We start from the raw sequence: 72,089 nt of genomic DNA, 5'->3' as shown, positions 1-72,089 counted from the left end.
ATTCAGTGAAGCAAAGATAATCTCTTAAACAAATGGTGCTGGAACTAATGCATAGTCATAAGAAAAACAAATAAATAAAATAATTGATTCATATGCCATATTATCACATATATTTAAATTTTTGTGTCCTGTACAAAAATAAAAATTACTCACAGACCAAAATATAAAACCTAAAAATGTCAAACTTATAGAAAAAAACATAGGAGAAAATCTTTATGACCTTGGGTTAGACAAATATTTCTTAAATATAATAGAAAAAGCATAATCATACAAGAAAAAATTGTGATCAAATTTTATTAAAGTTAAAAATGTCTGCTCTTTAATTAATAGCATTAAGAGATTAAAAAGTTAAGCCACAAGCTCCAAGAAAATATTTGCAAATCATATCTGACAAAGGATATAAACATACAGTTCACTAAAGAAAATATGTGAACAGCAAATAGGCATGTGAAAAGATTCTCAACATCATTCATTATTGGAGATATGCAAATTAAAACTTTAATGAAACGCCACTACACACCTATTAGAATGTCTAAAATTATTAAGACTGGCTCTATGAAGTACTAGTGAGGTTGTGGAGCAACTGAGACTCTCATACATTGCTATTCAGAATGTAAAATGTGCCACAAAACTTAAAACTTTCATTTTTTAAAAATTTACAGAGCTATAATTTTATCCAAAGAAGTCATATTTCATCAGGTACTCTTATTAGAATTACTCCTTCATAATTCATAGTTTTCCTTAGTAATTTAAAAAACATGCTTTAGTTGTATTTTTATGTAGCTCTTTTTCCATCTTTAATGATGTGCTGTTTAAGTGAGCATGGATTAAAATACGGTTGCTGACAAATGTGTGAACTGCAAATAAACTTCACAAACCAAATGCTGCTGGTATCAGATGTCTGTTGCTACAAAGGGTTGGCAAGTACAACTTTGCACTGGAGATGCTATTATTTATGGCTCTTATTGCTGACACAGGCCGGAATCAATGAGCATCTCCGGATCAACAGGTGTCACTCTTCCTCTTGGATCTGGACACTATTTGCTGTGGAAGAGCTAAGGAGTTTAGTTTTGCCATTCACTGTTTGTAGATATTGTCTTCATAAGTCAAGTCTTTTATTAGCATAGATAGAAAATAGTGTCTCCTTTGTCTCTTATAGACTATAATCACCCACTTTACAAATTGCTGATTGAAAAGATCATGACCATTAACACTTGTTGAGCAGCCCCTGGGTACAAGGGCTGTAACAAAAAGAAGAGAAAGGAGAAATGAATGATAAAGTGAAGGGCAGGTTCCAGAGAAAGTTTTAAAGTTGCCTATCAAGATTCTAAGACATATTACTTGTGCTAGAAAGGTAATTTAATTAAGTAAATTTTATTTAGTATTAACTGAAGCACTGAGATGGTTTTAAAATATAATTTTAAAAGGCCCAGACTTTGTATGCTCCCTCAAAGAATTAATGGTCCAGCTATACAGACAGAATAGAAACATGTAAAAAGTAAAAAAAAAAAAAAAAAATACCATTCAGTAAATTAGGTTCAAATGAATAATGAAGAGTGTAATAGCTATGGATGTATAGGAATAATACATGATTTCTCAGAAGAAATAAATTTTAAGAACAGGCAACCTTTAATGCCTGGAGGAGAGAAAGGGAGGCTGCACAGACAGTCAGTGTTAGCCCTACAACTTCGGTCCATGAGGCTTTGTTGAAGAGGACGTAGAAGTTGTGGCAGACTAATTAGAGGCCACCCTCAGAAGATGGTTTTGGGGCATGACTCTGGAAAACCTTGAGTAATAATAAGTACATTTTTCTCTAGTAGATTCTACAAGCCCAAACCATAAGGTGACAAAATATTTATCTTCCTTTTCATACTTGGGGGAGGGGGATGGTTGTTTTCCTACGGTTTTTAATAACTTCCTCCAAACACTGACTTTTATTCCAACCAAATCACATATATTGGGAAACTGTGATAGGCACTGGGCTAGGTAACAAAACTGTGTCCAAGAGCTCACTCTGGGAAAAGAGAGACCTAGAACACCAATACCTCTAATCTAGGACAGCATACACTTACCTTTGTAAGAGAGGTTTCAGGTGAGATGGGTTCTGATAAGGAAGAACTTGCATCTGGCTGAAGGCATCAGCAGGCTTGTGGGCTGGATGGCTCTTCCAAAGAATCTTTGCACAACCAGGAAAGATATGTCAAAACCCAAGACGTGGTGCAATGTTAGGCTCTCTGATCGAAAACTGGGGCGATATTTAAGGTGAGACTATCTCCAGGATATTTTTCATCTTTCTTATCAGGTGACTGCCACCCTACCTGAGACTCATTGGAGAATGAGGGATCTTTACCTCTGCTCACCATAAACAGTGTGTTGCAGAAATGTGAACAAACCTATGGGCCTCTGAATCATGCTCAGGGGTAAGACCCTGGGGGCTCAGCTCACTGGGACGGAGAGTTTGCATAGACATCTCTCAGGGCTGGTAATGACATTCTGGCATCAATATCTATGCCTGGGGAAAATGTCTACATCTGCTTTCATATTTAGAAGAAAGATACTTCACTGACTTTTCAAAGAAAACATTTATTATTGAAGAAAAGGAACAGGAGGACTGGCTATCAAAAGAGTCTTTGTGGCAAAAGACTTTCTCCCTTGCAAAGGATTAAAATATTGACTTGGTTTAGAAATAGCACAATAAAAAAATGTGAACTTACAAAATAATGTATCCTTTATTCAAGTTAATTTAAGTAAGGAAATTGTTTCCTATCATGAATGTTTTAAAATGGTGATCCAATACTTATCATAGATCATGGCAGCTGAAAAACATCTGCATAGTGATTTTTGAGTAATTAAACGTTGTTTCATTACAATTTGTTTTGCTGCATAATAACCTTAGCTATAGGTTGAGCAAATATGCTTTTTCTTTGTTTTACAAAAGAAAGAGGACCAAAGTAATTGCTTGGCTAGAATTATATATCTAGTAAATCCCAAACACATGTTCTTTCCATATCACAACACTATAGAACTCATAAAATGGTATTTTGAAATATGCCCTTCCAAAATTAAGGGAGGTTAAAAAGATCTAGACACAAGATCTGAGTAGATTAAAGAAGATTTAGTATATGATAAAGAAAGCATTGTGTTATCAATAGAAAAGAAATGGATGATTTAATAAATGGTCATGGGAAATTGTTAAATCATCTGAAAAAAAGTTTAAGTCCCTTCCTCACATCAAAATAAATGGCAGCAAAAGGTGACCCCAAGAAAGAGAAAGAACTGGAAGAAAATATAGGTGGCTATTTCTATACCTCTGATATGAAGATGCATTAAATATTACAGCAAAGCTAAAGCCATGAAGGAAGCAAGTAATTTGATTGTACAAAATATAAAATGTCTCTAAGCCAATGTACTAAATACAGAAGTAAGACAAACAACTCACCTGAGAAACATTTTCGAACTGTATCACAAATTTCTATAGTGATTAGATAAATATTTCTTACATGTCAATAAAAGGTGAATAAAAGAACAATAGGAAAATGTTTTGAACAGTAAATTTACAAAAGCAAGAAAAAGAACCAATAAACATTAAATAATTCAACCTCACTCTCATGGGGATTAAGTAATTAGACTCAAAACTGCACTTCAGTTCAAATTCAGGCTTGGTGACAAGCTAAAATATTTTTTAACCTAGGGGAAATTATTTAGTTTAACATTTTAAATTAGATAAAAGGACTTTAAACTTCTCTGAGCCTCATTTTCCTTGCCTGTAATATGATGGCATAAATAGGATACCTCATAATGCCTACTTTGTAGATAAATTATGGGGATCAATTATTTAATTTATTTTATGTGCTCTAAAATTTGTTTGGCATACAACAAGAATACCTTTTACATATATTAAAATAATGAGAATCCATCTTTCATTTCTCAGATTGTTAAAAATGTATAGACATAATACTTCTGATAAGGACTGTGGAACTAGTTTTTCAGATACCCTGCTAGTTGAGTGTGAGTTAATGGAGTCTTTCAAAAGAACAAAATACATCAAGCTTTACAATGTACCTATCCTTTGATCTAATAGTTCCTCTTCTAGAGATTTGTTGTGAGCAAATAAGTAACATTTATAAACATGTTATTTTTATTAGGGAAAAATTAAGTAATTTAAATGTCCAATAATATGAAAATAGTTAGATAAATTATCATTTACATATATTTTTATTGAGGTATAATTGACATAACATTATATTAGTTTTATGTGTACAACATAGTAATTCAATATTTGTACATATTGTGAAATGATCACCATAATAAGTTTATTCTTTAAAAGTATGCTTGTAGGACTTATGTGTTATAAATGTACATACATATTATATTTAATGCTATATGTATTTGTATATATGGTGTTTTACCTGGAAAATAAGGTATAAAAGTGTGATCAGATTACAGTGATAACACAGGTTTACACAGAAAAGAGAGATAACAGATGATTCAAATTTTCTTTAGTTTCCTAACTATTATCTCTAAAGTTTTAGTGTCATTACTTTTATAATAAGAACTAGAGGCCCAGTGCACGAATTCATGCATGGGTGGGGTCTGGCTGGCCCGGCCCCAATTGGGGCTGATCGGGACTGGGCCTGTCAGGAGGAAGAGGTGGCGGGAGGTTGGCTGGCTGGCCCACCCCAATCTGGGCCAATCAGGGTCAGCTGGGTGGGGCAAGGGGCCACAGGCAATTGGCCGGCGGCCAGCCCCGATTGGGGTTGGGGGCCGATTGGGGGCGGGGCCAGCCATGGGGAGGGTCTGTGGGTGGTGGGCCACTGGCCACACCCCTGAATGGGGTGGGGGTGCCGATCAGGGGCCAGCAGCCTGGGGGCAGGGCCATGGGTGGTTGGCCACTGGGGTGGGGGGCCGATCAGGGGTGGGGCTGGTCAGGGGGAAGGGCTTCAGCCCGATCAGGGTGGTAGGGGCCCATCGGGGGCATGGCCAGCCAGGGGGAGGGGCTGCAGGAGGTTGGCTGCCCAGCCTGGCTCCCTATTGGGATGAGGGGGAAGGGCTGGATTCTGAGCTGATATCCACTGGCTTTGCCTCCTCCCCCTCCACAGGCCCTCTCCTCTCCTTGCCAACTCTGCGGTGCTCCCTGGAGGCCTGTGGTCCCTGTACCTGCCCATCAGGCACCTCTACTCTCTGAGCAGGGCCATCAGAATTCTCAACCCCAGGGACTCGGGGCTGCCAGGAAGGGTCCAGGTTCTGTGCACCCTGCTCTTGATATGGATGGGAGAGTCCAATCAGGGGCAGGCCAGCAGAGGGGAGGGGCCAGGAGGTTGGCTGGCCAGCCCCAGCCTCTGATTGGGCGGTTCGCTGGCCACAGTGGGCATTATAGTGACTGGTCATTTGGTCATCATAGTCATCACAGACACTGATTTTTTTATATATATACACAGTAATTATTGTTTTCTTTAAAGGACAAAGAAGAAGTGGGAGCTGGAGAAACATTGCATAGGCATTTAGGGGAAGTTGGTTTTAAATATTCATACGATTCAAATTCTAACATGGTAAATGGGGCCTTTATCTCTAGGAGTGCATCCCATCTAAGTGATGACTGCCACCCAAATATTGCTAATGTGTTTGTAACTAACAAGATTGAATGTTTCTTAAAACCAAGGCAGAAACTATGAATGTCCTGAGCTTTCAAAAGCCAAGTTTTTGATTATCCCATTGACATCATTTAAATTTAGCAAATCAGTCATCTAAATGCATCTAAATTAGTAACTCATGTGGATAATAGAAAAATTGCATTCAGTTTTCTGACATATTTATTGAGCATCTGATTCTGCACCAGTGCTCTGCTAGGCCTTGCGAATGCTGTAGAAGAAAATAGACTCTGACCCAGTTTGCAAACTGTCACCCAGGTGTGAGAGAGACATTTAACAAACACTTACTGTAGAGTCAGACAGAGGCTGTGATGAGGGAAGGGCAGATATTCACTGAGTGAGTGTCTCCTGTGTGAAAGGTGCTACCACACACACTGAGGGTATAGTCATGAACCTACTGAGTCATGCCTTTATAGGGTTTACATCCTAGTGAAAGGAGAGAGAAAATAAAATAAACTATAAGGTAGGTTAGATGGTGGGAACTTGTAAGAAAATCATAACACAGGTAGGGGAATGTTAAACAATTGAAATTAGAGGGTAAAGGGAACCTGCCAGAGGGGGGGGGGGGGGGAAAAAAACATTTGACTGAAGACCTGATGGAGTAAAAGGAGTGGGAGTCACGTGAACATTTAGGTTAAGGTCATTTCAGAAGAGGGAAAGGAAGAGCAAGGAGAGTTCATCAGAAGCAGAGGGCTCAGCAAGGGGAAAAGTTTTGAGGTGAGAACATGGCTGTTGCTTTCCAGGAGCTATAGGTTGTCCATGTGGTTGGAGGTAGTGAGCGGGAAGAGAATATAGTAGGCTACGGTGTCAGATATGTCAGGGTAATTTGGATCCTGTATGGCCTTCCAGACAAATGCCTTTGTCTTTTACTCTGAATTCACTGCACTATTTTGAGAATAGCAGGGGCATGATCTGTATGTTATAACAGGATCACCCTGGTAGTGTTCCTGAGAATAGATTGAAGGATACAAAAGCCGGGATACCAATTATGAGTATACTGCATTAATTAAGGTGAGGATGAAGGTAGCTTCAAACAGATTGATGGCAATTGATAATGTGGAAGTTCCTGGATTCTGAATATATTTTTAAGGCAGTCAACAGGGTTTTCTCATGGATTGGAAATAGGGTATCACAGAAAGACAGAATTTAAAAGTGACTATTGCCCTAACCAGTTTGGCTCAGTAGATAGAGTGTTGGCCTGTGGACTGAAGGGTCCAAGGTTCCATTCTGGTCAAGGGCATGTACCTTGGTTGCGGGCACACTGTGCAGGAGGCAGCTGATCAATGTTTCTAACTCTCTATCCCTCTTCCTTCCTCTCTGTAAAAAATCAATAAAATATATTTTAAAAAAATAACAAGTCCTTTAAAAAACTAAAAGTGACTATTATTATTTTTGTTACACATGAGCAAGGGAAGAATGACGATGCCATTAAGTAAAATGGGAAGGACAATGGGAAGAGCAGCTTTTAAAAGGGGAGGTCAGGAGCTCAGTGCTTGACATGTAAAGTTCAAGATTCCTAACAGAAATCTAAATGAAGATGTCAATGAGGCAGAGGAATAGAATAAGTTCAGGGAAGAGAATGGGCTGGGGATATAGACATGAGAATCATCAGCATTTAGATGGTATGTAAAGTCATGGGATAAGACAATATTCATCAAGACTGGGTATAGATAGAGATGAGAAGAGGTTCAAGGACTCCACAGTTAAGAGACTGGAGTATGAGGTGAAACCACCAAAGGAAAATGAGAAGACACAGTCCGGGGGTAGAAGGAAAATGTCCTGGGGTGCCAACAGAAGAAAATGTTTAAGGCAGGATTGATCACTGTCAAGTGCTGTTGGTAGGTAGGGCAGAGACATGATTGAGGAGTAACCATCAGACTTGGAAACATATATGTCTTAGGTGACCACCACAAAAGCAATTTAGTGAAAAGGTGAGTACAGAAGCCTGAAGTGGGGGGGTTCATGAAAGGATAGAAGGTGAGGAACTAGATACAACTGTTCCAAGAGTTTTGTGGTTTGAAAAGTAAAACAAGAATAAAAAACAAGGAGAAAATCAAAGCAAATGAAGAAAGAAATGGCGTCCAGATGGCATCCAGGTTTTAATTCTTAATATGAGAGAAATAACACTGACCTGTATCCTTATTTTTTAAAAAAATCCAGAATAGAGATAAAAATGGATAATGTAAGAGAGAGGAAATTACTGGATCAGTGGCCTTGAATAGGCAAGGGAGGATCTAGTACACAACAAAAAATGTCTTACCGTGATTGCCTAGATAAACAAGGTCCTATGTGTTAACATAGTTCAATACGTTAAAGTTTCATATTTGATTGGGAGGGTGAAATTATAAGGAAGCAGAAATGAGGATAGAGGGAGTGTGGTGGGGAGGGATGAGAAGCAAAAAGACAATATTAACGATCTGACCATCATTTTGTGACAAACTGATTGTCCAGTCTGGTAGGACGCCTTCGGAGATGCCATATCTGAGAAATTGGTAAGCTGCCAAACAGTCCAGAACTTGTTCTAGCAGTTCACACCTCTCATCTGTCAAAGTTGCCTCCACTTCAGGAAGACCCGGGGTGGCAGGCAAGAGATGTGTATGCACAGCAGAGGAGGAAAAGAACAAGAGAGATGGCAAGTTCTTTGGGCATGGATGCAGATAGGTGGGTAGTGGTGGACTTTGTGAAGTTTCTCTTTTGTTTGCTTCTATTTTCTCAATAAAATTAGCTGAGTGAGAACAGGTGATGAGGAGGTTTGGGGTACTTGTGGACAGAGGAGGTTAAAATGATTATCTGGGAGAATGGGAGGCATAAAAGGACCACGGAGCCTGGGGGCACCCGCTTTGTCTAGGGAATCTGCAAGGGAAAGGGACCTTGAAGCTGAGACCTTAAGAATGAGCTGTAGTTCATGGGATGGACAGGAGACTTATTGTCTAGAAAAGGAAACAGATTATGTGTTAACACCTGGAGTCTATGAAAAGTATAGCACATTTGAATGTAAATATTACTGAGTGTAGTCCATGATGAGCAGAGGGTAGGAAAAGAGTTTGTAGAAATAGCTAGTTGGAAGATTTGCCCTTCAGGTCTTATATTTCATGGGACTATATAAATAATACCTATAACAGAAAGATTAAAATACATTACATTAACAAAAATATATTAAAAATAGAAAATTATTCTTAACTGCTTAATTAGTTTTGATTAAGTAGGGGCTTGGTCTTTTCTGACAACATTAATAATAAAAATACTTGATGAATTAAGGTCACTGAAGTTCAAGTCAAGAGTTAAGACATTTATAAATATTGTGAAATTCAGCAACACTGGGAATTACTGACGTTCCCAATGAAAGTCACAATTGGTCCCTGGAACAAAGAAGTAAGTGTAGCTATGATTCACAAATATGAAAAGTATTCATTTCACAGATAATAGATATTATCTTTGGCTCCTTTGTAATATCTTCATAGCTATTACATCAGAGAGGAATTTAATGATATACTTATGATGCTTAGAATCTTTAGTAGAATTATCCTAAGAGCCTACTCAGAATTACACAAACACACATCTGTGCACATACATAGATATTCTTAACTTGGCAGAGAAGCTAGATAAAATGTGAAATGGAAGACATAAAAATAAAACCAATTACTATCTTGGCAACAAGTGTTCTTTCACGCTACTTAGCCATCTCTCTGAAAATAAAAGTATGCATTAACAGCAATTCAGATAGTAATATGTTTCGATACTTATATCTCTATGAATCCAGTAAATAATCCAGATATACTTGGACATAATGACATCTAAAACTATAGAGAATTAAGAATAAAATTGATAGAGTAATGAGACTCCATTTTTTAAAAAGTCAGACTTGGAGTGCTTTCAAATTTTAGGTCTTCTACTAAACTTGCTAATACGGCCCCGCTTATCTTGTGTATCCTGAAAGAATGCATCTTTGAGAGAGACCCTTTGATTTTATTCATTCTTCACTGTAGCATCGGTATGTCTACCATGTCCTTGAAGTTAATGCTCAAAGTTACGGAGAATACTAAAAGAAGAAGTACCTACCCTTGGAGAGATTCCCAGAGAAAACCCATGAGAACTATAGTTCTCCCTTCATCCCTCACCCAATAAGGTAATTGGCTTAAGTCCATGGGGCTTCTCCAAGTGGAAGAGGGGTCTGCTAGAACCACATTAATCACAAATGCTTCCATCATTAGCCATTAAACTACAGTGGAAAAGTTAAGTCACCGCACGCATGACATGCTGTGGTCCACGGAGGGGGAGAAGTGGTGTGCCTCCTTTAATTACTCCCAGGGAACTGAGCACATGTCTAGCCATGGTCTTTTCTTTTACTGTTTCCCAAATAATGAGCACTCTAATTGCTTCAGCTGGAGCAGCCCTTGCTCATTTTAATACCTGGCTGCCAGCGTTCTTTCCCTTTCTTCCCTCTGTTCTCTCCACATTCTCCCCTGCCTCCCCCTTTTTTGGTCTGAATTTGATGAAGGTCTGGTTTTTACTCCCCGAAAGTTTAAGTGGTTGAGTTAAATCACAACTTTCTTTGGTCAATCACCTAGGGAGCTTTTTAGGAATTGGGGAAACATTTTATTTATGACTCAACTTTCCACCTGTGCTGACATGGCATGGAATTTACAGCTATATTGAAAGCGTTATAACCATCACCTCAGAAATTCCACATTCTCTTGAGCTGCATTATTATGGAACATTTGTCAGGCTGCCAATTGCTGTGTCAGCCCCTAATTGATTTATATTAGCATCTGTAAGAACGAAGTGGAGTGAGGGTGGGGGTGAGCCTGGGACCACTTTAGACTCCCCAGTTGCTGAGTTTCCTGTGGACATGAGAGATTTCCAAACAGAATTGAACACAAGACACCATGGTTGTCTTTTTGCTTTATTGTTATGCAGCACCTTTAAAATTACATATATTAACAAAGCCAGTATAAACTTTACTTTGTGAAAAGTTGAGTGAGCTTACCCTCTCTCTGCCATGCTGTTACTAAACCGTAAAAAACACCTGGCCCTAAAAGGTCGGATTCATTTTCCCCTGGGGAGGGGGGTGAATAAAGAAACCAAGAAACACCTTCAAAATGTTTTCCTCTGACAGCCTTCATTTACAAAATAGAGTAGTTAGCTTTAATAGCTCTCTTTTACACTTAGATTCCACTCCTCCTGGATTAGAAACATAAATCTGAATTATTCATTTAGAAACACCTGGTCTGAGGTTAGGTCTGCATTGAGGAAACCTGAAGAAATCAGCAAAAGGGGATCGTGGTGAGAATGCCCAAGACACCCATTCACTACAACATTGGTTCTTGGATGCATTCATGGTTTATCCAAGAGCTCCCAAACAATGGAGCTCCCAGAGTGTATGGGCCAACCTGATTTTAGCTGTTGGCATCTTTGATGGACACCTGTCCCTGCCATTCCCTAATGTATTGTATCTGGCCCAGTTCACACACTTAGGGAATGTGCCTGGCCTCTGTTGGTGTATGAATTTGCAACAGAATAATCATGCCCTGAGCACTTTTTATATGTCAAGCATTGTTCCAGTTGCATTGTTCCTGTTGTCTAGAAGCTTCTGTAAGAGGTGTAGGACAAGGGACAGGGCATGATAGGAGACAGGCATGGTGTGAGTGTGGAAACTGAACAATATGATGAAAGAAAGGAGTGCCTTTGGTTTATTTGGGCCTCTGGCTATGGGACAACCATAGCTGAGAGAACCTCTAGGGAAGGGGTGGCTTCTTTCCACTGCCCCCAGAGAACTGGCTAGTCAGTGGAGGTCCTAGTGGCAATGCCAGGCCTGGGGCACAGTGTGCCTGGGGCACAGAGCTCCGGGGCACAGCAGACCTGGAATACAGTGTTCCTTGATCTCCATACGCTACATCTAATCCATCAGCAAAACATGTTGACTTCAAAGTCAAAATACGCAATTATAATCCTCACTACCTTCACAGCTGAAATTGGCATTAAAGCCTGAAAAAGAATTTTCAGAAAGGCAAAAGAAAAATAAAGAGCAAAAAAGAGATTGAAAATGTACTAATTGCCTAAATATTTATTCATTCATTGAACAATCACGCACTGAGCACTTTTTATATGTCAAGCATTGTTCCAGTTGCAGGAAATAAAAGGATAAACAATAAATGAGGATGACAGACAATAAGCAAAATAAATGAGCTGAATATATGGTGTGTTACACCGTGACAAATGCTAAAAAGAAAAATAAAGCAAAAAAATGTGCTTAGTGGTATCAGGGGTGGGGACTGCAATTTTATATGGGGTGGCCACAGAAGATTCAATCATTTGAGCTATGTCCTGAAAAAAAAAGGGATAGATCCAGCAATGTTGACATCCAGGGGCAGAGCACTCCACGCAGAGTAGAAGTTGAAGCAGGAGCATGTGGCTTGGGGGAGGGGCCCAGTGGGGGATGAGTAGGAGATGATACAGGAGAGGTCACACAGGGGTCAGATTCTAGGGCCTTAGAGGCGATTGCAAGAACATGGGCCTTTTCTCAGTGGAGCAGGCCCGGTTACTGAGGGGGTTTTACCCAAGGAAAGACTTTCATGTTAACAAGTTCATTTAGTGGCTATATTGTTAAAGAGGGTGAGGTTGGAAGCAAAGAGATTAATTACATGACTATTATAATAATGCAGCCAAGATGTGATGGTCCTTTTTTTAGGCTTTATTGTTAATTCCACTTCATCTTTTGTCCCCTACTCTTTTGGCTCTCTTATCTATTCACTCACCAACTCTCTTCATCTCATACCCTCTCAAGACTTAGATGGACGCACAAGCTAGATTCACCTCCCTTGGTCAGGAGCATGGTTTACTCTCCTGTGTGTTATACTCTCCAATAGTTGATTAAAATTGCCACTTGGTCCTCAAATTGTAGAAAATAAAATGTATTATCTCTCACCAAACTTATCATGTTCTATGTCTCAGTTAATGGGTGCTACCATCCATCTAAATCACAAAACCTAGAACATTGGTATCTTCACTTTCTCCTTCACAGTCACTTCCCACTTCATTTAGATCTTTTTCTGGTGAGGAGGACATTCTGATTTCTTGCTTCCATCTTCACCCAGCAGATATAAACATGTCTGCATATATGGGTGTATGTGTGTTAGATATACTGTATGTGACATAGCCACACTCAAAAATGACATGAACAAACCTATGGACCAGACTCAAGTAACAAGAAAACAACACAGGCTTCCCTATGATTTTTTTCACGATGATTCATATAAAATTCTATGGGGAAAAGTTGTAGTAAAAGGGAAGGTTTGGTGTTGAAAGAGGAGTGGATTCTGCCAGATGAGAGAAGAGAAAGAGCATTTCAGGAAAATAATTTTGTCATTTGTCTAGGAGCTTCTTGGGGGAAGAATCGTTGTTTTAATAGTATAGTATAGCCTAAGCATCTAAGACAGCACCTAGCCCAGTAGCCACTCAATAAATGTTTGCTGAACTAAAAATGAGAAAATATGCGCAATGACAACCAACAGTATGTTGCTAACAAATTTCAACTCTGAGCTGTACATATGACAATATAAAGCCATAGGGGTGCATAGGGGCTGGGCAGGGGTACTGTATTACCCTGTTAAAAAGTTGGGAGTGGGGGGGGGGGGCTGGGGAAGGGGCATGCATGGTTCAAGGGGTGGGCTGGAATCAATGTGTGGAAAATTTTACATGTTATAACTGGGGCTTAAACTTTAGCTGTTGAGGGTTTTTAAACAGGAAGGTGACCAATTTAGATCCATTTTAGAAAAACAATTCAAGCAACAGTGAAACAAGGAGTTGGTTGAGAGAGATTCAAGGGGCAAGAAGACACTGCTGCAAGGGACAGATAATGATTTGAACTTGGCTGTGGTAATGGGATAAGAGGAAAGGCATGAACAGCCTTGAGATAATTCAGGTGCAAAATCAACAGGAATGGTGATAATTGCTAATTAAACAAAGGGAGTACTAGAACTGGACCAGATAATCAGCTTGTCCTAGGACATGCTGAGTGAAGTATATTCAACAGTTCTAGGTAGCTCAGGTAGAATTAGACACCAAATTAGTTCCAGAAACAGGGGCCCTACTAAGTTACAGCATTTAACTCATTGTATTGTATTTATTTACATACCTGTTTCCTATCCCACTGATAATAATTAGGACAAGGGTCATTTTACTCAATTCATGTCACTTATGCAACATATACAACCAAGTATATAAAAAAAAGTTTGACAACTGATAGTGTGTTGTTACCAAATGTCAACTCTGAGCTGTAGATAGGTCAAAATAAGCCATATGCAGAAATATCATATAATTACAAAAAATGACAGTAATTTCATGAAGGCATTAGGTGTTATGCTCAAATATGATTTAAGAAAAAAAGTTGGACATATTAAAATAAAAGCCCAAATCAACCATGAAACTCAACGAAGATATGTGAAAAAGAGGAAATAATCGTAGAAGAAATGCGAGAATAAAATTGTAATGGTCTTGAGTTGCTCTGCCTTCCTCTTTAAAATGTATTTTCAAAAATTCTTTAATTAAAAAAATGTAAATCTAATAAAAATCTACATGTGAATATTGGTTACAATTTCTTCTAAAAATAAGTTTTATTGATTTTAGAGAGAGAGGAAGGGAGAGGGAGGGATAGGAAAGTCAATGAGAGAGAAGCATTGATCTGCTGCCTCCTGCAAGCCCCCCACCAGGTTTGAGCCTGCAACCAGGCATGTGCCCTGACCAGGAATCGAACCAGTGACCTCTTGGTGCGTGGGACGTCACTTAACCAACTGAGCTACACTGGTCAGGTTGGTTATAATTTGTGTTCATGGATATAAATCATCATATGGGAGGATATGGAATCCAGGATAAAGAATTCAGATCCTTGACAGAAAATAGAGTAAAAATGGGAAATGAACTTACAATTTTTGCAACAGTAACAATGTATTTGATAAATTGTACACATTTCAATCTATAACATAAATTTTCTACCTCAAGTGAAATCAAACATCTGTATTAGAAAACACCCCACCACCATCAAACTTCTCAAAAAAAACAAAATAAAAACAAATGGCCCAAAATATTGGAATAATTCAGTAAATGTACGTGGACAGACCTCCTGTCTGTTAAAATACTAAAGTACCTCTGAGCCATTTTAGGTCAAACTTGAAAACTCTCAAGATAGTTTCAGTACACTCTTATACATTAAAATGCCTCATGGAAAAGATAAGTTCTGGTAACTGGATATTTCTGGAATACTGAAATTATTCATTGTGTGAAGAAACTGTGCCCTTCTTTAAAGACTCTAATAATTTTTTTGGCAGGATATTGTGTTATTCAATGTGTTAATAAAATGCTGTTTTAAAAAAGTACTTCTAAATTACTAGTATGCTAACAACAGCTCTGACAAGGGGTTAATATCCAAAGTATGCAAAGAACTCATACAACTCAACAAAAAATCCAGTAAAAAAAAAAATGGGCAGAAGACCTGAACAGACACTTCTCCCAAGAAGACATACAAATGGCCAACAGATATATGAAAGATGCTCAAATTCACTATTAGGGAAATGCAATCACACCTGTTAGAATGGCTATTATCAACGAGACAAGTAATAACAAGTGTTGGAGAGGTTGTGGAGAAAAAGGAACCTTCATTCACTGCTGGTGGGAATGTAAACTGGTACAGCCACTATGGAAAATAGTATGGAGGTTCCTCAAAATATTAAGAATAGAGTTACCATATGACCCAGCAATCCCTCTTCTGGGTATCTTCCTGGGAAATTTGAAAACATATGCACACCTGTTCATTGCAGTATTATTCATGGTGGCCAAGCCATGAAAACAAGCAGTGTCCTTCAATAGATAATTTGATAACGAAGGTATAGTACATATATACTATGGAATACTACAGCCATAAAAGATGAAATACTGCTATTTGTGACAACATGGATGGACCTTGAGACTATCATGCTAAGTGAAAATAAGTCAGTCAGAAAAAGCTAAGAACCATGATTTCACTCATATGTTGGATATAAAACTGAAACTCAGACACAGACAACAGTATGGTGGTTACCAGGGCAAAGGGGGCCAAATTCATGGTGAGGGAAGATGATTTGACTTTGGGTGGTAGGCACACAATGCAATATACACATTATGTATCATATAAATATACACTTGAAACCTATATGATCCTATTAACCAATGTTACCCCAATAAATTTAATTAAAAATAAAATTTAAAAAAGAATTTATTTAAAAAAATAAAAATAAATTATCTTATTACACAAGTCCAATTACTGCTGATTCCAAGAGTGGGAGGGACAGGGCAGGCATTTTGCAATGACATTTGGTTCTCATTCTCTTAGAAAAATACCAGCATAGCACATCTACTGCAATATTGATTGTGAATTACTTCCTATCACATTAAATCAAAAGGACTAAAACCCCTCAAGTGTGTACAAAGATCAAAGCACTTTCCAGTCAAGTTTTAAACCACAGTCCCATTGGTTTTATTCTGAGAAATACTGTTAGTTTCTTTCTGTAGGAACACTGTGAAAATGAATTGTAAAAGTTCTACAGATATTTAATCTTTAGAAAATGTTGTCTGCCATAATTAAGAAATATTTCCCCCAATATCTTTAAAAAACAGATAAAATTATACACAATAACTATCTTATCCTTAGTGTCAATAGTGAACAAAAATTATAAGTTGTGTGAAATCTGTTAGGATATGTTGTACATGAATTGGTCTTGTATCAGAAAGCATAGAATAAACATTTTAAACATTCCTCCTCATAAATAAGGCAAGTAATTTGATATATATTTACATTAGTTTTTTTCTTAAGTCTATGTTATTTTAGGATTTCTTAATACCTACTAGACTCATTCTGTTAATTGAATGTGAAGTTTCAAAATTATATTCTTTTCCTGCAAATGTCCAAAAGAAATTGAGCTCCTCCTGTTCCTCTAGCAGCTAAGATTATATGCAATCCATAATTTCAGCATATGAGCAGAGTAAAAGGGAAAATCATACTGATGCAGAATGAATCTAAGTTTTGAATTTCAGGCATTAATGACTTGAATGTCCCTCTGTGCTTCAGTCTGGAAAAGTTAAATGCTTTAAATAAGTTCATAATTATTGAAGAGGTCCCTAGTGATGTTTGCATCACATCTGGCAATAATGAAGACAAATCAACAATAAGATTTGAAAATTTGGCAATATGATAAAGGCAAGGCATCTGAGATCACTTCTTCGCACTTTAGTCACTGTGGTCCAAGGGAGCATCAACTTCCTGCCTTGGACTCGGTGTCTAAATTAAAGAAGGAAAATCTTACTGCGATCTGGGTTCCAGGCTCCTGGCTCACAAACAACAAAGCTCTGAACTCACTGAGCAGGAAAACTTTACCCAACATCTCCTCAGAGGAGAATCTGCTTTTTCTAAGAGCTGTTTTCAATTTACTTCAAAGAACTGACAGTGACATACAGTCACACTTTCAATTGGTTCGATTTTAAAGCTGAATGTGCTATGTTAACTCCTTCCATACCAATTTAATTTTTCTTGGGCAAGAGATTGTTTTAATTACAGATGTGAACAAGAATTTACTGGAAAAAAAATCCAACTTCATCATCTGCATTATTTTTTTTAAGTATATGTTTATTCATTTCAGAGTTAGGGATAAGGAAAGATAGAAACATCAATGATGATGATCAGAGAGAATCATTGATTGGCTATCTCCTGCATGCTCCCTACTGGGGATACAGCCTGTAACCTGGACATGTGGCCTTAACCAGAATTGAACCTGGGACCTTTTAGTCTGCAGGCTGACACTCCATCCATTGAGCCAAACCAGTTAGGGCATTATCTGTGTTATTAAACTTACAGTAAGTTTATTTCATTCTGTTGCTTCAAACTATGTCACTTAACTACTGTTTAAAACAAATATTTAAATTATTTTGTGTTTAACAGATCTGATACTCAGTTTTTAACTATAGAGCTATGATGATCAAATTAGAAAATTATTTTAATTATTAAAGAATGTTGCAGGATAGCTTAGAATAGCTTTTTCTATAAGAAAATCGGTAAGAACAGCAAAGAATTCTACCAGCATCCTATTATAACCTGGAACAGTGGATGAAAATACACATCTACTTTAGCTGTTTTAACTATAGAAATGTGCAAAAACCATCCTTGTTATAATTAAAGGGATGGTGATTGTGAAACTATTTGGAAAAGCACAAGGCATTAGACCACATAAGGCATTATTATAATTAAGGACTCATGGCTGCGGCGGTGACTTAAGCAATGGTGGGTGTACTATATTACACCAGAGTATAACAAATCTTTTGTTTGAAGAGTTAGAAGCAAACTAACGTACCTTGAATCTTTGCAGCTCCTTCTCACTTACTATGTGCTTTCACATACACTAATCTGATTTGAGTCTGTATTACAACCCCAGGAGGTAAGCAAAATGGTTGAATTTGCTCATATTTTTATGTCCTGCATATAATTTTCATCAATTTGAGACATGATAATATGAAATAATTAAGCCTACACAGTGTTGAAAACAATAAAAATGCTATTATATAGATGGCACTTGGGATCAAAATGATACATTTTATTAAATGTAATGTGCAAAGTAAAATGAAGTGACCTCTATTCAAAAAAAGTACAAGACAGGTATTATTTAAATTGCTTTAGTACTTATTTTCAATAAAAAAAAAAATCTGGCATTATAAAAATACATAAAATAGTCATGGATTTATTCCCTTAATTTACACAAGATTTTTTTGTTGTTGCATAAAACAAAGTTATAAAATAGTTTAAAAAGAAATTCTTATATGAAAGTTACTCCCAGTATAAAATTTTTATAAATTTTGGTAATTTTGGTCCATCTGTATAAATAAGACATTTTATCCTTTTAAAATTCATAACTCCATTTAAAAACATAGGATTCTCTCTCTTTTAAATAAAAGTCCACTTGAGGTAGTAGTATATTAGAACTCTTTGGTCCCATTCAGTCTATGTGTCCAAGTCATAAGACTGAAAATTTGGAGTCCTGTGGTTTTCTAAGGTCTGTTTATAGGTACATGTGTGATTTTCTTGCTGAAAATCTGTCCTTTCTTTCCCATCTTCCTCTGACTCAGAGTCCAAGTCTGGGGAAGAATGAGCTTTCAAGTGAAAGGCTCTTGGCTGACAATCCGACAGCTGTCCAAAGCTTGAAAAGGCATCCAGGTGAGGTCTCCTCAGAGGCTTTCCAAACGTTCCTGAAAGAAAGAAACCCCTTGAGCGTATGGCACCTTTTGCTAACATGCAGTCATCAGAAAGCACTTCAAATGGAGCACCTTGCCCCATGAACACGAATAAACATTTTTTATAAGTCCACATTATGGTACTCGGGGGTATGTGTATCTGTGTTATGGAGACTGAACTTACAGAATTCCTTGTGGAATTTCCAGTCTAGAGGTCTCTCAGGACCAGTCTGGTTTAAAGAGATCCCACTTGGGGTGCATGCCTGAAATCCCTAGGCAGGCCCTTTGAAGTGTTAGATGACAGGATACTTACATCCCTCATATATATATATGTATCCACTCAATACATGTGTCTATTCCTTATCACTTCTATGACTTATAGCAATATTCATCACTGAGCAATGAAGTTCCCCAATATAAGTTCTCCAAAACCCCGCTTTAGGACTTAAGAGCCCACAGTCTCCAAGAAGGGCAAGTTTGGACAGTAACACACAAGTAAACTGTGCCTGAATAAAGCATCTTTTAAAATAATCCTTATGTCATGTTCTTTCCTTTTTAGTAGCACAATATTATTCAATTGACTCAAATTCTTGCCTGAGTTTTATAAAAGATATTATTTTCATTTTTTTTTCCAAAAAGGAATATAAATAATTATACTGTGACAAAATATAAAATGTCTTAATAGCTGGGTAAAATATTTTAAAATTCTATTGCTTAACAAACGAGACACGCTGTGGTTTCTTTCCCCCTATCTCCACTCGGTGAACAGATGACCTCAGTTCTTCCACCGCACTGGTTCCAGGCACCAGACGAAAGACGTCTGCACACGAACCTCGGTGCCAGCAGCGTCGACCACCGCCCACCGCCAGTGGGGGCTTTCAGGCTCTGCTGGTCTCCTCTGCCAAAGGTAGTCCAGCCTGGCTGACGAGCCGTTAGCTGTTGCCAGGTAGGACGCCGTCTACCCTTCGGCCGCAGGTTTAGTTATAAACCACCAGACATCCAAACCACAAACATGCAGGGCACACAACTCCACCCCAAAGGCTGTTGTAGCCCAAAACCACTTTTTCCACACGGCCGACCAACTGCGCTCCTAAGTCACTCCTGAAACTCTTGTGTTCTAGAGGATGCCACACACAGCGCTACCCAGAAAGCTCCTAAGGCTTCGTTATGGATTAAATACATAATCAAGTAAAATCCCCCATGTCTGACTCTGCTTTTAGAAATATGTAAACCAACCAATAGGATTGTCATAACAGAATCATTAAAAATCAAAAACATTTTTCCCTCGCTCAGCATCTGAAGTTCTCTCTCATTGCTCTCCCACACGCAACGTGGACTAGGAGTCCCATGTCAAGGTCTCTCGTAACTGAATAAACTTACCCATGAACGAATTACTTGAAGTCACGGACGCCGGCTCTGAACTTGGACTAAAATCTAAAGAGGACTTGTTTGGACACACGTTTTTCGGGCCGGGTCCTTCATGTGGAGAGTAAGTAGAGCTGATTAACTTCCTCACGTGGGAGGGCCAGCCTATGTCCCTGCCACTCTGCTCGCAGGATTCTTCGGGAGGGTGAGGACAGGGGTAGCACTCCTTTTTCTTTTGGCAACCGGGCTCGCAGTGGTCCATTAAAGCAGCTCGAGGGTCCGGGCCGCAACCTTTTCCATGTTGGGACAGAAGGAGAGAAGAGGATCAGAAGGAGAGCGCGCTGGTAGAAACCTTGCAGGAAACAGAACTCAAGTAGGAAGACCACATACCTGTGTGATAGGCTTCAAAGGGATCCGGCCCATATACATTCCCCTTCACATACACAGGGCCTGGGGGTCCCAGAAAGGGACACAGGAATGGATCTGTGGCAGCTTCTACGTCGGTTTCACTGCTGTTGTCAATATGACATGTCCCTTTAAAACAGATATCTCAGTCACTGAACCCATTTTATTCAAGGACCATTCAGTACTCTCTCCACTTTGGGCATTTTCCACGTTTACAGACTTTGGATAGAGCATCATATAAAGGAAAAAACTGCAGAAATTTAGGGTTTTTTAAAAAAAATGCATCGAAGCCTATGGGTTGGGTAAACTCGTGACATCTCACTAACAGGAACTTGATTAACCATTAACCATTGGCCCCACCTGTTGGCAAGAGAAACTGGTCTGTGTATGAGTACTGCAGCAAAGCGCTGGGACCTGAACCCCAGGATGCCATCAGCACTGTCCCTTCCTCCACAGCCACAGTGATCAGGACCACAGACTGGCGCTTAACCAATGACCTCTTAGTGCCCGAGCAAACATGGGCTCAGCCAAAACCAAATCCTATCGTGAGATTCTGAGCTAAACAACCCAGAAACGGGATGCCAGTTAGCAGTGGACACAGCAGGTGAGAGGCAAGAGGTGTGGTGAGGGTTGGAGGTGCCATGAGCCACATGACAGTCAGAGGGTGGCTGTGACGACTCGGTAATGCTGGTGACCCCTATAGGGCCCTGAGAGCAGATCGACCTCCAGCCCCAGCACCCAGGCAACGGGGCACTGCTACGCTCCAGTTCTGCCCCTTTAGCCTTTCATGTAGACTTTCATGAGTGTCCTTTCAGTAAACCCTGCTACATGTGAACAAAACTGGGCCTCTGCTCTTTGCAACCAAATGAGTCTAACCAGAACATCCATTTTTATCTCTATGCCCTCTATTACTGCCTTACCAAGCCCTCTGTCATTGTCAGTTGAATTTTTGCTCACCACTGACGAAACTGTAATACTGAAAACAAATATTCTTTCCCAAGTGTGGCATCCCCCACAGAGCAGACACTCAATAAACGCTTGCTGGAAAAGGTGCCAAAATGTTTGAAAATAATGTCAATAGCTTCCACTTGTTGAGCCCTTAATATGTGCCAAGTAGTTTTCCATTACCGTTTCATTTAATTTTCACAACAACCTAACAGGAAGTACTGTAGCTGTCCAAGGAGACACAGGGAGTGTCAGAAGTGGCTCTTGAACTGAGGCTGTGATCTTACTTATTCTGCCTCCACTTTTTTTCTTAAAACTATAGTTCTTTTTAAAAATATATATATATTTTAATTGATTTCCAAGAGGAAGGGAGAGGGACAGAGAGATAGAAACATCAATGATGAGAGAGAATCATTGATTGGCTGCCTCCTGCATGCCCCTTACTGGGGATTAAGCCCGAAACCCAGGCATGTGCCCTTGGCCAGAATCAAACCTGGGACCCTTCAGTCCACAGGCGGACGCTCTATCCACTGAGCCAAACAGGCTAGGGCAAAACCATACAGTTCTTAAAGCAAAGAGTCAGAATTAGATTTCTCTAATAAAAAGATGTTTAAATCATTTGACTTTTAAGACCATGCACGAAGCCAGCCAATGCCATCTAATAAGAAGAACATTCAGGGCACCAAAGAATATTTATAATGTAAAGAAAATACTTACATTGCATGGAGGAATTAAATTTTACTTAACCGACTTGTCTCCTTTTATTGTCAGAAACAAAGATTTTTCTAGTATGTAAGAAAATGTATTTAATTTTAGCTTTACTAGTGACCTTAGGCCACATCCTAAGATCCGTTTCTGGCGAAAATTAATATTATATGTGAATCTTCCATTAGGTTATTTCACAACGACCATCTCTGAGAGCCCGGAGCAAAGACGGTCACCTCAAACACTTACCGTTGCTGTCGTGTTGTGGTAAGAAAAATCCGCCCCCTGAGGAAGTGACGAACTGGTGGTGGCTTCCGCTTTCTGAGGACACGTACCCATCCTGTCTGTCAGCTAACGTTCCCTGAGACGACAAATAACTGGGGATATCTGCCGGCAAGTTGGTCTCATCTGCAACCAAACAGCAGCACTCTCTTAGCCAAGAAGGATCACAAGGGCCCCTGGGCTTCCCCGATGAACAGTAGGCACTGCTTTGGTTTCTGTGCATTTGAATCACCGAGTCCTGCAAACCCATCTGGTTGTGCAGCACGCAGGCAGGCAAGTCAGGGCTGCCCTGGGAAGCCTGAGCGGATCTCCTACCTTATCGCCTGTGGGATGCCCCGCCCAGATTTCAAAAACAACCAATGTGTAAAAAGGAAGGTTTAAGACTTTTCACGGGGTCGTATCTAAGCTCTGGAACCAAGCTTGACTTCTGCAATAGTCCTGACGTATTACTCATAGGAGTGTGCATACAGGCCTCTCCCTAATAACTAGTGTCCTCCCTAGATTCCTGCACACACATGACAAAACCAAAACCTACAGCGGAGTATAAACCTCCTAGCTAAGGGGTGGTCCTGGCTCTCCATCAGCATCTTTTGAAGGAGTTCGGCTACTGAACTCTTAGCATGGCCACCGGATCTCACAGCCAACAGGATGTTCTGATGAGGTTTTCACAAAAAGTATTAATCTTTAAACATGGGCTGTATTTTGGGCCAGGGTGCTATTTTTAGTTAACCATATTTCTGCAGCTTGAAACAAATGAGTCACCCTTCGGACATGGCCTCAGACTCCAAGACACACATTCTGGAAGAGAATTACCCCGGGATCGCGCGCGCGCACCACACACACACACACACACACACACAGACTGCTGTACCCCGTGCCAAGCTCCTGTTTACACACCTGTGTTGGTGATGCTGCAATCTTCGTTCCTCCGCCTTGTGTGGTATATGATGACCACCCACACGAGCGACGTGCCCACCACACAGCAAACCACGGCTATGATCACGATGCCCACAGTGGCCCACCCGTCATCGTCTAAGGATGAGGCAGTCATCTGCGGGGAGTCGCAGGTCGGGGTAGGGATCACGCTGAGGCGCACGTGGCCTCTCTCAGTGCCCAGCGTGTTGGACATTTCACAGGTGTATTTCCCAGCATCGCTGACATCCGAGTCCACAATGATCAGCAGCTGATGGCCTGCCGCGAAAAAGTGCCTCTCAGTGACCACCAGAGGGCTGTCGTCCTTGGTCCAGTTCAGCCTGGGAGGAGGGCTCCCTCCCGCGATGCACTGCAGGACGGCCGTTTCTCCCTTGGTTACAGTTCGGTCCAGCAGGGGCCGCAGAAACGATGGCGTTTCTGAAATGACAAGTTATGTCTTCAATCTGGTCAATGAAATCGGGTTTTGCGTAAGACCCAGCACTTGACTTTATTCAAAGTGGAAGGTAAGATTTTATTCTCCCACACACGAATACCCATGTTTCTTTTAAAGCCTAAACATATACAACACGTGGGATTTCATTTCATTGTCCTGGTGTCATTGACTCATAACACCAAGTAAGGGTAACACGTACTATTTTTTAACCTCAATCTCCCTCCCTCTTGACAAGGTAGGGGGACGGTGGAAGAGGGGCAAAGCAAAATACATCAGACATTTTTCAGAAACAGAAAATGCATAAAAATAATTTCGAGCACAAGAGTGTGTTGATGCATAAAAATAAACCAGAACATTTAATTTTTTAAAGAGAAACTTTCTAATGCCAGGTGTCCAGGCCTATATTAAAATTCTGGGAATGATTTACTTTTATTACGTGGTGTTAAGAGGTTACTTTAACTCCTTTACAGACACACACATGACTAACATGTTCACATGTTTAAAAAAGTGTTTGTTTAGGTAAAGGATAAAAACAAACTCTGATTTCCAGAGTGGTGGGGTAAGCTGAGAAAAGACAGTAGGTCCTTCCCAATTTGTTCATGTATATATTATGTCACACATTCTTTGTAGCGCTGAGACACTGGTGGAGACGGCACGATGGGGAGAGCAGGGGCGGGTGAAACCTGCAATACGGAGAAAGCATCTCCCGCTCCTGGGAACAGAGAGAGCGGATTCGTCTCACTGGCCACGGCCGGGAAGGTGTGAAGCACTCCTGACTTCAAAGAGTCTGAGAAGCCATTTGTTGTTCCCAGGAAAGGGCAGTGTCCTCGGGCCATCTCTCACCCTCACGGCTCTGACACTGAGGGTCTGACACTGAGGGTCTCTGGGTGAGCTAGTACCTTTACGACTCATTTATAGCACAGAACCTGAAAACACCCACTTACCTAGGACAGTCAGAGTCGCATTGGCAGAAATGCTTCCTGCGCTGTTTTGGGCTGTGCAGCTGTACACCCCGATGTCCTCTATCTTCACATCCACGATAAAGAACACGTCATCCTCAGGCATCACGTGCATGCGCCTCTCCCTGGCGGCAGGGAAGTCTGTGCCCCCGTCCTTCTGCCAGGCTATCTGCGGGGCCGGGTGTCCCAGGGCAGCGCACTCCAAGCGCGCCATGGCCCCCGCGCGGATGGTAAGGTCCATGGGCGTCTTGGTGAAAGAAGGGAGCACTGAAATCAGAGGAACGATGTGGGCTTCAGCACCATGGCGTTTTAGAGGCTCGTTCTCACGCCTTTTGTTTTTGATGCTCACCAATGTCCCTGACACAGGTAAGGCAGGGCAATTTCTAATTACAAGACAAGGAATCTGAAGTTGAGATGGAAAGATTAAGTGACTCCCTCCAGGTTACAGACTGAAGGTCTTTAGGCTCTTTTCCAGTTTCCTCAATAATTATCTGCGAGATCTTGGGCCAATCAATTTATCTCTTTGTACCCTGACCACTGCATTTTTTCTTTCCTTTTAAGTCCCTCCTGACTCTAATACTCCATGACTTTAAATGTGTTTTGTCCTACAATTTGAACTCAAAATCGTTCCATGTCAGGCCTCAGCGATCATCTGTGGAATGCATTAATAAATCATATACAAAATCTTTCACCGGGGAAGATACAAACGACTCAATGATAAAGTGGCAAGGATCCCACTGTAAACTGAATACCTGCTACACAAAGCCAACGATGATACATTTCTTTTATTAACAGCAGCTAGCACTCACTGCTTTTACTGAGTACTTACTGTAGTCTAGGCAGTCTGCTAAGTGCTTTACACAAATTATTTTATTTAAGGATTATCATACCTATATAAGATAGGTACTATTATCCCTAACTGACAGATGTAGGAATGGAGGCACAGAGAGGTTAAGTGACTTGCTCAGAGTCACACAGCTGTAAGCAGAACGGGCAGAATTCAAACCCAGATCTTTGCATCCAAGGCGGTATGCTTTAACACTATGCTTAGGGTCTCCCGTATCAAATTGGTGAACTGTGAACTCCAAAGAGCACAAGTGGTCTAGTTCACCTCTGGGTTACCCATCATGCTACATACGGGTTGACATAAACTATGCTTCCTTAGATACAAGTAACCAAGAATCTTAATTCTGTGGAATGAGAGGTAGGAGAAGAAAGGGTTAGGCGGAGCACTGAGAACAGAGGACAGGATAAGGAATAAGAGAAGGAACAAACCAGGTGCTTGGTTTCTAAAAGGTATCTGTAAATGCAAAGGGCAAAGTCGGGTCACATACTGTTGACTGTGAGCTTGGCTTTGACGGAGTAGGATGAACCAAAGTGATTGGAGATGACACACTGGTATTTCCCTTCGCTGGTAAACGCCACGTTGCGCAGCCGAAGAATGGTGGTGTACTCCATCACCTCCCCGCCCTGGGCCCGGAGGTGTGCGTAGTTTTCCATTTCAGCATCATGCAGTAGTTCGTTGTCCTTCTTCCAAGCAAAAGTCATCGGGGAATCACTGCTGCTGGCAGCCGAGCAGATAAAGCTCAGATTGGAACCTTTTATTGCCGATTGTGTTTCTGGCTGAACCGTGATCTGGGGTTTAGGGAAATCATCTGTTCAAAATGGAGAGGAGGAAATGAAACCATGTTAAGGCTTGAGAGTCCACAGGCTACTCTGATGTGGTGTGTGCTTCCCAGATGGACTAGCCGCCCCAGTGCTGAAACGAGAGCCTGGGAGTGTTTATAAAGGAATCCGTCCTTCAAGGAGAGACAGAGATCTATTTACCCATCATTAACTGAGAGGAGACTGCTGTTTGGGAATACAGTGTACCCCAGACCCCTGGAGCTTTTTAAATATGAATACAAGAAAAAAATCAGCTAAGAAACGTCCAGGCTTTACGGGCCACTTCTAAAGGCTACTATCAGGAAAACTGCAATTCTTCCCATGTTCTCCACATATAAGGAGCAGCAAAATGAAAAAAAAACAAAAAAAATCAATCATCAATCATGATAATCAGTATCACTAAAGCTAGCAATGAACAGAACCCGTATTAAACGCAGGACTCTGTGTGTGGAGCAGTGAAAGAGAAAGCACCTCCCCCGCTCACTGGGAGCCCGGCTTCCAGAGACAATCCATCAAGCCGCTGTGCGACATGTCAGGGCTACATTATCATTACAGCGAAGCAACTCTTTCATTCCAAACAGCTATTTTTAGTTCTCTGTTACTTTTTGGAAAAGTCACCTTTTTGAACTTCAGTTTCTCAGAGATGGTCTAAACCCAGAAGAAGGAAACATCTTAGATCTACCAAAATGCATTGTGTGGGTTCTCTGAAAGACGTGCGTGTGGGAGAGAGAGGCGGGGTGTGGGAGATGCTCTGGTAACGCCAATGCCGCTGATTTCCAATGCCATGCCTGCACGTGGTGCTCAAGACAGTTTCTTCTTCTGGATGATTCTTCTAAAATCCTCGTCTGGTAAATCAATGTTCATTCCCCACTATGGAGGTTAATAAAATATTACAGCTACTGCATATACAGGTGGGCAAAAGTAGGCTTACAGTTGTGAGTATGCAATTTACTCTTGCATTATTTATTAATTATTATATTATTGCCTACATGAACTGTGAACCTACTTTTGCCCACCACGGTATGCCTCAGAGTAATAAACAGTTCATATCTGGGAACTTGAGAACTGTGAGAATTAGCTCAGGTCCTTACAGAATAAGGCCAAAAGCTTATTTAGATCCAAAAGCTACATCAGTCGTTTTATTTCCAGAAACTGTTGGCACTGTTTAATGCTGCAGCCTAAAAATGTAGATATTTTTTGTTATACTTATCTAAACAATCATAGGCAAAGCAGTTTTAAATAAAAAATGTTAAAGGTCAATGTAAAATTAGGTTCTGTAATATCTTAATGCACGTGCCAAAATTTCGGCAAACTGTGACTTCATGTTCTACACACACATTTTTACGAAGGTCTCTAGGCAGCAAACTGCACCAGGGGGATGAAAGCGTGGGTTTTTCATCCAGATCTACTAACTAGTAGGTGACACTTGGGTAAGCACATTTCTAATGCTGAAATGCTTAGATGCTAAAACGACAGACCTTAGATTTATTTGTAATAAATTTCCTACTGCTTGTAATGCTTGACCCACCAGTGGTAAAATTTTTAGCAGCCTATCCTTCCCTGGCTAATGATTTGCTCTTCCTACTCCACATAAACAGCATCTGCCCCGGGTTCAGTGAAGTCTCTTCACGGAGCTCACGCGAGCCTGTCAACAGCCCCTGGAGCTGGGACCGCAGATCCCAGAGTTCCCATTTCATCCGTATAGACCGAGGTTCGGGAACTTAAGTTACACAGACGGGCTGGCGCTACACCCTCCCATCCTCCGGAGCTCCAATGTCCTTCTCTTTCCACCAAACCACCCCAATGCCAAAACGAAGATGACGAAAACGCCTTCTCATCTGTAAAATTAAAATAATAAAGCCAACTATAGATCCATTTTCACCTATCTCAGCAGAAATAAGTGCTTTATTAAAAGAGCATAAATTTATTCAAAACCATTATTTGGACAAACGGGAGACATAAAAAGAAGAATGACTAAAAGGCCGGGGCAATAGTTACACTCACCACACACAAAGCCATCTGGGCTAACAGCAAAAATGCTTCTTCCCTTCAGCAGCTGAGGATGGGCACAACTGGCATTTACAAAGCTCTGAAAGTTGTTCTCCGCCACCCACTGAGGGAGCCATTTTAGCTGGCAATCACACAAAAGGCTTGATGTATTTAAATGCCTGAGGAGAGTAATTACATTCAATTTGTTTTGTATGAAATGCAGATTTGTACAAGTAAACTAAACTCAAGTAAATATTAACCACACAATGAATGTGGAAAGCAAATACACATATCCTATGTAATAGTATCCTTTAGTCCATCTTAAAATGCAAGAAATGTGACCAGCACAGTTTTGTGGGGTTTTTTCCCCTGACCTAGTGAGACAGAAGTGCTGCTAGATCAAAAACACCTTACTGCTGAACACGTGTCACTATGACTGGGCACGGTACTCCATGAGGGCTCACAAATTTAAAATGCAAATTCACCACACAAAGAACAAGAAACTTCTCTTTGTAGCAAAAGGAATGAATTTTCCTTTCATTGCTTTTCGCTTTTCCTTTGCTTCCTGGTATAAAAGTTAAGGGATATTAAGAAAGTGCTAGACACATTTTACAGGGACATAATCTCGGATGCGATGCCCCATGGTGGCTTCCCCTCTATGCTTAACTGAAAACTCTTGGAAAGGAAAACTTACAATTGTTGAAGTTTCTTCATTTGTGAAAATGCATTGCCTTGTAATGACATGATTGCGTTGTCACTCAGGTCTCTGAAAAACAATCAAACCAACAGATTAGAGCCAAGTACGGTGACCACGTGCCCTCAGGCAAAGGCTGGGCCCACACTGCCCACTCCATTCACCAAACACTCTCTGTGTTGAAATGCACACATGGCTCGACTCCAAAGACCCATGAGGAAGCGCAGGCTGAAGAACAAGGATATTTGTATCAGAGGCCAGTTCCCTCATGGTGACAGAGATTCTCTTTATATTACCACTTACAGGTTATTTGACTCATAAGGGCCCGAACTGTCCTGCTGTATAATTTTACTGAAGTTCTCATTATTCAAGTTAACCATTTTCAATACACAAATAAAATTGCTCATAATTATGCTTTAAAAAAACCATCATGTATAGAATACTCTCTGTGATGCGCACTGTGGTAAGTGGTTTACATATATTACATGTATTCCCTCACAGCGACACAAAAGATGGCATTGCCACCTTGCTCAGCAGGAGGAAGAAGGGCAATACGATTTGAACCCAATTATTTTCAATTTCAAACCTATGCTTAATTGCTAGCCTAATTCTGCCACCCACAACTCGCTACTGTAAAGACTAAAGACGGCTAAGTGTTTAGACAAGATGTACTTGCTAAAACAAACAAACACTTGAGGCAGAACATTTATACAATGAGCAAATATTCTGGGCGGATTTTATTTTTAACTAGTACTTACAAGCAGTTTGAATTAAAGTGCTCTCCACAATGATTACTACTCTGTTTTTCTTTACAAGGGTCAGAGTATACAAACAGGATTTTGAATGAGACGAGTGGCCACAGAAGACAGAATGAAGGTACCAAACATGGGCAGAGAGGAAAGAGGCTCGGAGAGTTAGCAAACTGAAGCAGAGGTTAATACTCCTCTAATTCCACTTTCCCAGAAATGGAATGGGTCGGATGACAAACCCTTTTGGCTGGTTTCCCTTTGAAAATAACTTGTTTCAGTAAGTCCAGCAATGCTGGTCTGGCCTTCCAAATTCTGCTTTGCACAATCATTCCACCACAACCTGAACTGCTGCCCTGTCAGCATGGCTAGCCACCCAAACCCCTCACAACCTCACAGGTAAGCCAGGCCGCGGCTGCAAGATGGTCCAGAGAAAACAGCGCAATCTTCCCTCTCAACACAGGGCAAACGAGGGCACAAACCAAATGTATACTTTAAAGGACAACTTCTTTTGTCTAAGTTAACAGATATTAAAACTCCTGGCTATGAGCCTTCCTTAGCAGCGAGAGTGGACATACCCAGATTACTTTGTACTTTTACTGTCCAAGTATAAAACATATACTCATGGTTATAAGCAGCTGGTTGGTTCGGTGCTCATGCACGTTTTGACTCCTATCACGGTTGGCTAGCCCATTCTCCTAAAGCTGAAAACAGGTTAGCCCCTAAGTGCCATGTCAAAATGGTGTGCTGGGAGTTACGGAGAATGGCCAGTGGCAAGAGCTCGTGTGATGCAGGGACACCGTGACGGCAGCGGCAGCCCTGGTTTGAGTCCTGAGTCTGTCCGTTGCTAACTGATGGGTTAGTGGCGAGAGAACAAGAAAAAGGACAATAAAGGGGGGAAAAGAAGTTGTACGTTTTATAATTAAACAACAGCAGTTGTACGCTTTATACTTAAACAACAAACCAACAAAAACTCTCAAAGTAGTGTTAACACCTTCCAAATGTCACTCTCAAGAACTGTGGGGACTGTTTTTTCTCTCTAATATCCAAGTCACCTTCTTAACTGTACAATGGAATTAATAAACCCTCAGAATCTCCACTTCTTTGTTTAGAAATAAAGATAATAATAACTACTGAATAGTCTTCTCATAGGATTAATGAGGCAATATACCTGGCATCATGCCTAACATGTTGTGAGTGCATAATAAATGATCGTTTTAAAATTATGTTTTATTTTTATTTTATTTTTTCCATCACCATTTAGCCCCTCTTCCAACTCCTCCTCCTCCCCCCGCCCAATCACCATACTGTTGTCCATGTCCATGAGTTCTCTTTTTTCCTCAATCCCTCCACCGTGTCTCGTCCCCGCCCCCGCGACCCTCTCCACCCCCCACCGCCGTCCCCCACAAGAGCTGTATGCCTGCTCTCCATCTATGAGTCTGTGTCTATTCTGCTTGGTAGTTCAGTTTGTTCATTAAATTCCACATATGAGTGAAATCACATGGTACTTGTCTTTCTCTAACTGGCTTATTTCACTTGATCTGGAGAACATTATGCTAAGTGAAATGGTTGTTTAAAATATATATACCACTTGAGAAAAATAACTAAATAAAACCCAACATAATCTGAAGTAATGCCCCTAAATGGCAAGGAAAATATACACCTGTATACTTCTAGACAGATACGGATGGATGGATGGATGGATGGATGGATAGATAGATAAGTAGGTAGGTAGAAGGGTAGACAGAGATAAACAGATGTGTAAATGTACTTTATGGTATGAAGAGGATGTCAACAAGATTACATTTTAGTTTGTCTTATCTTCGCTGACACATAAGTAAATGCCCATCTTAGTCTACCAAGGAGAACTAAATTCCAGCTACTCACAGATGTTCCAATGCATCCAAACCAGTGAAGGCTTTTTTGGTAATAGATCGAATCCGGTTTCCCTGGAGGGTTCTGGAAAAACAAACACACACAACACACACACACACACACACACACAATTTACATTGGAATAGTTAATAAAAACCATTTTGGGAGTAGAATTCTCATGACAAGAACTGCTTTTGAAATCACTTGTGAGTACTTTTTTTCCTTGAATTGAACAATATATTCTGTAAAAACGTATCTGTGCCATCTACTTCAGTAATATAGTTCAGCATGTTTTTCACAGCATTCACCAGAGAACCCAATAAAAATAGGTATTCAATAAATGACTCTGATGGTTAAATTAAAGCAGTGATTCTCAAAGTCTCTTTAGGAATGGCGAGGCATTCCTACGGGTGGAAACTTTATTCCAAGGACACTTTCTCAGCACTTTAAAAAACAAAGCAGGTAATAGTGGAGACTTTCTCTTTAGCCGCCCCACAGACATTCAGGGCTATATGAAACTCAATTTGAAAACCACCGGCTAACAGTACAGAATTTGGCCACCTGCAAGGCCATTTTATGGCTACAGATAAGCATGTTTTGATCCTGGACTGCTTGGAACCTACTTCCATGTTCTCAGTAGATATTGGGGTCACTTCATTTAAACATTTCTGCGAGTAGAGTGCAACAGTGAAAATTTCAAACTGTTGAAATTTTTACACAATGATAATCTTTAGAGTCTAAGCACTCTCCACAATTTAAAATTCTTATCTAGATATTAAAATAAGTTACACACACCAAAGTGTGGAATAGAAACCCTTATACCCAAGGAAGAAAAGCAAACTCATATACATCTTGTGTAACAGCACTCATTTAGGGAAATGACACAGGGTAGCAACCAGACTAAGCACCTATTTATACACTCTTTAAGCTTGTGGAACTGACTGAACGAAGACACACTGTTTGCTTTAGGTCAAAGAGGGAGTCAAATTATGAAGCAAATCATACTCACAGCCGCTGCAGCTTGTCAAGCCCCGAGAAAGCACCATTCATGTCCTCAATAGTCCAGGAAATTTCATTGTTCTTCAGATCCCTAATATAACAGAGGGATGTTATGAAAACTGGTACTAGGTACTTAACAAAATACACAAGCATTCTCTTTAGGGACACACTCAGAAATCTAAGGTCACCACCCAGGTGGCATGTAATTTGTAATAAATTCCTCATTAATTCCCCACATCATCTCCACCCCTTCCCAAACAATAGAAAATTCGCTCTCTCTCCCAACATAACTCCTACGCCCTGCCCTCTTCTTACAACAACATTTTAAGGTTTTTTTGCCCAAAATCAGGACAGCTGACTCGCGCTCTATTAATTCCTCTATCAAGATGACTAAATCCTGAAACACTTGAATAGTCTGAAAAATACATTAAACTTTAAAACCACTGTTCCAACCACATAAGCAGGCGTTCGCCTAAGCATACAGTATGTCTTTCAATTATGTAATGCTTCAAATAGTGAACAGAGCAAAAGCCTCTGACAGTGCAAAAAATCAAAAGCCCATTGCGCAACATTAAAATTAACGTTTGCGAGATTTTTCAAAGGTCAGTTAATCAACTCCCTCTTCTTTCTCTTGGACAGAGATCAAGCCTGGATATAACTGGTATGAGATCTTTGTGCTCTGGGTAATTTTTAATCTGCATTTTCTAAAGAAAAATTAGTGGATTTGAAATTGTTTCCCTCTTGAGCAGTCACCAACTTCCTGGAGATCCTGAGAAGGCTAACTATAATCACCAAAACAAGCTGATCACCGTCCTTTTTAATCCCTTTAAGAAACACACGTGGGTGAAATGGACCGATTTTAATCAAACTGATCTGGGAAAGATTAAGACACTACTTCTAAGGCCGCACACATTTCCTTCACAACAAAGGAAATCTGCTGAGAGAAAAGTGGGCACATTTAGGAACCAATTAGGTTCCTGTACAGAGAGCAAAATGTGTAACTTACAAAGTCTTTAAACTGGAAAGCCCCCGGAAGGCACAATCAGCAATGTAGCTGACTTTGTTGTTCCCAATGTGCAGTGTATTTAGCAAGCTTAGGCCCAGGAAGCTCGAATCGTCTAACCTCGACAAGTGATTGAAAGTTAGGTCCCTGTAAAGCAAAAAAGGAACATAAAAAAAACCTATCATAGCTTTTACTTTCTAGTTCAACACAATGATTTGTTTAAAAAAACAAAACAGGTAATATTGATGTAACCACATTAATCCTTATTCCAAAACGCTGCCTCCTTAATAATACCCAGGTAAACATTATTCCTAATCCCAGTAATTTAAGAAAAACACCTCTATTTGAAAATAGCCATCATTGCTTCAGCTCATGTGCCACAGGCCTGAAGTATCGGAGTGGTCTCCCAACATATCACAACAAAAATGTGACCAGGTTGCATGTGAAAAATGCTGTCACCTTGGATACTGTTATGAAAATTTCACAGATCGGTGGTAAGAAGCTCATGCTCTGGCATGATCCCTGCTCTCAAACTTGGGGAGAATAAAAGGCAACTCACAGCTCACTGAGTTTTTGGCAGAACTCCCAGGCATCAGGGCTGATCCTGTTGATGGCATTTTGGCTGAGATGAAGTTCCTGTAGCATCAGCAAGCCATAAAGCCAGCCTTTGGTGATCTCTGTTAGGTTGTTATGGTCCAGCTGCCTACAATGACAACACGAATCAAAAGCAGGATCAAGAGTTCATTATCTAGTCTCTTCAAAGGGGACCTATGATGACAATCTATTACATATTCCTATTGTTGCTAGTTAGCTTCTGTTAAAGACCTCAGCAGAAAAACAACCATGCGCTTATAAATTCTCAGTCACTTTACGTGAGACAAAACTAAATTATAAATGATTGTAAGTGATGAGATTTTAACATGATAGGATTTCAAATAAAAGCTACTGAATGTTCAGTGATCACACTATCTGTATAGGAATTATGATAAACCACACTTACAAGATTTCCATGTTGCTCAGCCCCCAAAAAGCTCCATCCATAAGTTTTGTTACTCCATTTCTTTGCATTTTCAGAGACTTCAAAGCTCCCAGCCCTTGGAACGTGAGCCCATCTACATTTTTTATCCTGTTTCGGTTCAGTTCACTGCATTGGATATTACAGTTAAATTGTTAGCTTATAGGACAAATTCTGGAGGTAGTAATAGCATGTCAGATTACTACAATGTAGTTACACCAGCCAGTGTTAAATTACATACTGTCTTAAATTTCTAAACATTTTTTATCCAGAAAAATGTTGATTTATTAACAGTAAGTGAATTTCCTTCTGAAATGTGTGATGTATTTTTGAAAAGAAAATACTGAAACTAGACTACACTTTTATTTCAAAACTGCTGTCCACTCAGTATAAAAGTAAACGAATTAATATTTGTTTTTAAATGATCTAGAATAATGAATGTCACATTCAGACACGAGGTCTTTTCAGGAACAGGGATAAATTTATCCTGTCCAATGTGCTTAGAACAGTTGGTTACTCTCGTGATCCTTCACGTTTAATGCTTTCTCTTTAAGGCAGTCATTCTCAACCTTGGTTGCACACTGGAATCACCTGGAGAGTTTTAAAAATTACTGAGGCCTGGGTCTTACCCCCAGAGGTTCTGATATAATTGGTATAGGGTGTGGCCTGGTCATTGGGATTTTTTAAAGCTCCCCAAGTGTCTGTAATGTGCAGCCAAGGTTGAAAACCACTATTTTGTAGGAGCCTGTTCGCAGATCATTCCACCATTATTAACGAGACAGTTCTTTACAGCCACGTAAGCTATCAGAGCCTCCTGGAGTTGTCGGCATTATTCTCATAAACCACAGCTGTTGAGAGTCCCCATGATTTCTCCAGTGCCACAATGACGCCTTTGTACAGAGGCTGCTCGATGATTACACTGTTCACTCTTTTGGTAACAATCCGACATGCCTGGTCAGGCAGGAGCTTGTACTAGGTGACTTAGGGCTTGCTCTGATCCGGGGATTCCACAACTCCGGCTCTCAAAGGGAAGACGGCAACATCCTTGCTTCTAAACTCTTTCTGCCACATTGTGGCTTGTAGGGGACAGACACCAGGGGTGGAGAGGAGGTGAGGAAACATCACCTAAGAGGTGTTGTACTTACAGGTGTTGCAGCTGGGGCAGTTTGAACATCTTGGGTGGTATAGCTGAGATCCGGTTCCTGTTCAGCTTCAACGCCAGGAGTGTGCTGGCCAAATTATCGAAACACCCAGGTTCCATCGACGTGATCCGGTTGCTGTTGATGTACCTGTTGAAAGTACCGAAGATGAGCGTCTCTTTCTGGTTTCTTTGGGAAGACAGCGCATGCATCGTCTGTATTATAAAGAATCTCCACAGAACCTAACCACCAGTTGTAACAATGGACTCTTTGAATAATCGCTCTTTAGGTCCTTGTGGACCAGTACTGACTATGATTCACACTCTTTGGTGGGGAAAGAATAACTGGAAAATCTGAAAGTTATAAAAATTTGTTAGAGATGTTTCTCACTCTTTGGAAATTAATTTCATTTTTATGAACTTATTAATAAAACAATAACTGAACAACAATAGTTTAAATCTGATTTTTTTTAAAGAAGCAATCTATATCCCGTAAGTTTTCTAACAGTCAAGGGATGTCTAATTTTTTATAAGAGTAAAATGAAGATTATGGCTATTCAGATTAAAAAAAATTATATGTCAATAAGAAAGTTATATTTTTGATCCATTAGCAGTAAAATAAGCGGTTTGTTATATCTTAAAGTTGATTTTTCTTGTTATAACATGGTATTTTCACCAAAACTAAATACTTTTGCTAAAGAAATCTTGACTTACAGATATTTGAGTTGTAGAGGTGGAAATACAGTTTTAAGCTCTGAAATATTATTGCTGCTGAGGTCCAAAGTTTCCAGGGACTGAAAGTGTTTCAGCTGTTCAGGTAATATTTCAGCAATCCTGTTTCCAGCTCTGGAATGAAAGAAGAGCAAAGATAATAGGAGGAATGGTACGGCAATCGGAAAGGCGAATAATGTTCTCTATTCCTAACTTGCTCTCCAGAAAAAATGGACAACTGCTCTAAACAGTACTTTTTAAAAGTTAAACAGCATCTCTCTAGTCACTTTAATTCTGAATTAAACAGTACATTGTAACATTAGAATATAATATGAAGAACATCCCTATGAAAATACAGGTGTGTTACCTAAATGCTATGCACTTCGGAGCAAAGATGGCTGCACTCTAACAGGAGGCTGAGTGCCTGCCCTTCCTCCCAGCCACGGACTGGATTTACAGCTAAAATACCACACAGTCAGCTTGGAAAAACAAGAAAAGCATAGCTGATTGGACGTATTTTGACCGAGGAACACTGAAGACAAACAACGTAGAGACTGCGTCTATACAACAGCTCACACGATGTGGTAGCGGCTGAGCCTCAGAGCCTGAAAGGAGAGACCTCCCATGAACGGGGCAACCCAATCACGACAGAAGAGTCCAAATGACCCACAAAAGGGACACGCCTAGAGCATACAGCTCCAGGTCCCACAGGACATTCACTACGAAAGCCCACCCCACAAGACCGGGAGTCGGAGCAAACGTATCTAATACATAAATGCTATGCACTTAAACTGCTTTTTCTTTGTTATTTTGTTAATATTCATTCTTCCTTTTCCTTTCTACCGAACGGCATGTGAGTGCCCAGCACCGAGTTGGCAGTCCAGGCACTAATCTGCTAGTTCCCTCTTCCTTCTTCTTGATTCCTAATCTACCTCTAATTCTTCGCTTGGAAAGTACTCACACTTCAGGTGTCAGTGAACTTAAAATACTCATCAGACTGGGGCTTTTTAAAAGATCATTCTAGAAAGATCTCTTTTTCTTTAAGAAATAACAAGTTTCAATACGTTGCCACAGTCTTCAAAACCAGTGGATGTGTTTCAGGGCTCTGAATTTTATACAGTATTACATATGAGCACCCCAGTTTATGTAATCACTGGTAATAATTAGACTTAAAAATTTTGACATTAAGTCTTGAATACCAAACCAGAATGCCCAATATGGTAGCCACATGCGGCTCTTTAAATTTAAGTAAAATCAAATGTTAAAATTCAATTCCTTAGTCATCCGTAGCCACATTTCAAGTCCTCAGTAGCCACGGGTGCCTGGGGCTGTCAAACAGTACAGTACGCACACAGAACACTGCTATCACTGTGAAAAGTTCTACTAGTGAGCACTGTACTAGACTACAAGTTAGAAAAAAGAAGGAGGCCAAGGCAAAGCTCTTAAGAGGTCATCAATAAAGTCAGCATTAAATGGCCATCTTGCTAGAAAAGAGGAATTAACCTGAGGTGAGGGTCATCTTAATTGCTATATTAGATCTTTGTCTTTTCAGACAGTCATTTGGCAGAGGAAATAGCATGTTAAGGTAGAAAGGCTGGGAAGGTAACAGTCTACCTACAAACAAAAGGTCTTCTCTTTACAACCAACTCAAAAACAGTAACACACTCTGAAGGCAGAACTCTGTATGTAATACAAGCCACATGCTGGCATTTCTATACATAGTAAAACTTAGAAAATGCATCTTATATATGTATACTAGAGGCCCATTGCACAAAGATTCATGCAAGAATAGGCCTTCCTTCCCCTGGCTTCGCTCCCAGCCGCCCGGGAGCCTGCAGGTCCTCGCTCCTGGCCGCCCGGGAGCCTGCAATCTTCGCTCCCAGGCTGGAGCGCCGCTCCTGTAGCTCCCTCCGCCCCCCACCTTCCCCCTCATAGCAGGCGTCCCGCCCCACCCGGCCGCTCTGCACCTGTGTATGCAAATTAACCTGCCATCTTTGTTGGGTTAATTTGCAAACTCACTCCTGATTGGCTGATGGGCGTCATGGAGGTATGGTCAATTTGCATATTTCTCTTTTATTAGTGTAGATTTCTTACCAACAGATATATTTCTATGGTGCTGAGTTTATTAAGCTTTTTTTGCTTTATTATAATTCACAATCCTCTCACCATCTCAGAAAGCTCCTGAGTTAGGTTCAACTTGATGTATTTTCACAAAATCCTGTGTTGTGTTCTTACATAGCCCTCACCCTGGCGGTCTTGTCTGTCATACTGTGCACTACCCCCTCCATGCAGGGATATGTCTCTACACCTCCATCTTGGAATGCACATGGAATCTAATCATGTTGAAGACACATTATTAGGTTCCAAGCTCTATGCTAAGCATTTTTTCATATATATATTTGCCATTTAACCACAACAACACTTCTCTGGTATAGATATTACAGTTAAAATTAGAAAATTAAAGCTTTTAATCTAATAGTCCAAGCACTCCCAAAGCACCTCACAGAATAAGGCCTTATTGGTCCCAAAGCAATCCCTGAAGGTTTGTTTCATAGCATACAGTTTCAGAGATATTTTGACAATTAAGGCCTCATGGGGAGATGCACCTAAAGAAATGCCTACTACTTCCCACCCTCGTAAAAATGCTGTCCTCCTCTGGTTTCAAGCTAATGTGGGAATCCACCCTGGCTCACTGAGGCACCATCATGCCACAGTAAGGAAGCCCTGGAAATGCCTCAGCTGTGCTTGCACACAGGTAGATGAGAGGGGGCCCAGGGTTCTGCACGTGTTTGGCACCCATCACAGAAGTCTTCCTGAATGCGTGCAAACTTCAGGTGCTGCTTTCCTCACACAAGAGAATAAGGTTGTTACGTGTTCTATGTAAACAACTAATGAAACTTCTCAAAGCAGTGCTGAAATCCTCCATATGTCACTTTCAGGGACTGTGGGGGAATCTTCTTTTTTGATCCAAGTCATCTGAGAATCTAACCCCATTGTAAAGTAATTCTATACAAGGTAACAAGGTGATGCTTAATGGTAAGAGCGGAACTTTTGTGATTAACAGTAAGGTGAAAAACACACACAACAGAATTAGCATCTCCACGTACAAGGCACAAATATCAAGGCCTCAGATTCCCATAACATCTTACAGACTTTGTTTAGAGTTAAGTCAGCCATGACCTCTCATTCCGACCATTTCCCACATCTGGATTCACCAGTGTGTATAAGCTCCTTGATCTAGTTGTGAGGTACAGGGCAATGCAAGTGAGACAATTAGTCAGTTTTAGGTCCCGGAGATGGATTCAGTCCAAGAGACAAGCCACAGGGCCTTAGGGTTAGTGTGTGTGGGTTAAACAAAACCACGCTATAGGGGACAAAAATGTTCTCTTAAATACATAAGCCAACTGTTTGCATTACCAGGATGTCCTCCCACAATCAGTGGAGTAACCCTGAATGCCCAAGTTACCCCCCCCCCCCCACCCCCCCCCGCCCGCCTGCTCCACCTCCCTCCCGTCCCCAGCCAGTACCTCCCATTAAACTCTGCATCTGGTTTTGGCCCCCAGGCTGTCTGGGGCTAGTACAGCTACACTTATATTTAACAACAACAAAAAGAAAATGCTTGGCTTTAGTTTTCTGCAATAAACGGAGCAAATTGGTTTTTTGTGGGAGGGAGCGGGGGACCCACAGGTGTCTATCCCGTTGGTCAAATAAGGCTACGAGTTAGATAACAGGCCTTACAATCTTTGGTTTATATATTCGTTTGTTTATAAGGTAATTATGGACAAGGTATTAAAACTGCCAATTACTTGAGTGACGAATAAAATTTTCCTTGCAGTTAAAGTATGCTCCAGCCAAAGCCAGCAATTTCCTGAGCTGCACACCTCCTAAACTGCAGTGTGAAAGTGCTCAGTTATAGACGGAGCGGCACAGTGCCGTCTTTGTCAGCAGTGCTCCCCGGCACAAAAATCCCTCACAGCTGCCAGGATAATAGTCCCTGTATCACAGAATCCTACCTCTGTCCTAATGGAGCTGAATTAAATCCAAATACCAGTTTCATATTAGCTCTCAGACTTAACTGGCCAATAACTACCTGATATGTACCAGTTTTGTTTTTGTTTTTGTTTTAAAAGCCAGGCTTTATATCATGAAAGGTTTTTTTTTTTTTTTAAAGGAGACATCTACATTTAAAACACTAGATTAAAAACTCTTTTTAATCACCTAAAACCCTCAATCTAAACATGTCTGATAATAAGAGTGGCCCACAATTAGCCACTTCTAGAAGACAAAGATTTAATTCAAATCCAGCGTTAATTTTTTTCTCCAAATATGGATGCACACCGAAATTGATGAGCTCATTAAAAGCATTGCTGTTAAGGTTTTTGGCAGGAAATATGAAATGCTTTAACAAAACAACAACAACAAAAGTGTGTGAATATCTTTTTCCATTACTTAAGTTAATGTGAAAATGCCATCTTTGCACTGTGTGCGAATATCTTTTTCCTTTACTTAAGTTAATGTGAAAATGCCATCTTTGCATTGTTCAAAAACCACACCATGGTACTGTAAGCATTGGAAGGTGTTTCAAACCCATGCAAATCCATCTTAAAGACTACGAATATTTTGGTCTTCTATGTTTGTTGACAGTACAAGGTGTTCCATGGTTAAATCACTGCCGAGGTCAAGTATAATCAGTCCCTTGTGGGCAAACACAGACCTGGGGTCTTGGTCGGCTGGAATGCACAGGGTTCCCTCAGGCTTCTCAGAGCCGCAGCAAACACAGTCCCAGGCATTTCAGCCCTGGCTTCTCAGGCCCAGCAATAATGGCTTCATTTTGTTGCTAATTTCACCTTTCAGCCTACTTTGCCAAATGCCTTTAAAAGTAGAGGCAAACGTGACTTACCATTTTGAACGATGACATTTGTTCTGAGAGTGCTCAAGATCTAATAAGGAACAAGGTAGATATGGTCCCCGACCTCACAGAGCTTAAACGCCAGTGGGGAGAAAAGGCAGGCAAACGGGAGCGGTCACTAAAGTGGCAAGTGCTATGATGAGGAAGTAGTGGCGTGGAAGAGGGAAGGGCGGCCTCCTAGAAAGTGGTGGGAAGGGTGCAGGAGGTCAGCAAAACTTCCCACAGCAAGGAGCCCCCGCGTGTTCCAAGCAGAAGCAAGTGAGAGTGAGGCAAGAATTGATTCCCTTTGAGGAAGTGAAAGAAAAAAGAAAGCCTTGATGGCTGAAGTATAGTGCTCCTGGGTGGAGACTGCGGAAAGAGGAAGTCCAAGAGTGAGGTGCTAGAAGGAGTTAACAGCAGGTCAGGTGGGCATGCTGCAAGGCATGTGGGCATTTGGCTTCTATCTGAGGATCAAGTAGGAAGAGGAGGAGGGAGGATTTCAAATGGCGGGGCGACCATCACATGTGCATTTTAGAAAGGTAGCTCTGACAGCAGTGGGTAGAAAGACCGGGGGGAAGGCAGGCAAGACCGGGTGCAGGCGCACCACCAGGAGGTGCAGAGGACACATGACGGCACGTTGGGATGACGGTGACTGCGTGCCTAGATGTCCCCTTTGGGGGTGAAGCACCAGTCTTCTGGTTTCCCAGGGCCCAGGCTGTGCTTTTCTTCTCCCCTGACATACAAGCTTGGGTTTCCATCTCTGCCATCTCTGGCACTACTGGAATTCTCATCCCCTCCCACCTGTGTTACCACCGTGTTCTGTATCGCTGATACGGGAGACCTTCTAATGCACAGAGCACAGACGATGGTCCTCTCTTGCTCAGGTGTGAGATGCTGACTAGAAGAGCCAGTACTGACATTTTACTGTGTGCCTATACTCACTAGGGAAATCGAGAAATGTATTCTCCTCATCTATAAGAAATGCGCTTCTTGGTTCTGATACTCTGAACACCTCCACTAAACGTAAACCCAGACTAAGTTAATAACAGTAAACTATAACTCATGCGGTTAGTGACATAACCACTCAGTATGATGATGATTGGTTTTACTCTTTGACTCACTGTGACCTCCAGAAAGCATAAGAGTCTTAAAAGAACCTCATGTACTCATAGGTGGATATAGATGCTGTTAGTTTATTTCCAGAGTTTGGAAGGAGAGTCACGGAGTGAAATATTCTTTTTGTTAGTGAGGAACCAGAATATCAGGTTTTTTTCGCACTGGAATTCCTGGACCAATTAAACTGTAACTTCTTGATGAATAAGAAGTATCTGCCAATCATTCCAACTGTCTCCTACCTACTGCACCTGATAACAGGGAGCTTAAGGCTTTGCAGCTGGGATGTGTAAAGATGTGCAGTCTTGGCTATTTAGAGAAGGTATGTGCGTGTGGCACTTTCCTTACAGAGAGGGTGTGTTCAGTGAAATTCAATTTGAAACTATATTTTTATATGTTGCAATGCCCTCTTTTCTTAGAATGCATTTCTCTAACCACATCCCTTAAGTCCAATTCAGCTATTGCAACTAACAAATTGCTGAATCTGTGGTCATTCCATACAACCACAGAGCAAGTATATTAACTGTATTGACTGGGAGAGTCGGACTGGCCCCAAGGAAATTCTGATTTCTATATATAACTTGCAAGCAAACAGTTTAACATCATTTATAAAGGAATTACAAGTTGTTAAAGAAAACACTACATTTTGCAAACACTTTAAAGGGCACTTATACTTCCAACAATAACTCTCCCCGCCTCCCCCACAAAAAGAAAGCTTCCTTGAAAACTATCTTGGCTAGAATACTAACACCCCATAATATTAGGCTTCTTTAAACAGAGAGACTTGGCAAGCAAAGAACCTCTTCCATGCAGATAAAAATAAACTCTCTCTGCTCATCTTTTTTCTAAAAAAGTAATTAAGTTTCATTAAAAGAACACATGTTTAGACTGGTCCACTGGTACTGTGGCATCAAAGAATAAAGCCAAATGAGGCAACTTTAGCAAGGAGATTCTTGATTAAGAATTAATGATACTAAGTAGCAAATGAGCCAATGTGAGGGGCAAAGAGTCAGTTCTTTCAGCTAAAAGCCAGGTCAATATAAAATATAATTATCTTTTGGACCATGAACATCATAATGATGGCCACAATGTCTTAATAAAATAATCAGGGCCCTATTAATATGGCAATTATAACACATGTTAAAAATGATAAAAAGAAATGAGCCAAAAAGCCATTCACACCACATACAAAACAACTCTTTTTGATCCCCAAGTGTAAATTCAATTTAGTCCTTTATATAAACAGAAATTTAAGAGCAAGTTTTTCCATTTAGGATGCTAAAGAAGATACTTACTGAACAATTATTGTAATCTGAAACAATTTAATTATGTGCAATAAAATTAACTCTAGTGAAATTTAAAATTTCCCCCTTCTCTTTTGAGACAGAGGCCCTCCCTAGCCATTTCCACATGCCAGACCACTGCTATGGTTAAGCCGGGAGTCTGAGTCTTCCCATTAGCTTGTGATTTACTTGTGAGTGGAGAGAACTTCTAATTCATTTCTGGTTCCACCGAGTCAGGCCTAAATGAATGGGTTCAAGACCCTAAAGTGACCGGCCATGATTAGCCCAGAAACTCTAGATCAAAGTTCAGAGTAGGCCCTAAGGAGTTATGTAACTTGAGGTTCTAGATGCACATGTACGTCAGAAAATGTTCTGCCCACTATAGCCATCACCCAGCAAAAGGAAACATAAACCTCTGGTCCTATACACTAACCAACCTGTTAAACTGTAGGAGCTCTTTTTTTTTTTTTAAGTAGGGTCTCTTTGAAGCAACAATTCAAACTACAGTTCCCCAGCAAGGGGACGGTGATTCTGTTCCTGTTTACTACACTTTGTGAACCTTGATTTTCTCACCTGTCAACAAGAGGAAAAGGAATAGAATGATCTCTTCCAGCTGGAAGAAGCTGAGATTCGAGATGTGGACGACCAACACTGAAAGGTTTGCTACAGAGGCTTCACACAACCATCATGCCAAAGCTGCAGCCTTTCAGAGAACCCGGCTCACTTTGGGGGCTTCACATCTTTCTTCTGTTGGAGTCCCACTACCTGGCTGCCCAGTCCTCCGTGGTTTACGCCCTCATTTCCCTGGGACAGAGCAGAGCCTCCATTAGCTTTCCAAGAAACCATGCGTAGGAGTGTGAGAGTGTGAGAGTGTGTGTGTGTGTGTGTGTGAGAGAGAGAGAGAGAGAGAGAGAGAGAGAGAGAGAGAGAGAGAGAGAGATTCATGTTTGGAATATCTTCATAGGATTGACAGTTTGGGTGTGTACAGAGTTACAGAGTTTCTATTAGAAATCATTTTCCCTTAGGATTTGAAGACCTCGTTTTGCTCTATTATTGCCCTTACAGTTGTAAGTCTGAGGAGCCAGAGGCGGTTCTGATTCTCTATCCCAGTGTTTCTTCAACTCCAGCAGGCATCAGAATTATGGGACAGGGACTTCTTGAAGCAAGACTGGTGAGCCCGCCTTCAGGGTTTCTTTAGTAGGTCTGGGTGGAGACTGGGGATCTGCATTTTACCAGGTTCCCCGATGATGATGATATTGCTAGGAGCACCCTTGGGGGAACCACTGGCAATCCTTATAGCTGATCTGCTTTTTCCCCCCTCTCCTCTCAGAGCTTCTCTTTCTCTCTGGTATTCTGCAAATGCACAGTAATGTCCCTTAATGTAGGTTTTGGTGTTGTTTTTTTCTTGTTTGCTGGCGCACTTTCAACCTACAAATGAGTTTCTCAGTTCTGGGGAATTTCTTGGTATCTTTGATAATTCTCTCCCTTCTGTTTACACAGACCTCCCTAGTGGCGCACCAATTAGACAGGCATTAGACTTTCTATTGGATCTCCCCATTTCCTCGTTTCTATCTCCCCTCTTACATCCCTTTGTCTTGTGGTTCTTCTTTTCGAGAATGTTTCGACTTTCTTCCCAACCCTTCTATTACCTTTTAATAGTGTCTGTTACTGTATTTTTAACGACTGAACTCATTTTCTGAATATTTTTATTATTTTTTTTCTATTCTTTTATCTCCAGAGATATTAGGTTGTTTTGAAGTTCCCACCTCCTTCCATCGGATATCCTTCTCCCATTTCTTTCGGACTCTGTCTTCATTGTTAGAAACTTCCTCAAAAGTCTGGTGATCACTGGCTACCCATTCACATTTAATAAAAAGCAGCTCTGAAAAGCTTATTAAGGGCTGTGAGTAGAATGGACCTGCTGACTGTGAGTCTCAGTCATCTCCACGTCTTATTGCTCAAATCCTGCAATTTCAAGGTTAGGGCCTGGAAGGGCTAACAGGAAAACAAGCTGAAGGGCGGGGGTGTCAGTACGCAGATTTTACTTCATTTCATGGGTTGCAGACTATGCTGCCCTCAGTCCACACCCCGTGCCCAGCTGGGCCTGTGTCCCAAACCGTTTCAAATCTCCAAAGAGTAAATTTCTTCTGTACACCAAGGGAGGGGCAGTCACGGGGCTCTGAATTTCAGAGGAGGATCCCGGAGGTCTTACGGCTTCTTATAAAAGAGGTTTAACCAATCCCCCATGTCTAATCTTACTCTGCACCCCACCTTTACAGGTCTTGAGTTCCTGAACTATTCTGAGGTTCTGCAGAAAGAAAAAAAAAAATGTTTGCTTCTTTTGGGATCCACTCCAGTTTCTCTCTGAAGTCAGGTACAGTGTGCCTGTTCGCTTGCAAAATTTTTGTGGCATCTTTCATTTGAACTGTCTCCTATTTTCTCTTTGTTCCCATCAGTGTGCAGTCCTTTAATTTCATTTTAAGGGGAATTTAGGAAGTTGCAGAATTAAATGAATGCATTCAGCTCACCATCTGTACTAAAAGGGGTAGAGAGTGAACAGTCCAGGGTAGGTGCTGCAGAATAAAAGTATAATTCATCTAATAGATGACTCGTGATCCAAAACCTCTCGTTGTACTAAAATGATGGTCTAGAAGCAACCAGAGAAATTAAGCTGGGATAAGGTAGTGTTTTGGATTTTTTAATCCATCATTTTTAAAAGGCCTATCTGAAAGCAATGTTCATGAAAGTGACAACAGACTTGGGGATCTCAGCGGATGACAACTCAATATGAGACAATACTACAACATGGTCCATAAGATGCCAATAAAATCATAAGCTTCCTTAATTTCCAGTATTTGGGGCAAGAGTCATGATGGTCCAGCCATATTCCGTATTAAGACCACAGCTCTGATATCTGTTCTGGGCACACTATTTCACACTGCCATGCTAGACGAGGTGTATGTGGGGAAGACTTTAAAAATCTGGGCCTACACTGGCCAGTACAAGAGCCAGTGCCTGTGTAAATTGTTTAAGTTAAACTGAAAATTCAGCAACACTAGCCACATTTCCAGTGCTCAGTGCCCAGGTGCAGCACAGACACGGCACATTCCCCTCATGGCAGAGAGCTACCGGAGAGCCCTGGCCTAGACCCCAGCTCACACAGGAAATCGGAATTGGACTCTGAGCTGGGGAAAAGAAGGCTTTATGAAAACCTTATATTGTGAGTCTTGTTTTATAATGCAGAAATAGAAGGAAGTTGTTCTCTCCAGCACACAGAGCTAGGACAATAGGTAGAGGAGCCACAGAAGGGCAGAGCTCACCAAATAAAAAGGCCTAGCAATTGGAACTGTTCACAATGGAAGGGCTCCTCCCCAAGAAGTGGGCTTTTGTCCCCGGATGTGCTCAAGGGGAGGTTGGATAACCCCTCTTTCAGAGGTTTCTCCACAGGGAGAAATGTCTCTTCCAATTCTAAGTTACTAAGATTGAGTACAGACACGCAACACTAACCAAAAATGAGTTATGACCAGTTATATAATATAGCAAACTGTTTCTAATTCCTCTGTCCTTTTTTTTTTTTTTTTTTGGATACATAAATGGGGATGGTGGTGAGGAATTGAAAGCAAAAAAGACAGGAGGAGAATAAGAGAAAGAGGGATTTACACAACGAACTGACTACTTTCCTGACATCGGTAAAGAGTAACACCCTCAATTCCCAGGCCAATACCTTGTGCAGGATTACATGTCAATCAGTGACCAAGTTCAAAAAGCATCTTTTTTTTCTAAAAAGTTATGCTTATTCTGATTCTATTCCATGTTTGTTTTGTTATGAAAACATTTAAAGCGGCTCATGCATTGTGAAATTGACAGTCCAAGAACGTATACCACGGTTACTCTATACTGCATGGTCCTTGCAGCATAAATATTACCTTCCTATTTCATTCTGTCTCCCTCACTCTACAGACTACTGTGTCTATTGGCTAAAGCTTAGTGAGAGAGAGGGAGACAGCCAGGCAGGTGATTTTAAGTACTAGAAAGGAGGTGCTTATATTTATAATTGCCTTTCCTTTCATGTTTTGAATTTAGTACTTAAGCAACTTCCAGCCAAAGAAAGAAGTCTTACTGGTTAGAGCTCTATTTCATTGTTTTAGTCTCTCCACCCAACTAGAGCTCTGGGCCTCTGGTCTAAGGAAGATAAGAGATAGCAGAGATACTAACATAAGGAAGAGAAGGAGGAAAAGCAACTAGGCTAGGATACAAACACATGTTGAATCTTGCCACCCCAGTCATGAAAAGCAACTAGCTATAGCTTTATTGTTTTGTCTGTCTTGGTAGCGCAAGCCTCACTTAGCCTAGAGAAGACTCTGGCAGAAGTTGTACTTGATACTTCAAAGCAGCAACCAAAAGGGCTAGTTAGCATCAAGTTGGGGGAAGGGATGAGGAAATGGTGTAGGTTCAGGATAAATATAATACAGGAGTACTTGCAGCATGCTACACTGGAGGGTCAAGTCAAAGGACTGGGGGTCAATTTTACAGGCTCCAAGAACCACCACTGAATGAAGAAAGTTGCTTAACGGGTCACTATGCCAAAATCTAATAATGTTGTTACCTTGGGAAAACAAAGTTGCATTAATGCAATTTTTAAGTGTGTAGGAACAAAGATTAATGGAATAGTTGCTTCTACAGTTAACAAGGTATATTAATTTGGACCGGGTTAACCATCTGTCCATTCATCTAACAAACACGTACGCAGTGTGTACCATCTACCAGGTTCTGCACGAATGCCAGGGAGCCAACAAGGATGAAAACAGACATGAGCTCAGCTTTTATAAAGTTTCATTCCAGTGGGGGAAATCGACAAAGTATCACAAACATGCAACTGAAAAATGTGACAGCATATATTATGAAGGAGATATGAAAATATATAAGGGGAAACCTAAGCCTGGCTTAAAAGTTGGGGGAAGGGGAGTTTTCTAGGCAGAGGGAAAAGCATGTGCAACAGGACCTGAGGCAGGAATGAGCTGGCTCAGTGGTCGGCAAACTCATTAGACAACAGAGCCAAATATCAACAGTACAACGATTGAAATTTCTTTTGAGAGCCAAATTTTTTAAACTTAAACTTCTTCTAACGCCACTTCTTCAAAATAGACTCGCCCAGGCTGTGGTATTTTGTGGAAGAGCCACACTCAAGGGGCCAAAGAGCCGCATGTGGCTCGTGAGCCGCAGTTTGCAGACCACTGAGCTGGCCCATTCCCGGGAGGAAGGAGTTCAGAGGAGGCTCAATGGGAAAAGAAGATTCGGATCATCCAGAGCACTGTATACCTTAAGGAAGATTGTATTCTGGGGAGTAGTTTCAAGTAAATGTGAAGATAAACTTAGAGAGTGTCACAAACACACCTCTATGTACAGTAAACTCCTTTATGTGCAAATCACATATAAACATTTTAAAAGTCCAATAAAAGAACACAACTTATCATATTAACATGTGCAAGTGTTTATTTTGTAAGACCTGAATTTCATGAGCTTATTTCCACAGAAGCACAATAACGTCTGGCTTGTACTGGTGAAGTCTGCAGCCCTCTAATGCAATGTCCCTTACACATGAAGTCACTGGACCATTCATCCACATGGATAGAGCACACATTTTGGAGTGAATTTTTTAGTTAAGGTGATCCAATTCCATGGACTTATCTATACCCAGATGAGTATAGATGGAACATGGGTTATGTCCACTTAATCAGAACAACACTCACCGATTCCCCAGAAACTTAAGCTCTAATTTTGACTAAAGCTGCTCCCCGCAATTGCCTCAATTAATATGACAAAACGGTAACCACTTTTCAAATATTGACTCACATAGGTTTTGGTTTAAAAACAACTAATAACGCTTTGAGCTGTACTGCAGAGATAAAAAATTACTCAGTTACATCAGCATTTGAAAACGTATATAATGCTTGCCTTCCTTGTAGGCAGCTTTATCTCTGAGTTGTGAACTATTAAAATATCAATGTTTTAAAAGTTATAAATTGAGTTTGATTATTTAAATAAAGTATGTGCCATGCAACACATCAATAATCTTTTAAATCACTATCTCCCAAACTGATTTTTTTTTTTCTTAGTCTGATTTTTGGAAGGAAATGGGAAATGCATGCTTAATGAATGAAATTGCCATTGAATATAGTACTGGGTTCGGTATCTGAGTAACGGAACACTGTTGATCAGATTTCTAACCACTAGTTCACATGTACCCTTTTCAGAAGGCCATATGCAAATGACACCCACCCCACGGCCAATTTCCCTTTGTAGGAAAGAGATGTGGCCATAACATACAGCAGGGCTCAGAGTTCCAAGGATGGATGGAGAACAGGCATTCGATAAGTCATAACTGTTAAATAGCAAAGTCACGTTATCTGTCTGTCTTCAGGGCACTGGATTCAGAAAATGAACATCATTTAATAACTACTTGAGAAAAAGGAGAAAAGCAGATTCTGTGCTTAACTGAAGGGTAATCATTTCATTCCCCTGCATTAAAAAGTCTGCAGTAACTCCCCAAACCTGTAAAACACCTGAGCTGATCCGCACCAACTTACCCAAGTCTCTGTCTTCCCCTAGACCAGTGGTCGGCAAACTCATTAGTCAACAGAGTCAAATATCAACAGTACAACGATAGAAATTTCTTTAGAGAGCCAAATTTTTTAAACTTAAACTTCTTCTAACGCCACTTCTTCAAAATAGACTCGCCCAGGCTGTGGTATTTTGTGGAAGAGCCACACTCAAGGGGCCAAAGAGCCGCATGTGGCTCGCGAGCCGCAGTTTGCCGACCACTGCCCTAGACCTCACATACCCACAGTCTACACTTCCTGAAAACACAGCTCTGCACTGGGGCAGCCCGAGCATCTCTCTATCCCAGGGCAGCACTCTCCTAGCAGTATCTCTTTACTGCCTCTCTTCCCCTGTTATCATTGTTCCAAGTAGAGGCCAAGTCTTACTTGTCTTTGTTCCCAAGCACTTAGCACCTATTAGGCCTCGTTGATGGGCAACCTTTTAAATACAGCTCAAAACCTACCTTTTAGTACACAAGCCCTTGTTCAGTTATTAACTCTAACTGAACGCTCACCCACTTTTTAAAACTATTTGAAGAAAACAAAAGTTTCCTGAAAATTCACCCCAAATGCAAAGTTCTTTCTCCTCCCTTCTCTGTTGCTGCCAGGATAATGTTTCTAAATCCTGTCTTCTTCCTGTGACCCTCCTGTTCCAGAACCCACTTTGGCTCACTGCCTCTCGTCTCTGCTGCCCCGCCAAGCCCACTGCAGCTGTAACAGCAGCAGCTGTTGCTGCTCACTCTGCTCAGAGCCCTTTCCTGTACATCATGCCACTTGATCCTTCCCCGGAACCAGATGAGAGATGGAGAAACACCTTACACTGTTTTTACAGATAAACAAAGAAGAGTTAATTAACTCTGCCCGAAGCCAGACAGGTCATTAGTATGAGACAAGACAAAAACCTGTGTACCCCACTCCCAGCTCAGGTCTCTCCACTACTGCACAGGGCCCCGTGGTCTCTCTCGTCCACTCATGCTTACTGAGCATCTCCTATGTGCCAGAGACTGGACAGGGCTTCTGAGGGGACTGAAAGCTCAGTAGGACACGAGTCCTATCCCGGAATGAGAAGTGTGACAACTGCCAGTGGAGAACTACACACGTTGTACTTGTGGGAGTTTCAAAACTGAAGAATAAAAGAAAGTCACACCCTTCTCAGAATCCTACAATGCCACACAAATAAATTCCCAATACTCCCTACTCCCAGACACCCAGGATTATTCTTTATAAATCACATCAGATCTTGGAGTCAAGTATGACTCTCATACTTCCCTGACTCCCCAAAGCATCCCCAACACAGGAGGACATGACGTGATGGAACCCCATCACACATGGCACTAGGTTCTAAAACCAGTGGAGGGGGCGGAGGGGAGGGACCAGCTATCATGAATACATCCCTAAAGATCCCTTAACATACTAGCAAATAATTTTTAGGCAGACATCTTCTTTCTATCTGTCTCAATGAGTCCCACATAGGGCCAGTTTTGTATTTTGGATTTTTAGTTCAGGACCTGATGATGCAGTTCCCATGTGTGATGGGCAAAGGGGCTACGAAAAATCTGTATCTCTGAAGTCCTAAGTCATGCTCAGCGGGTCAAGATATTCACTTAGAACAGGGGTGGAGAACCTTTTTCCTGCCAAGGGCCATTTGGATATTTATAACATCATTCGTGGGCCATACAAAATTATCAACTTAAAAATTAGCCTGCTGTATTTGGTCAAACATTTAATTAACTCATCCCTAATGCCTTGGCAGGGCCAGACCAAATGATTTCCTGGGCCTTATACAGCCCATGGGCCAGATGTTCCCCACCCCTGCCTTAGAACAATGAGAAACGGGAGAAGGGGTTTTTAATTTCCCAAACACTTTCATTTCGCACACACTCCAGGGCATGTGCTCACTGGCTACAGTGGTGAGCTAAATCCTTATGCTACTTAAATTACTTCTCTTGTTCTTTTTTCTTTAATTATTATTGCTGTTATTATAATCTTTTTTTTTTTAACCAAGCACACATAATTGAACATAAATTAAGTGAAACACAGGTATGCTTTGTCTCCACTGTAAATTTTTAGTCACTGGTATAGACCAAGTTTATAGGAGATCTGTTTGAATTATGCTAACTGCATGCGGCTGTTCCATAAGTATTGCTTAATTCATATACTAATTAAGCACCAACTACATGCCATACATCTACATTAAGTGCTGGGAAAAACAAGAGGGAACCACAGAGGCCTCAAAGTATAGAAGGGGAGAAAAGTACAAACAAAATCAAGATAGACAAGGCAAGAGGGCAGAGGAAATGAGGAGATGACCCCCACCCCCACGAGCCCCCCCCAGGGCGTCTTTCCCCACCTTCAGGCCAATTCAACTGTCACCTGCCAAGTGCATCACCCCATGAGTCCCCACTTAAAACTGTCAACCCCTCTCCCACCTCCTTTTTGCTTTAGTTTTCTCCCTGGCACTTATCACCTCTGGCCACATTTCTTATTTATTTTACTTTTTGTCTTTCTCCTTCTACGAGAGGGTCAGCTCCTGAGGGCAGAGACTTTCAGCTATTTTGTTCACTGTTGAATCTCAACCCTAAAACAAGGACCAAGCACATTGTAGGATTTGGTAAATATTCAAAAATGAGTCTTCCCCTACCACACTAAAGGGCAACAGCCAGAGCTCTCGATCCCTTTGTCCTCTTTCCTTTGGCTTCCGAGTCTTTATGAAAAACTCAAGTTTTCTTTTAAAGTTTGTTTACTTGTTTATTTTTTCTCAACCCTCACGAGAATGGAAGCTTCCTGATAAAAGGAACCCCGTCTGCTTTGTTCACTGCTGTGTCCCCAGCACTAGAACAGAGCCTGGCACTGTTCATTTACTCCACAAATTTTAGTGGAATGAACGATCATGATCATGGCTTATATTCACTGAGCATATGCCAGTGGGTTTTACCCATCTCTCTCTCCAAATCCTCACAACCCTAGGAGGTGGGCATTATTATTTTCATTTCATAGATGGGGAAACACAGACAGACAGTAACTTGTCCACGGCCCAAACCCAGCAAAGGGAAGTGCCAGCAATTAATGCTGAGCCATCTGATGTGCGCCTCACAGTTAACACTGTTCAGTGGACATGACGGAGCTGCCCTGTGGAAGAACAGTGCCGTCATCCCTCCTGGCCTCATCCCTCCAGTAGTTTCCTCATCATCTGCCCCGGTGAAACCACCCTCCTGCCACCTCCAAGCCACTCTCCACACTAAAGCCAGGGTGACACTTTCAGAAAGCAAACCTGATCACCTCAACCTGCTTGAAATTCTCCAATGCTTTTCCATTGGTAGAGCACGCATTTTAGGGTCCCACCCATGAAGGTGATCATTTTTTATAACAACTTCTTGGGAAGGATGACAAATGTCATCTCTGGAAAAATAAGTATTATGAAGAAAACAATGAACTTGGGAGAAATGCTCTACCTTTGAGATAAGAAATAATGAGAAAATGCTTATTTGATCATGATAAACTGGACTCCGTCAGTAATTCCAAAAATATTTACGTAATTTCTGCTTAGAATCAGCCAGGCAGATGTGTTAAAATGGATATTCTTGGGCCCCCACCCAAACCCATTAATTTAGAATTTCTAAGGACTGGGTCAGGAAATCTATGTTTTTAACAGGTACTCTAGGTACCTCTTGGACATTCACTCACCTAAACCTTTTCATCTCTAAGATAATAGGCAAGTATCTGCATGTTGGGCAATACCATATAAACCATCAATGTCAAGACTAAGGCTCAACTAGCTTTACTCAATGACCGATAGCTCCTCCCTTATTCAACAATAATCTACCTATATAATCTAATCTAATAATAGACAAATATGCAAATTGACCGCACCTTCGCTACACCTAAGCCACGCCCACCAGCCAAACCACGCCCACCACCCAATCAGGACGAGTATGCAAATTACCCCAACAAAGATGGCGGCTAATTTACATATCAAGACAGCGTCGAAAGGAGGGGAGGGGAGGAGGGAGGAGCGAAGTCAGGGCTGGGGGCGAACGGAAAAGCAGGCAGGCTGGAGGAGAAGGCGGGGCGGGCAACAAGGGCGGGGCGGAGGCGGGGCCGGGGGCGATCGGAAACGCAGGCGGGCTGGAGAAGGCGGGGCGGGCGACAATGGCGGAGCAAAGGGAAACGCGGGCGGGCTGGAGGAGAAGGCGGGGCGGGCGACAATGGCGGAGCGGAGGCAAGGCCGGGGGCGAAGGGAAACGCGGGCGGGCTGGAGGAGAAGGTGAGGTGGGGGACAAGGGAGGAGCGGAGGCGGGGTAGAGTGCAGCAGGAAATCCTATTGCAGGATTTTTCCTGCAACGGGAAAGCTAGTATATGTATAAAAGGCTAATATGCTGTGTCCCTCTGACTGTCCAACCAGTTGCTATGACGTGCACTGACCACCAGGGGGCAGACACTCAACACAGGAGCTGCCATGATGCACACTGGCTATTTACACAAAAAAAATAGCACCGCGGACCTGGTGCCCACAAACCAACACTCAGCTTCCCCCAAGTGGGACACAGGCCCCGCCACCACTCCAGAGTGACAGCCCACCAAATCGCAGCCAATGCTGCCAAGACCACATGGCGTAAAATGCGGCCCATAGCCCAGCCCAACCCAGAAACGGTGGCTGTGAGCGCTGGGTAATGACGTCACCTAGCAACGCTTGGCTTCCTCTCCCTAGTGACTAGCCTCCTTCGAGTTTCTTCAGCTCAAGAACACGACTTGCTTTACAGCCAAGTGCAAACATTTTACACTTTAACCAAATGTCTGTGAAGCGTGAATTCCCATGCCTCATCTCATTTGATCCTCACAGAAGTCCTGGAGTAGGTAGATAGGAGACTCGATGGAATCCTATTTTCTTTTCATTAGCCAGAAATCGGAGATTTAGAAAGTTTAGAAACTTGACCCGACTGATAAGAAGAAATGGTGGACCTTGAAAATGACTTCAGGTTTTCTCACTGTGCAGAATATAGTCAAACACTGCTGCAGTTATATATTTTACAATAATAATCTGCTTCATGTTGATATTTACTGCTGTGTTGAAAGAGAAGTTGGGGTGCTTCACTGGGCTGGAAAAAGTTTAGCTAAATCAGAAAGCAGGTCTAATTAAGCAAGTTTATTCCATATATATAACACAAAGGCTAAGTTGACTCACGCATGCATGATACATATAAAGCTCTCACTGGCACCAATTGCACGTGTTTCGATCTGTCATTGTTGATCGTGAATTTGGTTGACACTTCTATCATAGAGAAAGGGCGAATAGCGATATTAAAGTATTTCTTCTAATTAATTTCCTTTCAATGTGCACAAATCCATGCACCGGGCCACTAGTGTTATATAAATCACGGATTCAAACAAGACCCAAGCCAGGTCACAAGTTTCAAGTGCCCATTGCTTGAGCAGCTCACGTACATCATAGGAAGCCAAATCTATCACATTCGGTGAGCACAACTCACTTATGCCAGGTCAACAGTCTTACTACAAAATATGTTCATCCCAAATACTATTCCATCTCTTTTCCTAAAACATACCATCCTGCCATGGGTACGAAATAACTGTGAGAGAAAAATAAACAAAAAACATAAACCACGTCTTGCTCTTAGAATGCCAGTTGACTTCTGAGCTAGTACTGGGTGGGATTCAAAGAAAAGCAAGTCTGTCCAGGCCTTTTATATTCTGAAAAATCCCTAGAAATGTTAGAATGAGGTTTCTTAATGAGAAGATTCAATGCTCACCCAATGGCCAACCTAAGACAAATGCCAAGTTTCCCTGACATCAGGACTGGTCCTTAAATAAACTCATCCCTGGACATGGGGTGCCATCTGACCCAATATTAGCTCCTGCAGCTGAGAGAGGAAAAGCATCTTATCAGGTCTTCTCTGCTCTTCTCTGAGTCAGCCCCACGAGCTGGGAGGGGTCCCCACTGCACAGAGCAGCAGGAGTATAGAGCACTGACACCAAATCTCATGCTCAAGACTCCCGACTAAGTTTTCCTTTTCTTTGATATGTTTAAAATTATTAAACTTGTGCAAATTACCTGGAAAAAATGATTTTCTACACAAATTGTTAAAAAAAATATCTTGACAGAATAAAATTCAAATAATCCTGAGAACTACTTTAAAAGATGTGGGGGTTAATTGTGGTGCTACAAGCTTCTAATCTGACTCATGTTATGTGGTTCAACAATTTTTTTTTGAAATTTCAGAAATAGGTAAGTATTAACTTTTAGCTCTGACTACTCTCAAGTGCTTCTATATTAAAAAAGCACACACACACAAGTTCTACCCTACACAAGACAAGGCAGAAAGTCACAGTGCTTTAGAAACAATGATTGTGTACTGCAACAGCCAACGAAGCCTACAGGAAAAAAAAAAAAAAACATCTGTAGAAGAAAACAGGAAGAGAAGTGAAATTTTCAAGGTATATCATAGGTATAAGAACAATTTTTCTGCATCCACATTGAATTAGCAGCCCATCGCATAAATTATTTTTCACAGATTCTATGTGATCTAGGTAATAAAAAAGGATCTATCACTATACAGATGAATAAGGCAATCCCTGGTTCGATGCACTGCAACAAGTTGAGGGGAAAGAAAGTGAGATTATCCAAGTTCCCAAAAAATTGGAACTCAGCACTCACTAAAGTGAAATACAAACAAAACATGAAGATGAAATTCCATATTTTATTTCAGTTTTCTAATTACAAATTAAAGCTACAAAGTGCAAAATCACTAGGTGATTTATTCCCAATAGAACTTTCTAACTTCCTTACCAGTTCTTATGCTTTTAACTCTGTAGCAAGCCACAGAGAAGACTGTTTCCCCCGTCCCATCCAGATTCTGAAACGACACTGCTAATGCTCTCAGCCATGAAGCATGCACTGACCCCCCTCAAGGCTCTCTTGAACATGCTGACAGAATCTGCCAATACAGAGGACAGGGACAGAAGGGTGACGCGGCAGTCCCTGAGATTTAAAAAAGGCCCCTGTGGTCAAATGAGAATAGCTAAAGATGTTTAAGATACCAAAGCCAGTGCTTCGTTTAGACTCCAAAATTTTAAGCAATTGTGAAAGACAAGAAAGCAGGTATTAATGCTAGCATAAAAATATTTTTTAAATTCAGTGTTTATTTGTCAAATATCAACTGCTTTTTCTTTCATTCCTTTCTGTTTCTGATCTTTGGAAAAACCACATCAGTATCAAATGTCACTTAGTTCTTATTCAAACAGAGGAAAGCAGACACAGCGGCTGCACCAGTGACTTAGCTGACCTGGGCCCTAAGTAAAAACAAACCTCTATAAATCACCAGATGTAAGCAATTGGGTAGTGATCACTTTAATTAATTGAACAGCTTTCCTGAAATTTACTGTATAATTTCGACCCTCCCAACACCTTTGCCAGAAGCACCTAACAATAGTGTTATTTTCTTCAGTTGTTTAAAGGAGAAAAACATTTTTAACTTCAGTGGGTGAAATATATTTTTTAAGTATTCAAGATTAAGATGGTAAACTACTTGATTTTAGAAATTAAATCATGCACATTCTAAATGCTGCCTTTAAATGCCCAAGTCAAAATTATCCCAAAATATCTTCAATGCATGAGTACGTTATCCGCCCTAAACATACAGAAAAGCTAACACCATTTTAATTTTATTTGAAAACTTGTATTTGCAAAATAATGTGCAATGGTGTTTCTAATTTCAATCGCATTATTTAATTTATCTGTATAAAAGTTCAGATTTTGATTTGATGTTTCTGAACCTTGATTTCCACCGCTGGCGCCACACTTAAAAGAGGATACTCCAATGCCTTATTAAAAACTCCCATTTCTCCTCACAAAACAACTCCAATCATTCTCACTAGTAACTAAGTAATAATACCTAACCCATAGATCCCATGCCAACCATTAAGCAAAACCAGAGGTAAAGTCCCAGTCAACAGAATATAATCAAATACATGTTTCTATGGGGTGCAGGCGGCTCCCCTGAATTTTGGAGGCCAGTTCAGCAATGGCAGTGAAGTGTAGAAAGTGTGTTGTTACAATGATACTTCAAATTTAGCAGAGAGAGAGAGAGAGAGAGAGAGAGAGAGAGAGAGAGAGACTGGGGCTGAAAAACAAGTCAACAGTTTTAAAGAACACCTCATCACCCACTGAAGGGAGTCTTCTTATTTTGCTTCAAAGGTTTTGACTCCAGCTCATATCCAACTGTACCCATAGTCCCTGCAGACATACATATGACATCCTGCTAACATTCACTTACAAGGAGAGAAGTGTAATATTTGCTGAGACAGGTCCTAGATTTGGAATGGTCTCCAATTCATTGTTGTTCAGTTTCCTATAAATGCCCCCAAAAAAAAGAAAAAAGAAAGAAAGCTGATTAGGTCATCTATAATTCATAGAGGTGAAACTCTGTAAAATTATTTAAAATTATTGTTAACTCGTTACCAGTTTTAAATAATTTATTATAATCCAAATGTTTTTACAGTTAAGTAATGTGATGGGTAGTATTTTATTCAAACGTCAAATAGAAGACAACTAAGACTCACACTTCTCGAAGGCTTTGAAGGTGGCTCGTGGAACTTGCCTTGATGACAGACAACCTGTTGTGACTTAAGTCCCTATGAGAAAACAAAAATAAAATGATAAGTAGTTTAAAAAATCACTAATAGCACTTAACGATGTACAAGACAGAATGGATCTGTGAAATATCTCTATCAACACTGGTGATGACATAAGAAATAATTGGCCCATCCTGTCTATAAACTAGATGGTAACCAAAATGCCAAACTCAAAAAACACACACTCTGAGGACAGAATTAGTTTAGGAGGCTGGCAGATTCCAATGCTTTAAGCCCACAAGTGTTTTAGGAGATGTTTTTTTGGCACAGGGTGAACAGACCTTTTGTGAGCTGGCTGTTTTGCTTCACCTTCCCCATCCCCTACCATCTCCTCACTTCCAACTTGATATGATGAAGTCATGGCTTATGAAAAGTGGCTAATTAGGCAGGTTGCTAAAACTAAAACATCTAAAGAAATCTTTTTATTTTATTATCATAAATTTAAGCATCAGTGTCTTATTATATAGTCAAAGTAGAAATTGCTTTTCACACATTTATTTCTCTGGGCTAAGGCAATAAATTATTTAAAGTATCATTGTGTGGGGTGTGTGTGTGTGTGTGTGTGTGTGTGTGTGTGTGTTCGCGTGCGTGCACATGCAAGTGCTGAGGGTAGAAAACCACCTAACCCCTATGCTCTCCTGAATTCCCCAAATCTCAGTATCTGGTAATATAATGTGCAATTTAAACCACATTAGCCACCTAACAAAGTTAAGCAGAATGTATAGAAGGCTGTGATCACATTTCTTTTCAATCATTAAAATAACTCTGCTTTCTTACTCCAAGACTCAGTCTAACTTGACCTAACAATTTCCACTGGACATTGTTCTTTTTTTAAAAGAAGCAACACAAAACTTCTACATATACAATACTCTAGACTAGGAAGTCATCACAGCATTTAAGATTCAAACTGTGATTTTTTAAACCTGCCAAATATTTGGTTATCTTCTCTATATTTGTCAACATATTGAATACGTGTCCTCAACATGGTGCGATGAAAATAAAATGGCTGAACAGCCATTGAAAACCAGGCTAACAATAGTATGGTTTAAAGCTCTCCCACTGAACAAGGTTAACCAACCCTTACTAAATTAATTCTCTCAGTGTTTAAAAGGAAAGATTTTTAAATAACCAAAGTTTCAAATAACCAAATTTGATTGGAGAAAAGCATGAACCATTGGCTAGGTGCACACAAGTATGCCCCCCAAAGAAAAAGGCAGGGAAACACCATGTTACTCAGTGCACATCCATTAGTTAACAATTAGAAATCAGAGAGCCTTTCAGCCTTTGAATTTCTGTTTTGAGAATAAACCTGGATTTCTCCATTTCACACACACACACAAAACTGCAAAGGTTTTTTTTATTTGAAACATGTTTGCCTAAAGACCTACCAGACAGTAACAGACATGAGCAGATTTGTTCTGGTAGAGTTATAACATGAAAAAAAAAAATCTGGCACAGTCTTTAAACTATAAAAATCCTGCAATTACAACCACTGCTGTGCATGCTCACCACGCCGGAGCCAGACACTTTCCCTCACAAACCCCGCTCAGGTCCATCTGGAGTTCATCCAGGAAACCGTGAGCCCAACCACTCACGTTAGGATTCAAACAAAACCCGTGTGCTTTTAGCACCACAGACAGTCACAGATTTCCCACAGGGTTCAAAACACAACCAAGGAAAAGAGCCCTTCACCTGGGAGGCAGCCTGAGTCAACAGAAAGTCTCACTTGGACCCACTTAACTAAACATTGAACCGGCATAAAACTGCATCCCCTATTGTTTCAAGTTTTCTGTGGTTTTTGTTTGGTTTTGTTTTTTAAAGGAGGAACCAATCTGGCATTGACATTTAACGCAGGTGATTTTTCTTTTAATTAGAAAAACTAAAATCATACTCTTCACTTCATTTTAAGGGTTATTCCACAAGGCAATCCTGTGAGGAAAGGGACTGAGTGCCTAGCATTTTTCCCAACCAGGAATGGGACGAGAGCTCCAACAAAAGGCCTTTAAATGGAGAAGCTGCCTCCAGAGAACAGTGCACATGCTGAGGGGACCACTCACTTCTGATTCAGAAGCAAGAGCTGGTAACCTTACATATTTCAGTTATTGCAACACTTCCACTCCTGAATTCTGTGTACCACTATCAAAACCACATTCTATGTGGGAGAAAAAAAGGCACCCCTTAAGTGACTTTTACTGCTAAATACTTAAAGCCATGAAACTTTTAATGCACCTAAATTTAGACTTAATGCAGTGTATGTTTCAGAAATGCTTATTTTCCAGTTAAAGGATGTCACGTTTTCCTAAATCTTCCTTATATTGTTTTTATAGCTAGACCATTACAAACAAATTCCAGTTGTACAATGTCCATGTTTTGTTAAAACCCCTAAGAACATTCAATAAGGAAGGCAGATTCATTTTTAGATTCCCATTAGTGAACATCTTCACCAAGAAACTTTTTTTTTTTAAGAAAAAGAAACCATTTATATTATATTTAGGGGCATATCTTTTTAAAATTTTTTGAAAAATTTTTAAAATTTCAATTATCGTTTACATTCAATATTATGTTGTGTTGGTTTCAGGTGTAGAGCTACACATAGTGGTTAGACAATCATATACTTTACAAAGTGTTACCAAGAAACCTTAAAAAAAAAACACCAAAAAAAAACTTTTGGTAGTGAGGTTAATAAAAGGAAAAGGTGGTCAGGCAGGGATGTGTTAACTATTTACCCAGAACTCAGCTGGCCAAATACTTGCAAATCAAACTCTACTTGGTAGAGGAAATCTTCCTGAATATTAGCAAGCGAATAAATATATATGAAAATAATTAATTTACAACAATGGGTTCCAGCTATCATTTTCTTCCTTTTAGCATTTGGAAAGCTGACTTCCAAGTCAAATTTTAAAATGCAAATCCAGCACCGCTTCTTAATCAACCCCACTGGGGCCTGCAGAGCTGCTAATTCAGCAGAAATCTGGAAAGCTGAAACACAAAAAGCCAGGCTGTAGCTGTTTTAAGACACTGATCCAAAGTGACTCATAAATCAGCCTGCTATGTTCAAGTTTTAGTCTGGAAAATACAGAAAAACAGCTGCGAAAACCGTAAGGACTATTACCCCCACCCAGCCCCAATTCTGATACCAACCGAAGGATTTATAACAGGCGAACACTTAAGGAAATCCCACCAGCAGAAAAAAAGTCCCTTTTGGACCCTTTCCCCCTGAGCCCCACTAACTCAAACATCTCTTCGTGTACAATAGTTTTGAAATTCCAGCGAAATTTTAATAATACTTGAAGCTCTCAATGGCAATTGAGCACCTTTCCCCTCTTTGGCGAAGGAACATATCTCTAACAAGCGCTCTTCTTTAGGTTCAGGACTCTGTAAGCACAACTCTACATGTCAACTCAAGTCTGCCTTTTAAGGCAGTTAGTTGTAAGCAACCTTCAAATAGTTACCAAGAGCCACTTCCACTAAAATATTAGAGGTTATTTTTTGAAAGAACTAACTGCAATATCATTATGTTACAGCTCCAACTATTCAACTTTTCACACGTGAGGTTCCTATGGCAATAAATTACAACCGAATAACGTGAAAAAATAAATAATTGTAACAAACAGAAAGACTGATTTTTTTTTTTAACTTGCTAATTCAACAAAAAAGGGGGACACTAAACTTTTTCTGAATTGTGCTCCCAGAAGCTAGTCCTAAGGCAAACTTTCATTACTTTCATTCCCTAAGGAAAGGAAGTCAAGATATGGAAGAACAATGTGCATTTTTCTACTTATGTCTGCACTCTGAAACAATCTACTTAAAAGCTTTTCTCATTATGTAAAATGTAAGAAGCGGCTTTCTTATGCCTCCTGTTACAAACACCAAGTAACAGGGAAGTCAAAGGCTCAATTTCTTGGGTTTTTCTTCTCCTTTCAAAGGTGGAGAGAGGAGACCTGTAGAGCTTTAAGCACAAACAAAAGGAACATTTACAATAAAGAATTTAGACCACATGGCTCGGTGACAACTACAGAGTTGGTTAAAAGTCACACAAGTACAAGAATGACAGAGCCGTCCAATGAGTGGTCACAGCGGGGCTTCTGACAACAGACCTAGTGCTTATTTATACAAGTGGAACTTATTTTCACATACATCTAAGGAATGTGGACTTGTATTGAGACAATTTACTGCTGGCGGAAATGTAATTAAAGATTGTGCTAACCAAATAAACTGTAATTTGTTTTTAGTGTGCCACCAAATTATCTGCAAAACAAAATCCTAATTAGGTCAGCTACTTTTAAGATAATGTTTAAATAGGTATCAAGCCCCTTTTGGTTTAACTCAACTTCTAATCAAGAGCAATACAGTTATTTTTTTAAAAAGACATCCAAATTCACAAAAACATAAATTGCAGGAGATGCGGCCGCTTGATATTGAGAAACTATGGAATATAAAATAGATTTGTGATAGATCCAAGCCTTTCCAAACACAGCCCAGGAAGCACTACTATGTTCATTTTCTTTTTTCTCATCCCTCTATTATTCATAGGTGTTCACCTCCAGTCAGTTCCATATGTTGTCAATAGAGCCATTCACATTTCATGAATAAGGCAGCATGACCTCCACAAGAGGCAATTGAACAGAATTAGCCACAACTAATTGAAAGTCTTCCTGCTTTGGGTTAAAGCCTTTATCTCCATCTTCAATTGCAATAAAAACTACTAAATAAGACAACCCATGATAAGAGATTAAGTATCAACCTAAAACTCTCCAGTTCTACTTTTTTATTAAACCAAGGTTTGCTAACACACAAAGAATATTATTTTGATGGTCAACAATTCAACAATTCAAAAATATTTTGATTGGCACAATGATTTAAAAACAATTTCCTTCTACCATTATTATTATTATTATTATTAAATTAGGATAGTCTACTAGAATTGCTTAGGAATTTAGAATTTCCATTGCAATTCTGCTAGGCCCAAATCTATTAAAGTATAGTTGTACTTTTACTTCTTTTAAACAGATAACTTTTTTTTATTTTTAAAGCACAAGTTTTGACTGTTTACATGTTACAGGAGTCCTCCCATTTCAACAAAACTAAGGTTGGGAGAGAATAAAGACATGACATTTGGAAAGAATCAGCCTTTCCAACTAAACTACATTTTTTTTCCTTGTTCTTGCACGCAGTTGGCAGTGATTTCAGGTTTTCAGACTTCACAGCTAGCATCCAAAAACTTGCATAAGAGCACTCAGCACTCCCTCCTAAACCGTCTGGGCGTGCTGAGAAGCTACAGAAATCACGCCCTTGGTTCTCAAAACTAGCTCCTTCCCTTCCATATCTACTGGTCGGTCTTGCCAACTTCTCACCGGAACGAAGATGCCACGATTTGGTCTAGGAGGGGGGTTTACGGAGCGCCGGAGAAAGAACAACAAAAGAATGCCCGTCTCCCACAGCCTGGACAGTGCCGAACGAGAGAGAGAGAGAGAGAGAGAGAGAGAGAGAGAGAGAGAGAGAGAGAGAGAGAGAGAGAGAGAGACTTCCTAACTGAAAGGAGCGCGTTCAATGCTGGTGGGGTATAGGGAAGGGGCCCCATATAGTTTCTATAACAAGGAGAAACTATAGTTGAACCCCAGGACCCTACACACTCATAGGGAGAACTGAGAACTCCGATAGTCCGCTGGCTGCCACCTCTCCTGGCCAGGCAGGGGCGCGCATTTGAACCCCCTGGGAAAGCTCCAGTCGCAGAAAGTGGACTCTACCCCCCGAGTTGTCAGTGGCTCCCTCCCCTCGCCCAAGTGAGGCTAGACGGGGGCATCTAGGTCGCCCTCCCCCCCCCTCCCCGCCCCCCAGCGCAGCCCGCAAGGCGCAGGGGCAGGGGAAGGGAGACCGAGTCCCCCGATGGCTCCTTTCCATCCCCACCGAGCGCCGCTCGAGGCCTGGGCCAAGGGCAGCTGCCCGGGAAAACGCTGCTGCGCGCCCAGTGCCAAGGCCCGCGGCGGGCCTCCCTCCTCCGCTTTCGGGAAGGATACTTACAGCCGGGCGACCCAGGGCGGGAGCGGCTCGGGAAGGTGCGCCAGCCGCAGGCGACTGCAGTCCAGCAGGTCCCCGAGGCAGCGGCAGGGAGCGGGGCACGGGCGCTCGGCGGCGACCCGACGGCTGGTGCCCTCGGCCGGGCCCGCGCGTCCCAACACCGCGCACAGCAGCAGCCCCAGCGCCGCCGCGGGCGCCCGGACCTTCGGCGCGCCCATCGCGGTCCCGCGGCCTCTCGCCCGGCCCTGCGCTCCGCCGCCGGCGCGCGCTCGGAGCCCCGCACGAACTTCCAGCCGAGGGTGATGCCCGCGCTCCGGACCGCGTGTGCGCGCCCTCCTCTCGCGCTCCCAGGTAAACGCCTTTCTTTTACTCTCCACGGCGAAGCCCCTTCATGCACCGGAGCAGCGGGAGGGGGAACCGAAGAGAAGGGCGACCTGCGGCGGAGGTGCAGGGCGAGCAGCGTCGGCGCGCCGAAGCCCCCTGGACCCGCAAAAGAAACTTTTTCGCCGCCTCCCCGCCGCGGAGCGCCGAGTCCCGGCTCGGCGGGGGCGGGGGCGGGGGCGGGGCGAGCAGCGGCCGGCGCGCGCCCATTGGCCGGCCCGGCCCCGGGCCACGTGACAAAAACAGGGCTCCGAGCCCTGGGCGGGAGCGCAGGAGAAAGTGGAGCTGAGGTTGTAGGAAATTCGGGGTTACATTTTCCAGCCTCGCGGGCCAGAAGTTTCCACTACATCCTGGGGAGCATATATCAAATGGAGTTGGAGAGTAAAAGGTAGTGAGCACACAAGCATATAATGTTAGGGCAGCTCGCGGAGTTGGCGGCATTTAAGGGAACGTCCGGGGAGTCAAGTGAAGTTAGCTCTGTCACCAGAAAACTTTTCAATTCCAAATGTTAAAAGTGTATAAGCTGCCCTACTATCCACAGATAAACAATGGTTTTCAATGAAAGCCCAATTTTCTTTAACAGTAATGCTGGTCGGGTTTTTCCACATGTTGGCTCCAAAAATAAAAAACAATAAAATGTAAAAGTCGTGGTGTTGGAAATGGTGTATTGGGTTACAAATAGCCAGCTGGATAGACCTGGAAGGAAATTATGGGAAATGGCCTTCCAATAAACCGCGATGGCCATCATAGATTGCATGCAATAGGTGGAAATAATAAAAGTAGTCACAGTCATATTTCAGAGCAAAATGAAAACTAAGTGGAAAGAATTAATCTATGTACCGTGGTCCACCTGGGCTTTGAGTGATGACAAATCCCGATTTCGAATGCTACCAGGCTAGAAGTACTTGCCTGCCTCCTCCGTCTGGGGTGGATTCAGCACACAGGACTCGCCAGTGAAGTCTGTGCCTTGACTTACTCTGGCAGGTGATTGGGGCCACCTCAGAGATCATCTGGGAACGCCCTCCTCTGGATGATGAAATAGACCCAGGGAAGGTAACTAACATGCTTGTGGCAAAAACTGGAAGCTGGTTTTAAACTTCCACTTCTGCAGTCCAGTCGGCGTTGCTTGCATGTTGTCTTCCAAAGCACTCCTCGGGGCCACTTAAACTTTTCATTATTGAGAAGTGGAGGTAGCTTGTAGAGTTGAGACCTTAACTCCAACTCTAATGCCCATTGATTTCCACGGTAGCAAATGACCCGTATAAGCACCTCCATTCATGAGGGAGAGAGTGACTCGCTTTGAAGTTGAAGCACCCTACTTCGCATACACATCCCATCCTCTTCTTTCCAGCTGCCATTAGCATCAACTCCACCATCTTTGTTGATGATTTAGAAAAATATTGATAATGACAGCACCTTGGTTTTCAAGTGAACATTTTGCCTACTTGGGACTGGTCAAGACACACCACAGTCATGCTGTGGATTTTCCATCTCTGTCTCCTTCATCTATTACATATGAAGAAAATCGGGCGTGGTGCATTGGAGTTTTTAAAAAGGAAAAAAATATGCCATTATATATGTGCCATTATGTATAAGCGTGGTGGCATGAGTATGGTGGCTTGCTGATGGACACATCACCCACCTGACAGAGAGAGTCAGAAATAGATAGGCTACCACTTTGGGGAGGCTTGTCTCATTTCCCCAGTCTATACTCCCCTTATATTACCTCACCTTTTGTGAGTTCTATTTACACCCACATGCTGATATTTACCATATCCATGTTCGAGCCCAGATATTTCTCCTAAACGCTAGATTCATATATTCAACCATCTGTATATCATCTCAAATTGATGCCCATATGTAACATGCCTGGAATTAAATTTCACCGCCCCTGAGCCTACAGCTTTTCCTCCTGATTTTACTATCTCAAGGAAAGACACCTCCCTCCAGCCAGATGGAGGTCCAGAAGCCTGATTCACTCTTAACATTTCCTCCTTCTCAGCACCACCTGTACATTGAATTAATTAGCAAGTCCTGATGAAGCTAGCAACTAAATATATCTCTTCTCTATCTCCACAGACATTGTGTAAACTCACACCACCATCAGCTCTTGCTTGTATTACTGCCATAGCCTCTTTCCTGGCTGACATTCCAGGCCTTTCTCCACAGTGCAGTCAAATGATGTCCCAAAAGCTCAAATCTGAGCCTTGACTCAATTACCTAATTCCTTTCACCGGCTACCATTGCCCTCAGAGTAAAGTTTCATTTTTTTTAGCATGACATATGCAGCCTTTCAGTGTGTGTGTTTGGCCTCTACTGATCTCTCAAACTCTTTTTATTTAATCCTCTCCCTTTTATTCTAGGAACAACTTGCAATACTCTTTCCATGATGTGCTCTTTGCCTTTGGTCTTTCTTCACATGCTGGTCCCTCCATGCAGATCACTCTCCGCCCTTCTTCTGCCTGGTTGATTGGTACTTCTGTTAAGCATCCCTCTTTTGGAGGAGGCTCCCCTGATATTTTAGGTATTTCTCCAATCACCCCAGCACATACAGTATTCACTGGAATGTAAGTGGCCATTTTCCCTTGACTACTTCCTAGATAATGCTTAGAATTGCCACGTCACCATATATCCTGTATGTCCTTTAAGGGTTTCACCAGATATATGATAAGTTATTTAAATTTTCATGCCATGGCTGGTTTGGCTCAATGGATAGAGTGTTAGCCCGTGGACTGGAGGGTCCTAGGTTTGATTCTGGTCAAGATGTGGGAGGCAACCAATTAAGGTGGATGTGTCTCTCTCACACTGATGTTTCTTTATCTTTCCCCCTCTTTTCCACTCTCTCTAAAAATCAATGGATACCATCAACAAATCAACAAATGACAAGTGCTGGTGAGGATGTGGAGAAAAGGGAACCCTAGTACACTGCTGGTGGGAATGCAGACTGGTGCAGTCACTATGGAGAACAGTATGGGGTTTCTTCAAAAAATTAAGTATGGAACTTCCCATATTTAATTTGACCCAGTGATCCCACTTCTAGGAATATATCCTAAGAAACCCAAAACACCAATCAGAAAGAATGTATACACCCCTGTGTTCATAGCAGCACAATTTACAATAGGTAAGATCTTGAAACAGCCCAAGTGCCCATCAGTAGATAAGTGGATAAAAATTCTGTGGTACATTTATACCATGGAATACTATGCAGCAGTAAAAAAGAAGATTCTCTTACCCTTTGAGACAGCATTGAAGGTCTTTGAGAGTATCATGCTAAGTGAAATAATTCAGTCGGAGAAAGACAAGTATCGCATGATCTCACTCATATGTGGAATCTAATTAACAAAATAAACTAATCAACAGGTAGATTCAGAGACATGGAAGCATGGAACAGAGTGCAGAATCTCAGAGGGGAGGTGGGGGAGGGCTGGAGGGGGTCGATGGGGGAAAAAGGGGGACATATGTAATACTTTCAACAATAAAGATTTAAATAAATAAATAAATAAATAATAAATAAATAAATATCAATGGGAAAATATCCTTGGGGGTAGAATTGATTTTTATTGTTGAGCAAGCCTGTGCTTTTTACCTTAGACTTGGAAATTTAAATAAAAATTGCTAGCCATCCAGAATAAATAAATAAATAATAAATAAATAAATATTCAGTACCTCAGTTTCTCCTTCTGTGAGTTGGGGAATGCAATAAAAACTTTATCTGATTCCCATTTATCAGTTCAATGGATTAGCTGTCACTGTTTGTTCTCTCTGTAAGATTTATTGACTAATGCCTAGGACTAGCTGAAACCTAGAGGCTCCCAAGCCCTTCCCTCGTACACTATTTACATGTTTGCTCCTACCCGTTGCCCCATACTAGTTCCAGACCTGTTTACATCTACAATTACACAATTAAATTATTGTGTAAACCTAATAAATACAAGTGCAACCAGAAAGTGACTTCTTTTCTATGATAATGAGTGTGAAGGTTGGGAAAGATTCTTTAAAGGTAATCACTAAAACACAAGGCTGTGAAATTAGATATGGGCAAGACAGTTGTAAACACTGGGGAGAAATTGTAAATCTAGAAAATTGCTTTGCAGGCATCTTTAAATTCGTGCTTCACTTTAAAGTAATCAGGATTGGGAATCCATCAGCTGAGGATGTTTTATGGGTGTGGCTCATGCTCACTGAAAACTTTACTTGGTCATTGAGAGAGCTAGCTAGGATGGCATGGAAAGGCTGTAGCACACATTACATATGGCTGTTCTCCACCTCAGAACGTCCGCAGCTATGCAGCCAGTAGAAATAGAAACTTGTTCCATGTGGGAACTTTAAATCACTGTAACATTTTTACAGACTTCTCAACTCCTTGTGAGCCACAGGACAGAACTTCCACTAGATAGATATCTGTTTACCTGAGCAGGTGAGGACTGAAGGTCCTTGAGTTCCTTCACAGCCCTGTGCAGCTTCTTTCGAAGTATCTTGACAATATGAATGAAGGCAGGATCCCAGGAAAGATGGTCTGTAATTGAGGGGAAAAGAAACATGAACTTCTATTTAATATCACCAAATTTATCAGTTATGACCCCAAAACAGCCTTAATGTGTCTTAGAATTCTCTGATCTTCTCATGATAGTTTTTCTAGATACACACACACACACACACACACACACACACACACACACACACACGCACACTCTCACAATGCTATAGTAGCAAGTGTTGATTCTCAGTTCTCGTGGCTAATGTCTCATAAACAAGGATTTTGTGTAAGATGGTCAAATTCACTTTGGCTGGAAGTCTTTTCACATTTGAATTAAAATGAGACAAATTGATGGTTTTCTCTACTTCTTTAGAGGTTTACACTGGTTAACCAGGTAGTTGAAAATTGCCCCTCCCTTGGTAATCAGACCTAAATCAGACCCAGATAGCTTCTCATTTATAATTTTGTCCTTGTGAGTGGCAAGTCCCATCCATTTTCCAAACAGCCTCCTGCCATCCATTTTATGGTTAGTATAACCCAGCCCCAGTGCTCTGTTCAGTTTTCCTGTTTTGTGTTTTTTTTTTCTCCCTCTGGCAAGTGTGAGACTTCCTTATCTTGAGTGCTGGCAAGGGCAATGACTCACCGATAAAAAGTAATAGAGGTGCTAAGCTGTCAGTTTTAACATCCAAGGACAAGAATGAAAGCTAAACACTCAGTACTTGCTTTATCATTACAATGAATGACACAGTTTGTGTAAGTGTGAACTGTGAAAAGGGAAAGAGATAAGGCCAAGCAGGAAGAAAAGCACAAAAATCCCCAGATAATGATGCCAAAAGCAAATGTTGCTGTACTCTGTAACCTAACCATATCTTTCCCCATTCATTAAGGCATTTTAGAAGAAATAGATAACCCCCTTTTTCACACACACACACACACACACACACACACACACACACACACACACAATGCAATGCTTCACTCAGAGAGCAGGAGGATGGAATCTTACTTTACAAAAAGCCCCTGTTAGCAACATGTCTGAACTCTTTAGAAAATATTAAGTAAGATGAAGATAGCCACCCCTCTGTTTTTTTTTTTTTCTCCAAGTTGGCCAACTGTACGATATTACTTGAATTGGAAGCAATGTTGTCTGAACATTTGCTTAATTACAAATTAAATATATGCCGTCTTTTATTTTACTTATTTCTCAAGTGATCCTCTAGGAATTATATGTTCTCTGAGGAAAACTCATATTGTGGACAAAACTGGATACCCTGGAAATCACGTCAATGTAACCTGGGATTACTGGGAGTTGAGAGCCCTCAGGTAGGGTGAAAAACGCAGGCTGGCTGAGGGTCAGCTCAGGATGGGTCTGTGACTTCCTCAGATTCTCTTCAGTAGTGAGAGAATGTCCTTCCCCAGCAACAGATCCTGTTAGTTAGTGGTCTCCAGTTTTTTAACCCTTAAAGGACCTTGGGACACTTTCTTCTCTTCTTCCAGTCCCTGTTCCATTTTTTTTTTTCTCTCTCTCTAGCCAGCAATAATATTAAGGCACCTCTGGGGATCTTCAACACATAAAATTGCCCCATCCTGTGAGAAATCCAAATGCTTGAGGAGTTGTTGTAGAGGAGGCAAGGTGGTCTGGAGTCTGACAGTGAGGTCACAAGCACTGTGACTTGCGTTTACAGAACAATTTGACACTTCACTTTCCTTGTCTGTAAAAGGGGGTGAAGAGTGATATGTTGCCGTGCAGTAGTATTGTATAATTCTAAAGCCCCACATAGACATTCGTTCTCATGACTTAACGCTCAAGTTGCAGTTCTCTCTTCGTTATTCAGGGTATCAGAGCGAGTGAAATGTAGAAACGTTCTGCTGCTCGGATTATTGACCAGTGGAATGTTGGAATTTGGTAATCCCTCAACTACTAGT

At 41.2% G+C, this 72,089-nt stretch overlaps 1 protein-coding gene across 1 annotated transcript; it reads right to left on the bottom strand.

Moving 5' to 3' along the window:
• Positions 1-18,270: 18,270 nt before the first annotated feature.
• On the bottom strand, positions 18,271-65,523 carry LRIG3 (leucine rich repeats and immunoglobulin like domains 3). The gene is made up of 19 exons (XM_008148733.3): positions 65,309-65,523; positions 59,216-59,287; positions 58,930-59,004; positions 36,762-36,893; positions 36,055-36,198; positions 34,895-35,038; positions 34,454-34,597; positions 33,898-34,041; positions 32,902-32,982; positions 31,905-31,976; positions 29,272-29,343; positions 28,593-28,756; positions 26,258-26,578; positions 24,909-25,190; positions 23,496-23,948; positions 22,566-22,724; positions 20,652-20,795; positions 20,277-20,552; positions 18,271-18,911 (listed from the first exon to the last, which is right to left on the bottom strand). The coding sequence occupies exons 1-19, from the start codon at positions 65,521-65,523 to the stop codon at positions 18,667-18,669; spliced, it is 3,339 nt and encodes a 1,112-aa protein (XP_008146955.2). The 3' UTR covers positions 18,271-18,666.
• Positions 65,524-72,089: the final 6,566 nt, after the last annotated feature.

The sequence above is a fragment of the Eptesicus fuscus genome, chromosome 7 (genome assembly GCF_027574615.1).
Source record: "Eptesicus fuscus isolate TK198812 chromosome 7, DD_ASM_mEF_20220401, whole genome shotgun sequence".
NCBI classification, from domain to species: domain Eukaryota; kingdom Metazoa; phylum Chordata; class Mammalia; order Chiroptera; family Vespertilionidae; genus Eptesicus; species Eptesicus fuscus.
Note: the sequence above shows the minus strand (reverse complement) of the source record. Positions and strands in the feature narration are given on the sequence as shown.

What these genes read in the sequence shown, in the direction of transcription:
- LRIG3 (XM_008148733.3), bottom strand. Translation starts at nt 65,523, where the DNA reads ATGGGCGCGCCGAAGGTCCGGGCGCCCGCGGCGGCGCTGGGGCTGCTG. An exon ending in AATATTACACTTCTCTCCTT is followed by an intron (nt 36,894 to 58,929) that starts GTAAGTGAATGT and finishes CTTTCATTCCAG; the next exon opens with AGCTGGAAACAGGATTGCTG. An exon ending in TTGCAGCATCACCAACACAG is followed by an intron (nt 22,725 to 23,495) that starts GTGTGTAAACAG and finishes GTTTGGTTGCAG; the next exon opens with ATGAGACCAACTTGCCGGCA.